Source organism: Lolium perenne, chromosome 3 (assembly GCF_019359855.2).
Source record: "Lolium perenne isolate Kyuss_39 chromosome 3, Kyuss_2.0, whole genome shotgun sequence".
Taxonomy (NCBI): domain Eukaryota; kingdom Viridiplantae; phylum Streptophyta; class Magnoliopsida; order Poales; family Poaceae; genus Lolium; species Lolium perenne.
The window spans coordinates 40,764,307-40,836,395 of record NC_067246.2 but is presented as its reverse complement, the minus strand read 5'-3'; the positions used below and the strand labels follow the sequence as shown (position 1 = coordinate 40,836,395).

The window sequence follows — 72,089 nt, the reverse complement described above, 5'->3', positions numbered from 1 at the left end:
GGGAAATCCCTTTGCCGCAGCCAGATTTGTTCAGTATTCACAGGGAACCGTGGTCGCGCTCTAAGGAGGAGGTGCGGTGACCCAGCATACCACTGCATGTTGTAGTATACAAGTCGTTGATATGATCTTTGTGAAGGGACTTCTTCACAATTTTCCATATCCCTCAGAGTGGTACAACATAAACATTGCAGGTCATAACACTCCATACTTTATTACAAACATTGTCTTAATGGTCCTATGAGAACACCCTAAGATACTACTTAAGTACGATTACAACTCATAACACATATAAAGAGAGCTCAACAACTTATTTAGGTAAGTTCTACGTTGCTCGGCTCTATGATGCTAGGGTATGTCACTACTCCTCCACCTCCGTGTCATCTGGTTCGTAGACTATCCCATAGTCTACTCCTTCCACTCCGCCGGTAAGATCAGGTTCTTCGTAGACCAGCTCGTAACTTCCTTCTGGTGCTCCATCGTTGATGGCCTCCACTTCCGGAACACAGTCTAGCAAGGGTGTCGAAAGAAAGTGAGTACAGGGGTACTCAGCAAGTTCTAAAAGAGTAAAAAGGTGTTTGATGCACTAGCTACGACCATTGATCAGGAAATCGCAGGTCAATGCATGTTTTGAAATCATTTCTTCAAAAGGTTGCTTTTATTATGAAAACTATGCCCGTCAGTCTTCACAGGTTGATTAGAACTTCGTGGAGTTCCTTTCCTTCCGCGTTCGCGGTTCCCTTCCCAGAACAGGGAGTGACAGCCACAATTTGATACACTCTGCAGAGGTGCGTTACTTTTCCCACAAGAGATCTCACCCCTTTTGCCATCCGTAGGGACTTGCCCCCGTTCACACTTCCTTTGGTGTGAGGCCAGGTATAAAGATCCAAGCCCACACCGCCTTCTCCGCGACTGCAAACCCACCCTTTTGTCCAACCGTACACCCCCAGTAGACTTCCCCCGATAATACGGCTTTACTCACGGTGTACTCCGGACAATCCTTCATAGATCGTAGAGCCATCATCACTAATGGATGGGGATTTAAAAGGCTATCCCAACCTACGGCAGTGCCTCCAACACCCCGCCGGCTCTACCAATCCGTTGGCGTGCAGAAGGGAAAAGATACGGCTGGCTTCCCCAGAGCCATTATAGATCTCATGGTCAACGCGGTTTGTACGGCGCTAGAATCACTGGACGGCATTGGTAATTAATCCTAGGGTGATATAACCCATGCAATGGAACCTCCACCATATCAACACATACCATGGTTCCATTGCCAGCCACATAGTCATATTCATAGTTGGAAAGTAACATTTCATTTGCGATGCAGGAATGATAAGTATATAGCTTTGCATTAAAGTAGTAGAAAATAATCAAGTTGACATGAGCAAGGGTGAACTTGACTGTGGACTGCGAGATAGTGCAGTTCAATGCAGTTGATGGAACCTGGACCTCGGGTTCTGTAAGAAGCATCATTGTCCGGTAAGGACAATGTTATAAAATCCAAATAATGCAAACATGGATGTATTATTTTATGTTGAATCCCTTTACCCCGCTGAGTTATAGCAATTTAGGGTTGCGTTTAAGATTTATGTCTTTGACAGTAACTTGCAATTGATTTAAAAGTATACATCATTTTAATTCACATACAGTAACATACTTTAAAGTAAAACTACTTTACTTGGTGATTCCCTTAATCATTCCAAAAATACTTTGAAATCATAGAATTATCTCTATAGTTTTTGGAAATAAAGGAATATAGTATTTTTCTTGGAAAAATACCCTTTTCAATAGAAATGACTTGGAATAGTAGAATTTCATTTTGAATTGTTTGAAAATAAGTATTTGAACTTACTTGAGATTTTTCCTTGAATTTTAAATACAAGGAAATAATAGTTTAAAATTCCAAGTTATTATTTAAATTCTTAAAATTCATAATTTTGAATTTGTTTCATAAATTCTATTTCATATTTTATTCTTGTTAAGATTTATTTTTCATTCATTAATCCAATTTTTAATGGATTTTTAGAGTTGTATTTTATTTACTAAAAATTGGTAAAGTTCTGGCCTTTTCTTAATTGTTAAAGACCAAAATACCCCCCTGGCCCCTATTGGGCCAGCCCATTTACCTAAAGCCCAGGGACAGCCCATTAAGGCTTGTCCCTTATGGGTCGGTGGTGCCGAACGGCCCACCTCACTCACTCACTCGGCCCTCTCTCTCTCGTTCACCTCTAACCCTAATCTCCTGCGACGCCCGTGGCGATGGCGTCGCCGCCATGGCCGCCGCCGCGCTCCGGCCAGCTCCGAGCTCCCCCGCCGTAGCCACCTACCAAATCGGAACCGCCGCGTGCAGATCTATCGATCTGTCCGCGTGGTTTTCCCCTTCTCTTCCTCTCCTGGCGAACTGCCTCCGTTCTGGATCTCGTGGAGAATCGCCTCGGGCGATTGATGAACTCCGGCGAGCTCTCGTCCTCGCCGACGATGGGTGCGCCCCTGGGGTTGACCTGGCGCGGGTGCTGCTCGCAGTACTCGTGCCGTCGCCTCAGGTGCTCTGCTACGGTGGTGTTCGTGTTCGCCGGCGTAACGTCGGCGCCTACCCTGGATTTGCAGCTGTTAGGGCAGCGCGAGCACTGCCTCGCCATGCCCTAGCTTCTGCTTCCAGGCGCGTGTAAGTACTTCACCTCCTCCTTCTCCTCTCCATGTCTGTGCGCCTCCCTTGCTACTGTTCTTCTTCCTCCTCATGCTCTGTTGCTCTCTGGTGATCCTGTGATCACACAGAGCTATGCCATAGTTGCTTGATCTTCCAGTGCTACTATCTACTGCAAGCTCACGGACAAATTACCAGTTTCTGGTACTGGCCAGTGTTGCTTTGCTTGCGATTCATGCTTTACTTGCTTATCTGCTGCTCCTAGCATGCTCTGTTCTTGCCATGCTCTGTTGTGCTAGCTTATGAGATTGCTATACCATGCTATACTTGATTATGGCTTGCTTGTGCTTACTGGCATGTCATACTTGCTTGTCTAGGTGTACTGTGATGCATCAGTGACACTTGTGTGTGCCATTGGTGCTTGTGAAATGCTTCTGTGCTTCCTATGCAAGCTAATGATCCATTGGATCATCCTTTGCTTGTTGGCTAGCTTATCTGTGTAGCTTGACTTGATTCAATTGATCCATTTGATCAATTAAATGTCAGTGATGGCTTACTGATTAATTCTGTGGCTAAGTGATTCACTTTCCTTGTTGATGCTGATGCTCAAGCATCACTATGCTGCTACTTACTTGTGCTGTTGCTCATTCAAGCTACTGGACTTGCTCCAGTGGCTATGATGCAGTGATTAAACTGTGTTGCCTTATATTATGTTATTGTCAGTATTAAGCATGGATCTGTGATAAATTCATGCTTGAATTCATTAAGTTATAATGAACTGCTTATGCAGTAATGATTTAAATGACTTGCTTGCAAATGATTTGGCCATTCATGATTGTTTAGCAAGCAAATGAATCTGAATCCATTCCTGGATAATGATGTGCTATATTTGGCTTTCTTTTAAATGGTGCTAAGTGTGATGTGACCTCAGTAGCCTTGCTACTGATTGGTTGCTCACCTATTTAGTTGGATCTTGTGGCTACTCAACCTTTGCTTGCATATTTGGGAATCATACTAGATATGAATGCCAATATGCTTGCCTGATGAAAATCTAGGGTTTACTGATGGTTCATAGCTTAGGATTTACTGTGTAGTCTTTATTAGCTGCTAAACCTTGCAATCCATCTACTGGTGCTATCTGTGCATATGATCTGGCTATTGTGTGCATATGTGCATGTTTGCTAGCTTCTGTGTACAAGATCTGTATCTAGATGCTTTCCATTTTTAGTGGCTTTTAGACTGGCAGAAATCCTTGGTGAAAACCAAGTGATGATCTACCCATTTGAGCATCTGCTCAATCCCTTGATTAACTCATGCATATATGATGGATCAGATCCATTGGATCTGTCCAGGAACTTGGTATACCTTGTTCCAGCTCCTAGATTGAAATATTTGGTTGTTGCAGACTTGGGGTTTTTGTGCACAACCCTTCACCTGGTTGAGCTTCTCAAGTCACCATGATTCCTGGGGCTAAGTGGTTGTGTGTTGGTTTCTGTTCTTGAGTATGAACTGGATGAACTGGTGCTGGTTCTAGCTTCACCCTTACCTGGTGATTTACCTATCTGGTCGACTGTCATGGTTCTTGGGTTTGTGTGCTATTTATATGGTCTCTACTTCTTCCCTGGCCATGACACACAAGCCTGGTTACTTTGTGACTCACCCCTTCATTGCCTTGCTGTTGCTTGGCTAGCAACAGCACTCATATGCTGAAACTTGAGCCCCTGTGGCTTGCTCAGTTCTGGTCTGCCTATGCCTATCTTGTGCTGTCCAAGAATTTGGACAAGCACAAGTGTGCTGTGACAGTGTGCACTGTCCAAACTGAATTTCCTGTGATTTTTGCTAACTGTCCAAACTGAACTTTGCTAACACTTATATTCTGGTCTAGTATTTGTTCTTTGTTTTGCAGGTTTGAATTATGGCCAGAAGATCTTCCTCAAGCCACTTAGTCTAGGTTTAGTTTAGAACAAACTTGTAATTTTCCTTTTCTTTTATTTCTGATCATTATGTCTCAATTCTTGTATCAAGAATATTGTAAAGACTTTGTAATTTGTGTTGTATATCAATAAAGCTCAAGTTTTGGTTTATGAGCTTTTGTATTATGTAATGTTTATATTCTTGATTAAATATTGTATTTGATATTCACTTTGAAATTCAAAGTGATTTGAATTTATATCTTGTGTTTGAATTATGAATTCATTGTTTATATTGTGTGGTGTTTATAGTTAAATGTTTAACACTTATCAAATGCAATCATTCACCAAAGTAACAAGATACAAAAGAGATCATGTCGAAATTTCCCTAACTCACATTGCCTAACCCTAAATGCAAAATGAGAGAGAACCTCGATCCCTCTTAGGTTTAGTTGCAATAAGGCGCGAAAATTTCCCCCGTTTTGCGATAAAATGCACATCCCATTTCTAAATCTACCCTTCGTTGTTCCTATGTTCTGGGTTATTACAGCCTCTCCCCCTTAACAGAAACTTCGTCCCGAAGTTAAGATTGGTACCTGAACATCTCGGGGTAAGACTTCCTTAATTCTTCTTCCGTTTCCCAAGTTGCTTCTCGCTCAGGATGATGTTGCCATTGAACTTTGCAGTATTTGATTGCTCTGTTTCTTAACTTCTTCCACTGTACTTCTAAGATCTTTTCCGGTCTTTCCACATAAGTTAGGTCAGATTGCAATTCTATTTCTTCATATGTGATAGAATCATCCGGTGCCTTCAAACACTTTCTGAGTTGTGAAACATGAAACACATTATGAACTTGACTTAGTTGCGCTGGTAATTCCAACTCAAAAGCTATTCCTCGATTCTGACTGAGTATCTTAAATGGTCCTATATATCGAGGACTTAACTTTCCTTTCACTCCGAACCTCTTAAGTCCTTTCATTGGGCTAACCTTTAAATAAACCATGTCTCCCACTTTTGGTTCCCAATCTCTTCTTTTCAGGTCGGCGTAACTTTTCTGACGACTCTGAGCTATTTTGAGTCTATCCCGGATCACCTCGATGACTTCTTGTCTCTCCTTGATGTAGTCCGGTGTAAACTCCTTGTTTTCTCCGGTTTCGAACCAACAAATTGGTGATCGACACTTCCTTCCGTACAATGCTTCGTACGGTGCCATCTGGATGCTACTCTGATAACTATTGTTATATGAGAATTCCGCTAAAGGTAAATGGTCCTCCCATGAGCCTCCAAAGTTCAGAGCACAAGCTCTAAGCATGTCCTCTAGTATCTGATTGGTTCTTTCGGTTTGTCCTCCGGTTTGTGGATGATATGTCAGATCGAAATCCAACTTGGATCCCAAAGCTTCTTGTAGTTGTTTCCAAAATGCTGATGTGAAAATTGAACCTCTATCTGAGACTATTTTCTTGGGTACTCCATGCTTACTCACAATCTCCTTCACATATATATCCACAAGCTTCTCTGCAGTATCCTTTGTGTTTACGGCTATGAAATGAGCACTCTTGGTAAGCCTATCCACTATTACCCATATCATATCCTTCTTCTTACTAGTCATTGGTAGACCAGTAACAAAATCCATTCCGATTTCATCCCATTTCCACTCCGGTATCTCTAGTGGTTTGAGTAATCCCGCAGGACTCTGATGTTCTGCCTTCACTCGTTGACATGTATGACATTCCGAGACATATTGTGCTATCTCTCTTTTCATGTTGTTCCACCAGAACATCTCCTTCAAATCCATATACATCTTAGTACTTCCCGGATGTATTGAATAAGGGGTTTCATGTGCTTCCTTTAATATGATTGACTTCACTTCTGGATCATCCGGTACACAGATCCTTTTCTGGAAGTATAATGAATCAAAATCCCCTAGATGGAATTCTGATGGTCTTCCTTCTCCAATCCTCTTGATTTCTGATACGTCTCCGACGTATCGATAATTTCTTATGTTCCATGCCACATTATTGATGTTATCTACATGTTTTATGCACACTTTATGTCATATTCGTGCATTTTCTGGAACTAACCTATTAACAAGATGCCGAAGTGCCAGTTCCTGTTTTCTGCTGTTTTTGGTTTCAGAAATCCTAGTAACGAAATATTCTCGGAATCGGACGAAATCAACGCCCAAGTTCCTATTTTCACCGGAAGCATCCGAACACCGGGAAGGACCGGAGGGGGCACTGGCCCCTGCACCATAGGCCGGCGCGGCCCAGGCCCTGGCCGCGCCGCCCTATGGTGTCGTCGCCCCTTCGACCCTCCTGCGCCGCCTCTTCGCCTATATAAAGCCCCTGGATCGAAAACCCTGATACGATTGGCGAAAACCACAGAAACCTTCCAGAGCCGCCGCCATCGCGACGCCAAGATCTGGGGGACAGGAGTCTCTGTTCCGGCACGCTGCCGGAGCGGGGAAGTGCCCCCGGAAGGCTCCTCCATCGACACCGCTGCCATCTCCATCGCCATCTTCATCACCGCTGCTGCTCCCATGAGGAGGGAGTAGTTCTCCATCGAGGCTCGGGGCTGTACCGGTAGCTATGTGGTTCATCTCTCCCATGTACCTCAATACAATGATCTCATGAGCTGCTTTACATGATTGAGATTCATATGAGTTTGTATCACAATTTATCTATGTGCTACTCTAGCAATGCTATTAAAGTAGTTTTATTCCTCCTGCACGTGTGTAAAGGTGACAGTGTGTGCACCGTGTTAGTACTTGGTTTATGCTATGATCATGATCTCTTGTAGATTGCGAAGTTAACTATTGCTATGATAATATTGATGTGATCTATTCCTCCTACATATGCATGAAGGTGACAGTGTGCATGCTATGTTAGTACTTGGTTTAGTCTATTGATTTATCTTACACTATAAGGTTACTTAAACATGAGCATTATTGTGGAGCTTGTTAACTCCGGCATTGAGGGTTCGTGTAATCCTACGCAATGTGTTCATCATCCAACAAAAGTGTAGAGTATGCATTTATCTATTCTGTTATGTGATCAATGTTGAGAGTGTCCACTAGTGAAAGTCTAATCCCTAGGCCTTGTTCCTAAATACTGCTGCGTTACTACTGCTTGTTTCTTTGTTTCTTTGCGTTACTACTGCTGCAATACTACCACCATCAACTACACGCCAGCAAGCTATTTTCTGGCACCGTTGCTACTGCTCATATATATTCATACCACCTGTATTTCACTATCTCTTCGCCGAACTAGTGCACCTATTAGGTGTGTTGGGGACACAAGAGACTTCTTGCTTTGTGGTTGCAGGGTTGCATGAGAGGGATATCTTTGACCTCTTCCTCCCTGAGTTCGATAAACCTTGGGTGATCCACTTAAGGGAAAACTTGCTGCTGTTCTACAAACCTCTGCTCTTGGAGGCCCAACACTGTCTACAGGAAAGGAGGGGGAACGTAGACATCAATCTCCTCTTGGATGAACAAATCATCCGCTTGCTTTCGGATAATCTCATATTTCAAGTCTGAGTACATCTCATCCATAATCCTCATGGTTGCTATACTTCCCTTATCATTACCTTGAATAAACAAAATCTGAGCATCCTCTAGCTCTTTCCGAAGTTCTTTTGGAATCTCCCATTCCGTAGGTTGATTCTCCGTACTCTTCCTACTTAAGGCATCTGCTACTACATTAGCCTTGCCTGGTGTATAGTTGATTGTAAGGTCGTAATCCTTAATAAACTCTAACCATCTCTTCTGTCTCATGTTTAATTCCTTCTGGGTGAAGAAATATTTCAAACTTTTGTGATCGGTGTATAACTCACACTTGGATCCGTATAGAAATTGTCTCCAACTCTTCAAAGCATACACAACTGCCGCTAACTCTAGATCATGTACTGGGTAGTTGTGTTCATGTGGTTTCAACTGCCTTGATCCATAAGCTATTACCTTCCGATCTTGCATAAGAACACATCCAAGTCCATTATTGGAAGCATCACAATACACCGTGTAATCCTTTCCAGGTTCAGGAACTGCTAACACCGGTGCTGTGGTTAACTTATCTTTGAGTGTTTGGAAGCTGGCTTCACACTCATCAGTCCACTCAAATGGAGTATTTTTCTTGAGTAACTTGGTCATTGGTCCTGCAATCTTCGAAAATCCCTCTACGAATCTCCGATAATAGCCTGCCATACCAAGAAATCCTCGTATCTCCTTAGCATTTTTAGGTGATTTCCATTCCAATACGGGCTGAACCTTGCTTGGATTCACCGCTATGCCTTCTTTGGTTATGACATGTCCAAGAAATTCAACACTATCTAACCAAAATTTGCACTTGCTAAACCTCACATATAGCTGATGTTCTCTCAAAGTTTGCATAACTATCTTCAAATGCTTGGCATGTTCTTCTTTGTCTTTGGAATAGATTAGAATATCATCTATGAACACTATCACAAACTTGTCCAAGTACTTCATGAATATCTTGTTCATCAAATTCATGAAAATTGCTGGTGCATTTGTTAGTCCAAATGGTACAACCAAATATTCATGGTGTCCATACCTTGATACGAACGCTGTTTTTGGTACATCCTCCTTCTTGATCTTGATTTGATGGTATCCTGACCTTAAATCTATCTTCGAGAAGACTCCAGCTCCTTGAACTTGATCAAAAAGGCCTTGGATTCTAGGTAAAGGATACTTGTTCTTGATAGTTACATTGTTCAAATTTCTGTAATCTCCACACATTCTCTTTCCTCCATCTCTTTTATCCACAAAAATAACTGGTGTACCCCATGGTGACACACTTTCTTGAATGAATCCCTTCTGTTCTAACTCATCAATCTGAGCTTTTAGTTCCACTAATTCCTTTGGCCCCATCTTATATGGTGGTTGAGCTATTGGTGTTGTGCCTGGAATCAGATCGATTGTGAATTCAATCTCCCTATCGGGTGGCATCCCCGGTAGTTCCTTAGGAAATACATCCTGAAACTCATTCACTACAGGAATATCTTCAATTCTCACCTCCTTCAGACTATTGAGTTCCAATCCGATCTCCAACTCACTGTACTTATCTCCTTGGAACACTATTCGACCTCCGATGGAGTTGCGAAGTGATACTGTTTTGTCTCCACAGTTAATCACCGCTCCATTCTCTGTCAACCAATCCATCCCTAGGATGACAGATATGTCCTTCATGGGTATGATGAATAGGTCCGCGAAATACACACAGTCACATATGGTTAGGACTTGTGCTTCTTTCACGTGGGTTACTAAGATCGTCCCCCCCGCGGATAGAACAGTTATAGGAGTTTCTAACTTAGAACATCTAAGCCCGAATTTTCCACAAACTCCAATGCAAGAAATGATGTGGTTGCTCCAGTATCAAATAATACTTTGCCAGGATGAGTAAGAATGCTTAGCGTACCTAAGACTGTTTGATCCGACTCTTCCGCTTGTTCCAAAGATGTGCAATTCAGCTTTCCATAAGGCTTTCCCCTCTTGTTGTTGTTGTTGTTGTTGTTGTTGTTGCGGTTGTTGTTGTTGTTGTTGTTGTTGCGGTTGTTGTTGTTGTTTCCACCTCGTCCTCCAGAGCTCTGTCCGCTCCAAGACGCCTTGTTTGGACAATCCGGCTTGATGTGTCCTTCCTTCCCACAACCATAACAGATGATCCTGGGTTTCTGACAATCCTTCTGCAAATGACCCTTTAGGCCACAATTGTTGCAGATGATTTGGCTGATTGGATTCTGACTCTGACCTCCCCGGTTGTATTGGCTACCAGTAGTAGGTCGGTATCGGGGTTTGAAACTCCGATCAGGTGTTGGTTTACTAATTGGGTACTTCCTTGGCTCTATACGAGCCCTCTTCCTCCTGTCCTCCTGGACTTGCCTGTAATCATCCTCGAAAGTGATTGCCGAGTCAATCAGTTCCTGGAATTCGGCAGTCCGTGCCAACCTCAGTTGCATCTTCATGTATGGATTCATGCCTTTCATGAACCGCTTCTTCCTCTTCTCCTCCGTATCTACATCCTCAGGTGCATACCTGGATAGCCAGTTGAAATCCCGAACATACTGCATGATAGGTGCAGTATTCTGTCGTAGTTCGTCAAACTCCCTCTTCTTCAGCTCCACCACGCTGTCCGGAACATGAGCATCCCGGAACTTCTTCTTGAACTCCTCCCAGGTGAACACCTTATCTGGAGGGTGTACTGCTACAAGGTTCTCCCACCATGACGCTGCTGGTCCTGACAACAGATAAGTAGTGTATCTAATCTTCTCCTCATCGTTGCAACCAACGGTCTTCAGTTTCCGTTCCGTATCCATAAGCCAATCTTCAGCGTCCATTGGTTCTGGAGCTGATGTAAACGGTAGTGGTCTTGCATTTTGGAAGTCCGATAGAGTTACTCCCTTGCCTTCATTACCCCTATCATTGATGACGTGGGTAAAGAAATCTTGCATGTTCTTGCTCTGGCTTTCCTGGTAACGCCTCCTATCTTCCTCCATTGCCCTCATATACTGTTGAAAGTCTGGGTGCATCATTGGGTGTGGTGGTGGTGGTGCATTCTCTGCTCTAGCTGCTGCATCTGCCTCCTCTTTTTCTCTTGCCTCCAGCTCTCTGCGAGCCTCTTCGGTTTCTACTAACGCCATTTCCCCCTAGTCCTGTAACAAAGAGCGATTACTCATAATTACACCATGCAAATGCTTTCTGAGCTCAACTCAATGCCCAGAACTAGTCACACAATGAAATCAAGAAGCAAATACAAAACAAACATTTATTATGCATATACTTTGTATAATACATAACACACTCACAAACTTATATTACATGTGGTATATATAAACCACTTATTTGGCTCAAAGCCCAAGCCAACGGGAATTTAAAATACGCTCTATTACAATACCACCTAGATTACTTTATTCTTCCTTGGAGCTCTACTCCTCGTCATCATAACTTGCCTCCGCATACATCCCTGGGGTCCATCCGGTACAGCGGTTTGTCTTCCGAACCACGGCCGGAATGAAGGTCCTTCCCGTAGGTATGTAGTCTGAATCGGACGAAGTGCCGAGACAGAGATCTGTCATGCCAAAGTAGCTGGATAAAGACTCATATGTATCCCCAGTGGGATACAGATCACCTTCTTCTGCCATCCATGGAGGATTCCTACTCACTTGACCCCTCATCTTCTTCTTCTTCTTTTTCTTGGTTCCAGAACTCTCACCTACGACGTACTGGGATGTTTTGGGTAATCCCATCTCCAAATCTAAAGAAATGGAGTTGGTGTCTTTCTCTTCCTGCCCAAGGCTTTGGTTAACATTCTGGTTAACCGCGCCTCTGTCATCCTCTGATTCACAAGTGATGGGTTCTCCTTCATCTCCAAATGGTTCCCCGAAACGCCAACCAGTCGAATTCTCGATTGGTGACTCCGAGCAGTTTAGGTTCCTGGAATCATCTCCCCCATATCCAGACTCATATGATGTTGACACATGTGGATAGTGTGGAACAAAGTTGGGTGTGAGTGGATCTTTATGGGACAACTGGTCACTCAAATCTACATAGCTGTCTAGGCTAAAGAAAGGTGTAGTATGTTGTGATTGTGCCCTCAAATCACGCACCGAGTTTGGACTTTATCAGGGTCCGTGAACTCAGCTAGCATGTGGTCAATCTCACCTCTCATCTTCATGTGTAAAAGGTACATCGTGGTCAATAAAGACTTACAACTATCCATGTGCTGTGCTGCAGCTTCAGGACTTCTGTGTGCTAACACCAAATGATTCAGAGTGGGATCCTCATCTTTCTCGGCATGAGGTATATGAGAAAACTCTGAACATAGCAGTTCTACTGACTTGTGCTGCCTTATCTCAAGGATTGCCTTGAATAGGCCCATGTGGTAGGTTGTGGTGATGGTTTTGGCTTCTCCGTATGGCATTACACGACTCATCAACAGTTTTGTCGGTAGTTGGACCGATACTCTGCACTTGGCTAGGATTTCCCCATCATAGTAGGTATATTTGATAACAGGTATCCGTGGGTCACAATGAAGTTCCTTCAGCATCCCACACATGAGAGCTGTGATTGGTCCATCATAATCACCGAGCCATCCCTCAACCTTCCTCGAAGTCCTCTTAGGAAAAGTGTTCGCCATTATGGCTGTATACAAAAGCAGAATATTAGTAGTGATAATGCATCATAATAGCTATAATAAAGAATTATCGCACTAAAATATATGGTTTTGCTATTCTCATGTGAATAATCACCATATTTCTAGAGAATCCTTTACTATTTCTACTAGACTCCTACAGGTTTCTTCCCTATACTAGGCTTTTCCAACCTAAGGTCGCAACATTTGCTCTGATACCAGCTGCGGTGACCCAGCATACCACTGCATGTTGTAGTATACAAGTCGTTGATATGATCTTTGTGAAGGGACTTCTTCACAATTTGCCATATCCCTCAGAGTGGTACAACAGAAACATTGCAGGTCATAACACTCCATACTTTATTACAAATATTGTCTTAACAAGTTGGTATTCTCACAGGTCCTATGAGAACACCCTAAGATACTACTTAAGTACGATTACAACTCATAACACATATAAAGAGAGCTCAACAACTTATTTAGGTAAGTTCTACGTTGCTCGGCTCTATGATGCTAGGGTATGTCACTACTCCTCCACCTCCGTGTCATCTGGTCCGTAGACTATCCCATAGTCTACTCCTTCCACTCCGCCGGTAAGATCAGGTTCTTCGTAGACCAGCTCGTAACTTCCTTCTGGTGCTCCATCGTTGATGGCCTCCACTTCCAGATCACAGTCTAGCAAGGGTGTCGAAAGAAAGTGAGTACAGGGGTACTCAGCAAGTTCTAAAAGCGTAAAAAGGTGTTTGATGCACTAGCTACGACCATTGATCAGGAAATCGCAGGTCAATGCATGTTTTGAAATCATTTCTTCAAAAGGTTGCTTTTATTATGAAAACTATTCCCGTCAGTCTTCACAGGTTGATTAGAACTTCGTGGAGTTCCTTTCCTGCCGCGTTCGCAGTTCCCTTCCCGGAACAGGGAGTGACAGCCACAATTTGATACACTCTGCAGAGGTGCGTTACTTTTCCCACAAGAGATCTCACCCTTTTGCCATCCGCAGGGACTTGCCCCCGTTCACACTTCCTTTGGTGTGAGGCCAGGTATAAAGATCCAAGCCCACACCGCCTTCTCCGCGACTGCAAACCCACCCTTTTGTCCAACCGTACACCCCCAGTAGACTTCCCCCGATAATACGGCTTTACTCACGGTGTACTCCGGACAATCCTTCATAGATCGTAGAGCCATCATCACTAATGGATGGGGATTTAAAAGGCTATCCCAACCTACGGCAGTGCCTCCAACACCCCGCCGGCTCTACCAATCCGTTGGCGTGCAGAAGGGAAAAGATACGGCTGGCTTCCCCAGAGCCATTATAGATCTCATGGTCAACGCGGTTTGTACGGCGCTAGAATCACTGGACGGCATTGGTAATTAATCCTAGGGTGATATAACCCATGCAATGGAACCTCCACCATATCAACACATACCATGGTTCCATTGCCAGCCACATAGTCATATTCATAGTTGGAAAGTAACATTTCATTTGCGATGCAGGAATGATAAGTATATAGCTTTGCATTAAAGTAGTAGAAAATAATCAAGTTGACATGAGCAAGGGTGAACTTGCCTGTGGACTGCGAAATAGTGCAGTTCAATGCAGTTGATGGAACCTGGACCTCGGGTTCTGTAAGAAGCATCATTGTCCGGTAAGGACAATGTTATAAAATCCAAATAATGCAATCATGGATGTATTATTTTATGTTGAATCCCTTTACCCCGCTGAGTTATAGGAATTTAGGGTTGCGTTTAAGATTTATGTCTTTGACAGTAACTTGCAATTGATTTAAAATTATAAATCATTTTAATTCATTCCAAACATACTTTAAAGTAAAACTACTTTACTTGGTGATTCCCTTAATCATTCCAAAAATACTTTGAAATCATAGAATTATCTCTATAGTTTTTGGAAATAAAGGAATATAGTATTTTTCTTGGAAAAATACCCTTTTCAATAGAAATGACTTGGAATAGTAGAATTTCATTTTGAATTGTTTGAAAATAAGTATTTGAACTTATTTGAGATTTTTCCTTGAATTTTAAATACAAGGAAATAATAGTTTAAAATTCCAAGTTATTATTTAAATTCTTAAAATTCATAATTTTGAATTTGTTTCATAAATTCTATTTCATATTTTATTCTTGTTAAGATTTATTTTTCATTCATTAATCCAATTTTTAATGGATTTTTAGAGTTGTATTTTATTTACTAAAAATTGGTAAAGTTCTGGCCTTTTCTTAATTGTTAAAAGACCAAAATACCCCCTGGCCCCTATTGGGCCAGCCCATTTACCTAAAGCCCAGGGACAGCCCATTAAGGCTTGTCCCTTATGGGTCGGTGGCGCCGAACGGCCCACCTCACTCACTCACTCGGCCCCCTCTCTCTCGTTCACCTCTAACCCTAATCTCCTGCGACGCCCGTGGCGATGGCGTCGCCGCCATGGCCGCCGCCGCGCTCCGGCCAGCTCCGAGCTCCCCCGCCGTAGCCACCTACCAAATCGGAACCGCCGCGTGCAGATCTATCGATCTGTCCGCGTGGTTTTCCCCTTCTCTTCCTCTCTGATACGTCTCCGACGTATCGATAATTTCTTATGTTCCATGCCACATTATTGATGTTATCTACATGTTATATGCACACTTTATGTCATATTCGTGCATTTTCTGGAACTAACCTATTAACAAGATGCCGAAGTGCCGGTTCTGTTTCTGCTGTTTTTGGTTTCAGAAATCCTAGTAACGAAATATTCTCGGAATCGGACGAAATCAACGCCCGAGGTTCCTATTTTCACCGGAAGCATCCGTAACACCGGGAAGGACCAGAGGGGGCACTGGGCCCCCGGACCATAGGCCGGCGCGGCCAGCCCTGGCCGCGCCGCCTATGGTGTCGTCGCCCCTTCGACCCTCCTGCACCGCCTCTTCGCCTATTTAAAGCCCCTGGATCGAAAACCCTGAGGCGTTCGACGAAACCCACAGAAACCTTCCAGAGCCGCCGCCATCGCGAAGCCAAGATCTGGGGGACAGGAGTCTCTGTTCCGGCACGCTGCCGGAACGGGCAAGTGCCCTCGGAAGGCTTCTCCATCGACACCGCTGCCATCTCCACCGCCATCTTCATCACCGCTGCTGCTCCCATGAGGAGGGAGTAGTTCTCCATCGAGGCTCGGGGCTGTACCGGTAGCTATGTGGTTCATCTCTCTCATATGTGTTTCAATACAATAATCTCATGAGCTGCTTTACATGATTGAGATTCATATGATGATGCTTGTAATCTAGATGTCATTATGCTAGTCAAGTGAGTTTTACTTATGTGATCTCCGGAGACTCCTTGTCCCACGTGTGTAAAGGTGACAGTGTGTGCACCGTGTGGGTCTCTTAGGCTATATTTCACAGAATACTTATTCACTGTTGAATGGCATAGTGAGGTGCTTATTTATATCTCTTTATGATTGCAATGTATTTGTATCACAATTTATCTATGTGCTACTCTAGCAATGTTATTAAAGTAGTTCTATTCCTCCTGCACGATGTAATGGTGACAGTGTGTGCACCGTGTTAGTACTTGGTTTATGCTATGATCATGATCTCTTGTAGATTGCGAAGTTAACTATTGCTATGATAATATTGATGTGATCTATTCCTCCTACATATGCATGAAGGTGACAGTGTGCATGCTATGTTAGTACTTGGTTTAATCTGTTGATCTATCTTACACTACAAGGTTACTAAAATATGAACAGTAATTGTGGAGCTTGTTAACTCCAGCATTGAGGGTTCGTGTAATCCTACGCAATGTGTTCATCATCCAACAAAAGTGTAGAGTATGCATTTATCTATTCTGTTATGTGATCAATGTTGAGAGTGTCCACTAGTGAAAGTCTAATCCCTAGGCCTTGTTCCTAAATACTGCTGCGTTACTAGCTTGTTTATCGTTTCACTGTGTTACTACTGCTGCAATACTACCACCATCAACTACACGCCAGCAAGCTATTTTCTGGCACCGTTGCTACTGCTCATACTTATTCATACCACCTGTATTTCACTATCTCTTCGCCGAACTAGTGCACCTATTTGGTGTGTTGGGGACACAAGAGACTTCTTGCTTTGTGGTTGCAGGGTTGCATGAGAGGGATATCTTTGACCTCTTCCTCCCTGAGTTCGATAAACCTTGGGTGATCCACTTAAGGGAAAACTTGCTGCTGTTCTACAAACCTCTGCTCTTGGAGGCCCAACACTGTCTACAGGAAAGGAGGGGGAACGTAGACATCAAGCTATTTTCTGGCGCCGTTGCCGGGGAGGAAAGGTAAAAGGTACTTACACTCCGGACCTCGGCTACCAAGCTATTTTCCGCTGTTGTAAGTACTCAAAGCTATTTCCTTTAGATCCTGCAATTGCAACTTTTTGTTTCTTGTCTACACTAGTTTGGCATAATGGACAAGAATGATCTTCTTATTCTATTTCCTGATTTAAAACATGGATTGTTTGATGCGAAAATTAAAAAACCTATGGAATCTTATTTGCATGCTGGTAGTAATATTAGTATGAACGCTTTGAACACCATTGTTGATAATAATATAGAAAGTTCTAAGCTTGGGGAAGCTGGTTTTCATGATCTTTTTAGTCCCCCAAGCATTAAGGAGAAAATTTTCTTTGATGATACTTTGCCTCCCATATATGATGATTATAATGATAGTGGTCTTTTGGTACCACCTACTATGGAGAGTAAATTTTGTTGTGATTATATTATGCCTCCTACACTTGATGAGAATAATAATGATAGCTACTTTGTTGAATTTGCTCCCGCTATTACTAATAAAATTGATTATGCTTATGTGGAGAGTAATTATTTTATGCATGAGACTCATGATAAGAATGCTTTATGTGATGGTTATATTGTTGAGTTTGCTCATGTTGCTACTGAAAGTTATTATGAGAGAGGAAAATATGGTTGTAGAAATTTTCATGTTACTAAAATACCTCTCTATGTGCTGAAATTTTTGAAGCTATGCTTGTTTTATCTTCCTATGCTTGTTACTTTGCTCTTCATGAACTTGTTTATTTACAAGATTCCTTTGCATAGGAAGCATGTTAGACTTAAATGTGTTTTGAATTTGCCTCTTGATGCTCTCTTTTGCTTCAAATACTATTTCTTGCGAGTGCATCATCAAAACTGCTGAGCCCATCTTAATGGCTATAAAGAAGGAACTTCTTGGGAGATAACCCATGTGTTATTTTGCTACAGTACTTGGTTTTTATTTTGTGTCTTGGAAGTTGTTTACTACTGTAGCAACCTCTCCTTATCTTAGTTTTGTGTTTTGTTGTGCCAAGTGAAGCCTCTAATCGAAGGTTGATACTAGATTTGGATTTCCGCGCAGAAACAGATTTCTATCTGTCACGAATCTGGTCTGTTTTCTCTGTAGAAAAATCAGAAAAATATGCCAATTTACTTGCGTGTTCCTCAGATATGTACGCAACTTTCATTAGTTTTGAGTTTTCTGATATGAGCAACGGAAGTATTTATTAGAAATTCGTCTTTACGGACTGTTCTGTTTTGACAGATTCTGCCTTTTATTTCGCATTGCCTCTTTTGCTATGTTGGATGAATTTCTTTGATCCATGAATGTCCAGTAGCTTTATGCAATGTCCAGAAGTGTTAAGAATGATTGTGTCACCTCTGAACATGTGAGTTTTTGATTATGTACTAACCCCTCTAATGAAGTTTATGAGAAGTTTGGTGTGAAGGAAGTTTTCAAGGGTCAAGAGAGGAGGATGATATACTATGATCAAGAAGAGTGAAAAGTCTAAGCTTGGGGATGCCCCGGTGGTTCATCCCTGCATATTTCAAGAAGACTCAAGCATCTAAGCTTGGGGATGCCCAAGGCATCCCCTTCTTCATCGACAAATTATCAGGTTCCTCCCCTGAAACTATATTTTTATTCGGTCACATCTTATGTGCTTTGCTTGGAGCGTCTGTATGCTTTTATTTTTGTTTGTGTTTGAATAAATTGGATTACATCATGCTTGTGTGGGAGAGAGACATGCTCCGCTGTTGCATATGAACACATGTGTTCTTAGCTTTTAGTATTCATGGCGAAGTTTCTTCTTCGTTAAATTGTTATATGGTTGGAATTGGAAAATGATACATGTAGTAATTGCTATAAATGTCTTGGGTAATGTGATACTTGGCAATTGTTGTGCTCATGATTAAGCTCTTGCATCATATACTTTGCACCCATTAATGAAGAAATACATAGAGCATGCTAAAATTTGGTTTGCATAATTGGTCTCTCTAAGGTCTAGATAATTTCTAGTATTGAGTTTGAACAACAAGGAAGACGGTGTAAAGTCTTATAATGTTTACAATATGTCTTTTATGTGAGTTTTGCTGCACCGGTTCATCCTTGTGTTTGTTTCAAATAACCTTGCTAGCCTAAACCTTGTATCGAGAAGGAATACTTCTCATGCATCCAAAATACTTGAGCCAACCACTATGCCATTTCTGTCCACCATACCTACCAACTACATGGTATTTCCCGCCATTCCAAAGTAAATTGCTTGAGTGCTACCTTTAAAATTCCATCATTCGCCTTTGCAATATATAGCTCATGGGACAAATAGCTTAAAAACTATTGTGGTATTGAATATGTAATTATGCACTTTATCTCTTATTAAGTTGCTTGTTGTGCGATAACCATGTTCACTGGGGACGCCATCAACTACTCTTTGTTGAATTTCATGTGAGTTGCTATGCATGTTCGTCTTGTCTGAAGTAAGAGAGATCTACCACCTTATGGTTAAGCATGCATATTGTTAGAGAAGAACATTGGGCCGCTAACTAAAGCCATGATCCATGGTGGAAGTTTCAGTTTTGGACAAATATCCTCAATCTCATATGAGAAAATTATTAATTGTTGTTACATGCTTATGCATAAAAGAGGAGTCCATTATCTGTTGTCTATGTTGTCCCGGTATGGATGTCTAAGTTGAGAATAATCAATAGCGAGAAATCCAATGCGAGCTTTCTCCTTAGACCTTTGTACAGGCGGCATAGAGGTACCCCTTTGTGACACTTGGTTAAAACATGTGCATTCCGATGATCCGGTAGTCCAAGCTAATTAGGACAAGGTGCGGGCACTATTAGTATACTATGCATGAGGCTTGCAACTTGTAAGATATAATTTACATGATACATATGCTTTATTACTACCGTTGACAAAATTGTTTCATGTTTTCAAAATCAAAGCTCTAGCACAAATATAGCAATCGATGTTTTTCCTCTATGGAGGACCTTTCTTTTACTTTTATGTTGAGTCAGTTCACCTATTTCTCTCCACCTCAAGAAGCAAACACTTGTGTGAACTGTGCATTGATTCCTACATACTTGCTTATTGCACTTGTTATATTACTTTGCATTGACAACTATCCATGAGATATACATGTTACAAGTTGAAAGCAACCGCTGAAACTTAATCTTCCATTGTGTTGCTTCAATACCTTTACTTTGAATTATTGCTTTATGAGTTAACTCTTATGCAAGACTTATTGATGCTTGTCTTGAAGTGCTATTCATGAAAAGTCTTTGCTTTATGATTCAGTTGTTTACTCATGTCATATACATTGTTTTGATTGCTGCATTCACTACATATGCTTTACAAATAGTATGATCAAGGTTATGATGGCATGTCACTCCAGAAATTATCTTTGTTATCGTTTTACCTGCTCGGGACGAGCAGAACTAAGCTTGGGGATGCTGATACGTCTCCGACGTATCGATAATTTCTTATGTTCCATGCCACATTATTGATGTTATCTACATGTTATATGCACACTTTATGTCATATTCGTGCATTTTCTGGAACTAACCTATTAACAAGATGCCGAAGTGCCAGTTCCTGTTTTCTGCTGTTTTTGGTTTCAGAAATCCTAGTAACGAAATATTCTCGGAATCGGACGAAATCAACGCCCAGGTTCCTATTTTCACCGGAAGCATCCAGAACACCCGGGAAGGACCAGAGGGGGGGCACTGGGCCCCCAGACCATAGGCCGGCGCGGCCCAGGCCCTGGCCACGCCGCCCTATGGTGTCGTCGCCCCTTCGACCCTCCTGCGCCGCCTCTTCGCCTATTTAAAGCCCCTGGATCGAAAACCCTGAGGCGTTCGACGAAACCCACAGAAACCTTCCAGAGCCGCCGCCATCGCGAAGCCAAGATCTGGGGGACAGGAGTCTCTGTTCCGGCACGCTGCCGGAACGGGGAAGTGCCCCCGGAAGGCTTCTCCATCGACACCGCTGCCATCTCCACCGCCATCTTCATCACCGCTGCTGCTCCCATGAGGAGGGAGTAGTTCTCCATCGAGGCTCGGGGCTGTACCGGTAGCTATGTGGTTCATCTCTCTCATATGTGCTTCAATACAATAATCTCATGAGCTGCTTTACATGATTGAGATTCATATGATGATGCTTGTAATCTAGATGTCATTATGCTAGTCAAGTGAGTTTTACTTATGTGATCTCCGGAGACTCCTTGTCCCACGTGTGTAAAGGTGACAGTGTGTGCACCGTGTGGGTCTCTTAGGCTATATTTCACAGAATACTTATTCACTGTTGAATGGCATAGTGAGGTGCTTATTTATATCTCTTTATGATTGCAATGTATTTGTATCACAATTTATCTATGTGCTACTCTAGCAATGTTATTAAAGTAGTTCTATTCCTCCTGCACGATGTAATGGTGACAGTGTGTGCACCGTGTTAGTACTTGGTTTATGCTATGATCATGATCTCCTGTAGATTGCGAAGTTAACTATTGCTATGATAATATTGATGTGATCTATTCCTCCTACATATGCATGAAGGTGACAGTGTGCATGCTATGTTAGTACTTGGTTTAATCTGTTGATCTATCTTACACTACAAGGTTACTAAAATATGAACAGTAATTGTGGAGCTTGTTAACTCCGGCATTGAGGGTTCGTGTAATCCTACGCAATGTGTTCATCATCCAACAAAAGTGTAGAGTATGCATTTATCTATTCTGTTATGTGATCAATGTTGAGAGTGTCCACTAGTGAAAGTCTAATCCCTAGGCCTTGTTCCTAAATACTGCTGCGTTACTACTGCTTGTTTCTTTGTTTCACTTTGTGTTACTACTGCTGCAATACTACCACCATCAACTACACGCCAGCAAGCTATTTTCTGGCACCGTTGCTACTGCTCATACTTATTCATACCACCTGTATTTCACTATCTCTTCGCCGAACTAGTGCACCTATTTGGTGTGTTGGGGACACAAGAGACTTCTTGCTTTGTGGTTGCAGGGTTGCATGAGAGGGATATCTTTGACCTCTTCCTCCCTGAGTTCGATAAACCTTGGGTGATCCACTTAAGGGAAAACTTGCTGCTGTTCTACAAACCTCTGCTCTTGGAGGCCCAACACTGTCTACAGGAAAGGAGGGGGAACGTAGACATCACTCTCCTGGCGAATCGCCTCCATTCTGGATCTCGTGGAGAATCGCCTCGGGCGATTGATGAACTCCGGCGAGCTCTCGTCCTCGCCGACGATGGGTGCGCCCCTGGGGTTGACCTGGCGCGGGTGCTGCTTGCAGTACTCGTGCCGTCGCCTCAGGTGCTCTGCTACGGTGGTGTTCGTGTTCGCCGGCGTAACGTCGGCGCCTACCCTGGATTTGCAGCTGTTAGGGCCGCGCGAGCACTGCCTCGCCATGCCCTAGCTTCTGCTTCCAGACGCGTGTAAGTACTTCACCTCCTCCTTCTCCTCTCCATGTCTGTGCGCCTCCCTTGCTACTGTTCTTCTTCCTCCTCATACTCTGTTGCTCTCTGGTGATCCTGTGATCACACAGAGCTATGCCATAGTTGCTTGATCTTCTAGTGCTACTATCTACTGCAAGCTCATGGCCAAATTACCAGTTTCTGGTACAGGCCAGTGTTGCTTTGCTTGCGATTCATGCTTTACTTGCTTATCTGCTGCTCCTAGCATGCTCTGTTCTTGCCATGCTCTGCTGTGCTAGCTTATGAGATTGCTATACCATGCTATACTTGATTATGGCTTGCTTGTGCTTACTGGCATGTCATACTTGCTTGTCTAGGTGTACTGTGATGCATCAGTGACACTTGTGAGTGCAAGTGGTGCTTGTGAAATGCTTCTGTGCTTCCTATGCAAGCTAATGATCCATTGGATCATCTTTTGCTTGTTGGCTAGCTTATCTGTGTAGCTTGACTTGATTCAATTGATCCATTTGATCAATTAAATGTCAATGATGGCTTACTGATTAATTCTGTGGCTAAGTGATTCACTTTCCTTGTTGATGCTGATGCTCAAGCATCACTATGCTGCTACTTACTTGTGTTGTTGCTCATTCAAGCTACTGGACTTGCTCCAGTGGCTATGATGCAGTGATTAAACTGTGTTGCCTTATATTATGTTGTTGTCAGTATTAAGCATGGATCTGTGATAAATTCATGCTTGAATTCATTAAGTTATAATGAACTGCTTATGCAGTAATGATTTAAATGACTTGCTTGCAAATGATTTGGCCATTCATGATTGTTTAGCAAGCAAATGAATCTGAATCCATTCCTGGATAATGATGTGCTATATTTGGCTTTCTTTTAAATGGTGCTAAGTGTGATGTGACCTCAGTAGCCTTGCTACTGATTGGTTGCTCACCTATTTAGTTGGATCTTGTGGCTACTCAACCTTTGCTTGCATATTTGGGAATCATACTAGATATGAATGCCAATATGCTTGCCTGATGAAAATCTAGGGTTTACTGATGGTTCATAGCTTAGGATTTACTGTGTAGTCTTTATTAGCTGCTAAACCTTGCAATCCATCTACTGGTGCTATCTGTGCATATGATCTAGCTATTGTGTGCATCTGTGCATGTTTGCTAGCTTCTGTGTACAAGATCTGTATCTAGATGCTTTCCATTTTTAGTGGCTTTTGGACTAGCAGAAATCCTTGGTGAAAACCAAGTGATGATCTACCCATTTGAGCATCTGCTCAATCCCTTGATTAACTCATGCATATATGATGGATCAGATCCATTGGATCTGTCCAGGAACTTGGTATACCTTGTTCCAGCTCCTAGATTGAAATATTTGGTTGTTGCAGACTTGGGGTTTTTGTGCACAGCCCTTCACCTCCAGTTTCTGGTTGAGCTTCTCAAGTCACCATGATTCCTGGGGCTAAGTGGTTGTGTGTTGGTTTCTGTTCTTGAGTATGAACTGGATGAACTGGTGCTGGTTCTAGCTTCACCCTTACCTGGTGATTTACCTATCTGGTCGACTGTCATGGTTCTAGGGTTTGTGTGCTATTTATATGGTCTCTACTTCTTCCCTAGCCATGACACACAAGCCTGGTTACTTTGTGACTCACCCCTTGCATTGCCTTGCTGTTGCTTGGCTAGCAACAACACTCATATGCTGAAACTTGAGCCCCTGTGGCTTGCTCAGTTCTGGTCTGCCTATGCCTATCTTGTGCTGTCCAAGAATTTGGACAAGCACAAGTGTGCTGTGACAGTGTGCACTGTCCAAACTGAATTTCCTGTGATTTTTGCTAACTGTCCAAACTGAACTTTGCTAACACTTATATTCTGGTCTAGTATTTGTTCTTTGTTTTGCAGGTTTGAATTATGGCCAGAAGATCTTCCTCAAGCCACTTAGTCTAGGTTTAGTTTCGAACAAACTTGTAATTTTCCTTTTCTTTTATTTCTGATCATTATGTCTCAATTCTTGTATCAAGAATATTGTAAAGACTTTGTAATTTGTGTTGTATATCAATAAAGCTCAAGTTTTGGTTTATGAGCTTTTGTATTATGTAATGTTTATATTCTTGATTAAATATTGTATTTGATATTCACTTTGAAATTCAAAGTGATTTGAATTTATATCTTGTGTTTGAATTATGAATTCATTGTTTATATTGTGTGATGTTTATAGTTAAATGTTTAACACTTATCAAATGCAATCATTCACCAAAGTAACAAGATACAAAAGAGATCATGTCGAAATTTCCCTAACTCACATTGCCTAACCCTAAATGCAAAATGAGAGAGAACCTCGATCTCTCTTAGGTTTAGTTGCAATAAGGCGCGAAAATTTCCCCCGTTTTGCGATGAAATGCACATCCCATTTCTAAATCTACCCTTCGTTGTTCCTATGTTCTGGGTTATTACAGGAGGTGGATGAGCAACTGAAGATACAGAGCTTCCACCAGCAGCATGACTCCGAGGACGCCGAGCCCTCCTACGACTACACCGTCACGTATCCGGGTGCTTCTTCCAGCACATACCCGGATCCATCTTCGTCGTACTACGGAGGTGCTACTTCATGGGCACCATGGGATTGAACTCCACTTAGGCCAAAAGTCTAAGCTTGGGGGGAGGTATACCGGCATCACTCATTTTTTGCATATTATAGTTGCTGGATACTTGTATATACTTGTTTAGTTTCTTTAAGTGGTTTTCTAATAAGAGGGAGATGATATTTAGGGAAGTGCTGCCTGGAAACAGATTCTGGACTGATACCAAAAAAATTCTCAAAAACAGCCAGAACTTTATTTTGCGAAGCCAATTTTTGTGCATGTTCCCCAGGTTGTTATCTAACTTTCATTAGTTGAACACTTTTCGAGCTGGGCAGCGGAAGAATTTCGTAAATATCGATTACTGTACTGCTGTCAAGTTTGATGAATTCCTGCTGCTTTGTGTTTACGTGACTCTTCTAGTTTTCATTTTCTTGTTTTTGCTTTGTTTCTTTCCTAAAACACAAAAAGACCAAAAATATTTCTGTTGTTTCTCTTCACCATTTGCTTATTTTGGTTTCTTGCTTTTATTTTGTTTTATTTGCTATCGTTGGTTTGCTATAAGAAAATCCAAAAAGATTTTGCTTTATATGCTTGTTTCCTTTTGTTCTTGTTTCTAATTCGAAAACACCAAAAATATTTGCTGTTCTTCTTTGGTTTTGTAAAGTTTATTATGGAGTTCAATGGTTTTCGGTGGTTGGAGCGTGGTTTTCATTCCATATTATTCAAGCTACACAAGTGAAAGGCAATAATGACGATCTACGACAATTCGACTGTGGTGAGAGGCTGGTATGAACTCTATTTGTTTTCATTTTTGTACATATACTCATCCATGTGAGCATGCTTAGTTGGTTCATGTGAGGTATTTGTCATTTAAGAAAGTCTAGTAGTTCATGATCTCTCATGATTAGCTCCAGTTTATTAATATGAGTAGCATGTCATGGATGTTTGCTTGCATTGTCTTATTCATAAATAGGTATGACATTGTGGTATCCTCCTCTGAATAATTCATTCGAATCGACTTGGCACATGCTCACGCATGCATATGACTGAACAAAAGTCAATAAAGCCTCGATGATTTACTTTGCCTCAGAGTTCTTGTATCACTTTTATGCCTCCGTTAATTTATTTTGCCGCAAGCATGATTATGACAGTTACGGCTCTCTTGATTGTCGCTCCCCAGTCTATTGCTAGCCTTCACTTGTACTGAGCGGGAACGCTCCTCGTGCTTCCAAACCCCTGAAAACAAAGTTATTCCAAAGTGTCCACCATAAATACCTATGCATGGAATTTCAAACCATTCCAAGTAAATTCTCATGCGCTACCTTTAAACCTTCAAAATGCTTCTCAATGTGTGTCAATGTTTTATAGCTCATGAGGAAGTATGTGGTGTTTATCTTTCAACCTTGTCATTTACTTTTGACAGACTTTCATACTAAGAGCTGGCAACGGGGTTCCCAGCCCCAATTAATCAAATTTAATTCTCTTCACATGTTTTGCCCTGATTCATCAGTAAGCAACTTAATTTTGCAAATAGACACTCCTCCATGGTATGAGATTGATTGGAAGGCACCCGAGGATTCGGTTAGCCATGGCTTGTGTAAGCAAAGGTTGGGGAGAGTGTCACCCATAATAAAACTAAAGTACATGTGTAAACAAAAGAGAAGAGGGATGATTTACCTTGCTGGTAGAAATAACGTCCTTCATGGGAGCCGCTCTTGGAAGTCTGGTTGATGAGGTAGTTGGAGTACCCATTACCATTCGTTGACAACAACAAATACCTCTCAAAATAATTTTACTCCTGTTTTAAAAATGAAAAGTTCTAGCGCATGTTAATCTCTGCTTCCCTCTGCGAAGGGTCAATCTTTTACTTTCATGTTGTGTCACCATCCTTTCTTTGAGAACTTTCTTGAGAGCACAACAGTCATTCTTAGTATAATATGCTTGTCCCAAAATGTGATTGACTGTGGTATAACTTTGATGCTTTTATCTTTGACCATCTCTACTTCTAGTCTTTCCATGAACTTCAGAGGTGCCCGAGCATTTATGTTTTGTTGTACAAATATGGGAAAGCGAGATACCACTTTATCATATCTTTTTCTGAACATTGCAATCCTGCTGATAAACATGATTCATGATGCTTATTATTAATTTGTTGGTACCTTTTCCATGATTGACATATCTATTAGATGATCTTATTTGCATGTATCTTATTATGAATTGCCTAAGTACTTGTCCATATCATGAGAATATTTACATCATATGAACAAATGTGTTCGTGAAAGTTCTTTTATCGCACTCAGTTGTTAACTGAATTGCTTGAGGACAAGTAATAAGCTAAGCTTGGGGGGGAGTTGATACATCCAAAACGTATCTACTTTCCGGAACACTTTTGCTATTGTTTTGCCTCTAATTTGTGTATTTTGGATACAACTAACACGGACTAACGCTGTTTTCAGCAGAATTGCTCTGGTGTCTCGTTTTTGTGCAGAAATTCAATTTTCAGGAAAATCCCCGGAATTTATGTCGAAGATCTTATTTTTCCAGAAGATTTACGGAGCCAGAAGGGCAAGCCTAGTGGAGGCCCGAGGCCCCCACACACTAGGCCAGCGCGACCTAGGAGGGGGCGCGCCGCCCTACTGTGTGGCCGCCTCGGCCAGCCTCTAACGCCCCCCTCTGCACTATTTAAGGGTTTCGATCTAAAAACGCGAGACGGGAAGTCGAAGTCGCCAGAAACCATCCAGAACGCCGCCACCATCGCGAAACTCCGTCTCGGGACCAGAAACTCCGTTCTGGCACTCCGCCGGGACGGGGAATTGGAGGAGATCATCGCCATCATCACCACCGACGCCTCTCCATTGACCAGCAATGTTTCCCCAATCCATGTGTGAGTAATTCCCCCGCTGTAGGCCGAAGGGGATGGTAGGGATTGGATGAGATTGGTCATGTAATAGCATAAGATTGTTAGGGCATAGTGCCTAGTGTCCGTAAATTGGTACTTTGATGATATTGTTGCAACTTGTTATGCTTAATGCTTGTCACTAGGGCCCGAGTGCCATGATCTCAGATCTGAACATGTTATTGTTTCATGATGATATGCATTGTTTTATGATCTTACCTGCAAGTTGTATACACATGTCGCTGTCCGGAACCCGAGGCCCCAAAGTGACAGAAATTGGGACAACCGGAGGGGAAGGCGGTGATGTGAGGATCACATGTGTTCACGGAGTGTTAATGCTTTGCTCCGGTGCTCTATTAAAAGGAGTACCTTAATTTCCAGTAGATTCCCTAGAGGCCCGGCTGCCACCGGCTGGTAGGACAAAAGATGTTGTGCAAGTTTCTCATTGCGAGCACGTACGACTAAATATGGAACACATGCCTATGGATTGCTTAGTATTTGGACACCGTTTTATAATTATCTGCAAATGCCCTACTTTGATTGTTACATGAGTTTCTCTCATCCATGCAACGCCCGTTCATCCATCCCTGTGCCTACAGTATTTTAATCCTGCTGTTTACTATAATCACTACTGCTTTCTTTATTTCACTGCTGCTGTTATTTCACCACTGCTACTGCTATAAAACTGTTACTACTGATAAACTCTTGCGAGCAAGTCTGTTTCCAGGTGCAGCTGAATTGATAACTCCGCTGTTAAGGCTTTCAAGTATTCTTTGTCTCCCCTTGTGTCGAATCAATAAATTGGGTTTTACTTCCCGCGAAGACTGTTGCGATCCCCTATACTTGTGGGTCATCACCAACGATAGCTGCGTCGCTTCATTGGTGGCCTTCATGGCAGCAGCGTGAGATTCCATCTTCGCGCGCCTCCACCTTCTCCCTCTCCAACGCGATCTTCATGTCTTGCTTGTCGATGATTGCCTTCCACACGACGACGACCCTATCCGACGCTTCCTTGTTCTCCACCGAGAATGAGGTGACCATCTTCTCGAGGGAGGCATCCATGGCTGACAATAACGACACCGCATTCCTCTCGGTTTTGGCCTTCTTGTTGCCAATGGGGCGCCCGGTGGAGGCACCGGCTGGATCGACCGGCCCATCTTCCCCGTCCTTCATTAGAGTGTAGAGGAGGTCGTTCCATTTCTTGCAACCTTGTAGCTTGTTGTAGCAATGCATGAAGGGGAAGTCTTTGTCCTCGTGTTGGTTCTTGTACATGTCGAGGACTTGGAGGATCTAACAATACATGATGCAAAACAAGATATGGAACAAGTTGGATCATCAAATAGATACACTATAATACATTATGAACAAGATGGTCGTAGATCATACCCAATCCACCATCGTCTTGCCCCTTTCGTTCCAGGCTTTAATCTTCTCATAGTAGCCATGGAACTTGCTACAATTCGCCTTGATCAAGTTCCAACGGTGGGAGAGGACGCCCTCGTTCCAGTTCATGTTGATGGTGGCATAGTCACCATAGTTCTTCTTCGAGTTGAAGGAATCGAGGATGCGCTTGTAATATTTGCCTCCGGTTTGATTGGCGCCGGTGATGGGGAAAAAGCTCACTTGCTTCCACGCCTCGATGAGACATTCATCCTCCAAAGTCCTCCACCTCGGACCACGAGTGCCGGCGGTCCGCCTGTTCGTCGTCGTCGTGGTCACGCCGGTGTCGGCGTCGATCAGCTCCTCCTGGACCTCCTCCTCACCTTCCTCGGCCTCTTCTTCTTACTCGTCGACGGGGGGTTCGTAGGCATGGCCGCGTATCAAGTCGTTGAGGATCTCCTCCCCGGCAGCAATCTACGCAACAAGCTACCTACTTTCAATCGCCGCCGGTGTCTACGATGCACATAACACATAAAAAGTAAGGGAACGCACCTCGTCCTTGCCCATGGACACGCTGGACGCGCTGCCGAACACCTAGTGGGTGCTCCTGCCATCGTCGGGGAAGAGGTGGCAGTGAAGGCCGGTGCCGTCTGTCGTGTAGCCCTCGGTGCGGCGCAGGTCAAGCGACGAGTTCAGGTCGGGGAAGTGAAAGGCGCCGCTGCCCCTCGCCACTGAATCAGGCGAGAACAGTGCGTTGTGGTCGACGGTCATGTCGCTATCCCCGTACTCGGGGGAGTAGCGGGCGCAGCCGTCCATCTGCGACAGCCGCATCTGCGAGATTGATGGCCCGTCCACGTAGTAACCCGGTGACGACAGTGAGCTCGAGTTATTGCTGAAGTCGCCGCCCAAGCTGAGGCGTGCATCCGCAGTGGCCGCCGCTTTCGCTGGCGCCTTCTGCAGTCAGCCGTTATGAAGGAGCGGCGTTCCGTCTCCTTGTCCCACTCCTCCTGCGACATGGCCGATGGCTTCTCCTTCGGCGCGACGGAGCGCGGCTTCGGCCTCGGCGGCGCCTTCATCGGTGGCTTCGCTGCCTTCAACGGAGCCTTTCTTTTCGGTGCCATGGCGCGGCGGCGAGGGTTTTTCGGGTTGGAGGCTGGATGGGAGATGCACTCCCGATTCGCGCCCTTGGCCAAGAGGCCGACACGGGGTTGCCGGTGCTTCTATTGGGTTCCAAGAATCGCCTGCGCCGTATGGGGTGCGCCGGTGTGAGCCCATTTTCGCTCCTGACCCCCAAAACGCTATCGGGACCGCTATCGAGGGTGCTGGTGGAGATGCTCTAACCAGACATGTAGATACAGAAATACAGTAGATATCAACCCCAAACTAGCCGCAAAATAAAGATGAATTAAACCCTCAAAACTGTGACTGAAGAGTAACCTTATTGATCCCCCAATGACCTAAATGTTCCACGACAACAGATCAATGTTCTTTGAGACGCAAGAATAAGATGGTGCCAACAAGGAGCATCCCTTCATCCTAGGGATGTAGCATTTGGTTTGCTGAGCTGTTCGGTTGTCATGTTGTTTTGGGTACTGAAATTTTGTATGTTTGTACTAGCCTTCCACCTAAATCACCATATGATTCCTGTTGATGAGCCTTGTTGTTTTCTTGTTGGACTTGGTACTGAATTTTAAATGTTTATTGTAGCATTCCTCCTATATCACCGTATCGTTCTTATTCGTAAGTGGTACCTAGTATGCTCTGAAATCTGGTATAAAGATCTATGTTAAAGAACTGATGTATGTACCATAATAATTTGCAACTGTAATCTTAAGTTGTAACGTTGCATGCTCCATATTATCACAAAACACGAAAACCACATGAGCCAAGGAATGAATCATGTGCCGAGGTTTCACATTATCAGTTTATCACCAAACATACTCCCACTTCCATAGATTCATTAGCCGTTTCATCTGCACCCACCTTACTCCTGGAGCATAAATTGGTTAGACTTGCTTCCTTCTAACTCAGCTAACATTATTTACAAAACCATTATCTTTTTGGAGCCGTGGAGCCAAAAGTTTAAGGCAAGAGAAAAGGAGGCACTGAGTTGGATGACGTGCGAGCTACGGGAGTTGTAAGGGTGTCACCTCACCGGCCTTTGTTCATCTATCGGCATGTCTGTGGGGATGCCGACCCCGTTTTATGTCCTACGTTGTTCGTTTTGGTGGTTTCTGGCGAAGCTATAGGCCCAACATTTCTGTAACTTTACTAAACTAAACCTCAGCCTTTATTAATTTAAAGTCAGACATCTCATGCATGTTATCTAAAAACCAGCTACCAATCTAATTAACCATGCCGGACACCAGCGGCCGCACCGTGCTTGACGACCTGCCATAGTCTATCCTCGTCGAAGAGATCTTCCTGAGGCTGCCGGCCAAGGATATCCTCCGCTGCTGCGTCGTCCGACGGTCGTGGCGCAGCACTATCTCCACCAGCAAATTCATGATCGACCACCACGCACGCCAGCCCTCGCTCCCCATCATCATCCACATTCAGCTTCGTGGCGAAGATGATGCTGCCCCCGTGACCCCCGTCTCTTCGTATTTCGCCATGACGCCGCTGATCGCAAGCTCTAGCCCGTGGTCTGGTGCGCCACCCCCAGCATTGATGGAAAGTTTCCAGAAAAGATTGAATGTGATGAAGTTGAACACAACTGCATGTACATTACAGCCTATCACTCCGTCCTAAAAAGGATGTCATGGATTTGTTTAAATTCGGGATTTAGGAAGTACTTAATCTCAACCACTGACCACAACTGTCTCCTCGTTATGCAAACAGAGCAGCCACCTCAAATGTTGACGCGAAACAGTGGTTGTTTGTTCTTCTTGTGCATGTCCTTTGGGCTTACAAAAGCGCGCAAGTCGGTAATTTCAAAACAACGTGTCTTGTAGTCTTAAGTTTGGCTTATTTGTCAGGCCTGAATTTTACATGAATTTTGTGTCATCCACTCAAGTTAAATAATGAAAACAATAGACAAATGCATATACAATGACAGGAAATATTGAAAGAGTAGTCGTTATTATACTTCCTCCCTCTATGAAAGAATGTCAAAGATTTAAATAAATTTAGATGTATTTATACATTAAAGAGTGTTTAGACTTTAGATACATCTAAATTTGGATCAATATACGACATCCTTTTATGAGAAGTGGCAATAGTAATTCAATAGCATACGTGCTTCCAAGTCCAAGCCATGCATTAACTTGAAAATTTGGGTACACAACAATAAGGAGACAAAGGAGAACCAATCTGAGGTTTCGGTGGTTAGATGGGTGGTTGTACCCCCAGCCCACCAGAGTTCAAACCCTAGGTTTGACATCTGTTTGTCTCATAAAGACGGAATATTAATTCAGTGGGAGACGATATTTCCGTCGACAGCGAGGCACCTGTGGTGACTTCGTCAATTTCAAGATCCAATCCACCGGCTCAGTCTTTAAATGTATTGGTTCGAAGTACGAAAGGGTCATCCAGGAATACTGAGAAGAAGGGTTGCATCCTAAAGCCCAAGGAAGAATGGAGGATCATTCCTCGCACCCGTTTCTTGTTGCGTCTCGAACAAAGGCAGTGGAACGATGCTCTCTTGCAGCAAATGCGTAGTAACCTGTACGGGGCGCCGTTCATCTTCCTCCCCATGCCAATCCACGATTCCTAAAACCTTGCCACCAATGTCACAGTGCAACACACGGCCAGGAAGCTGGACAAGCATCTCACACTCGCTGAGCAGTACCATGGTTAACTCAGACTGCGGCAACTCCGGCGTCGCCGCCGACAAGTCGATCCGGTAAGGCAAGGCCCAGACCTGGTGATCATAGTCCTGCATCACAAAAACATCCATGGCAGCACGGTGACTCGCGCTGAACAAAGCAAGGGTGCTGTCCAGCTCCAGCAACAACGTCAAACGTCCCAGTGGCGCCTGGGCGGGGCGGCGCAGCCACCGGAATGTCTCCACCGCGGTGTCAAACACCATTATATTGCTCATGCCAGCGTAGTACTGGTCCTCCCGCCCAAGGTCCCAGTGCAGGCCACCGCGGTGGAGGATCGGCGCAATCTTGCTCGAATACGGGAGCCCCCTGAGCAACGCCTGTTCGACCGAAGGCGGCGATGATGGAGGCGGCCGTCCTATGATTTTTCTTGTCTCGTCCGATCCTATTGACGTGATGTAGAAATCAGCGTTCCTCTTTCGTGGTCCGCCCCAGCAGAGGTAGAGCACCCGGTACTCCCCGGAGGGGTGGTGCAGGTAGAGGCCGGATATGCTGGTGGTGTATACTTGCTGTCCATGTTCAGTAAGCTGCGGCAGAGGAGCGCACTGGCGGGTGGCCGGGTTGCAGAGGTAGAAGACCCTCTTGCGATCGCAGAAGGAGATGCCACTCACCGTGTTGGAGACGACGAGGAGGCCGTCTCGGCAAGCGTGGAGGTGGAACCTGGAAGGGTCGGTAGCGTAGCGGAGAACGGGCCGGAGCTTCTGATCGCCGGCGCCGGGGAAGACAAGGAGACGAGGGTCATCGGCTGCAGCGACGACCGGAGAGTGTGTGATGTTGTCCGTAGACTGCTTGATAAGAGGGAGGCACGGCTGGTGGCGGTGGTGCGCTACAAGGAAGTCGCGAGTAGAGGTGGCACGGCGCCACGACTTGCGGACGGCGCGGCAGCGGAGCGCGTCCTTGGGCGGCAGCCGGATGAGTATTTCCCAGACGATGATCGACTCCGGCAGGTTGTCAAGGACAGTCGCGCCGCTCTTGTCCGGCATGGTGTGATCCATCGCCGGATGCCCGATCAGTCCGATCTGAACAAATTGGCGTGCACAGATTTATAGCAATCTAAGAGCATCTCCAGCCGCGTCCCCCAAACCGTCCCCCAAAGCGCGCCGGATCGAGCGTTTGGGGAACGTGTTTTGTTCGTGCCGCGTTTGGGGGACGTCGCTCCCCAGCCGCGTCCCCCAAACGCCGCCCCCAAACATTAAAAGTACTTTTTTTGGCTAGAAAAAAACTATTTACTAATATTCAAATCGGTTGAACATAAACAAATTATATATAAAACTTCGGAAAAATATAATTAAATACATATAAACTATCTACTTCTTCTTCTTCGCTGATGGCCCCGCCTCGTCGTCGTCATCGCGGTGGCGCTTCCTGCTCGCCACCTCTTCCGAAGAGGCGGTGTCGGCGCCCGACGCGTCGGAGTCCTCCTCGTCGTCGGCGGTGAACGTCGGCTGCGCCTTTGCCTTTGCCTTTGCCTTGGCCTTGGCCTTGGCCTTGGCGGCCTTGGCGGCCTTGGCCTTGGCCGCCTTGGCCTTGGCCGCCTTCGCCTTCGCACGGGCCACCGCCGCCGCCGCGTCCTCGCTCTCTTCTTCCTCCGCGTCCTCCTCCCAGCCCAGCCATTCCTCCTCGCTGTCAACTGGCGGCGGGGAATCGTCGCCGCTGCTCGGCGTCCTGGCTCTCTCCCACCAATGGCGCCAGCCAGCAGGCTTTCCCTCGCTGGAGGTGTCAGACGGGAGCTGGGAGATGTAGCTCATCGTCGCTGGAGGTGTCGGATGGAGGCTTGGATGAATGGTGGCGTACGTACGGCGTATGTACGGGTCTTATTGAGCGCGGATGAACGGCGGCGCAGAAGTCGAAGAGAGCAGTGGTTGCTCTTCCGAGGAGTCGGCGCTCCATTCCGGCGGGGTTGGCGCGTCGTCGACGCGGTTGCCAATGCGACGGTTCCGCTTCCTGGCAACTGCACCGTCGCTACGTATGTGGCGGTTGAGCGTCCGAGCCGCTGACGAGTCGGCCCCGCCACTCCCCGCGCGCTTTTCGTTGTGTCCGGCGTCCCCGGTGCGTCCCCTGTGGGACGGGGACGGGCTCGGGACGCCGGACACCGTATCGGGCCGCGCCGGACAAAAAAGGCCTTTGGGGCGCGCGGCTGGGAACGTTTTTTTGTCCGACGCGCCCCAAATCGCTTTGGGGGACGGTTTGGGGGACGCGGCTGGAGATGCTCTAAAGCAACGGGTGAGATTCGAGAGATCGTGCGAGCCAGGTAGAGGAGTTGTAGTCTGATTGGTCTGTGCTGTTAGCTATTTGGCGACCCAAACGGACATGATGGATTGTTCGTGTTGATAGTTTGGTGATCGCGTGGACACGTGAACCTGGACGTCGGTTCGTTTGGGTCGCGCACTGCGTCCAACGCGCGGACGCATCCCAAAAGTCAAATATAACAAAAAAAAATAAGGAAACCAAAAACAGATTAAATTTAAACAAAAGTTCATTTAAACTTTGCCCTATTTTGGGCAATTTTTACAAAAAAGAAAGACCTATATGTGCTTTAAACTAAAAAAAGGAAGGAAACCCTAGTCCAGGGTTTGGGACGCGGTGGCCGCCGGTACGCCACCCTACTCCCAGTAGTACTCGTCGTCGTCGTCGTCACCGTCGATGAGGACGACGCCCCCCCCCCGACGGCGACGCGTTGTTCCGGCTGGACACGCCGGAGGGCGCCGGGGACTCCGGCCAGGGCGACCACTGTGCCCTTTTCTAGGCGGACTGCGGGTCCGGAGGGCTCGCCGGCCTGCGCAGGAGTGCCAGCCGCGCCGCCTCCATCTGCCGCTTCTCCGCCGCAGCGGCCTGCAGCTCCGCCTCGCGCCGAAGCGCGGCTAGGCACTCCTCCTCCTCCCGGAGTGCGGCCTGGCGCGTGGCCTCCTCCTGCCGACGCCATGGAGAGGAACGCCCACGTGCCGGCGTCCTCCTTGGCCTTCCTGGCTTCCTCCTCCAGCGCAGAGGCGTGCAGCGCAGAGGCGAGGTGCAGCCATTTGGCCAGCTCCTCGAGGTCGTTGACCTCGCGGGACGCTGCCAGCGCGGCCTGCAACTCGGGGTCCTCGTCCTCCGCGGGCTCAGGCTGGGCCTGAGGCGCTTGCGCCGCCGCAGGCTCGTCGATGTAGAGACCACCGTCGGGGCAGCGGCCAGCCCACCTAGAGGCGTGGCGGCCGCGCGCGAGGCGGCTGCGCGCGAGGCCTCGCCGTCACCGACGTGAAGCACGTGCGTCGGCGCGCTTCATGCTCCACCACGAACCACAAGTCCCAGTTGGGACTTGCTTCACTGTAGGCGGGGTCCTCCCGGAGGTCCGCCGGTAGCTGCGAACGCCGCCGCCGGATCTCCGCGACGCGGGCGCGGCCGGAGCCCGGGATCGGGGGCACCGGAACCCGATCTGGGCTCAGGTGCTAGCCGTGGGGGAGGTGCACATCGCCGCACGACATTGGGACGCCGGCCTCCCAGAACATCTGCGCCATCGCTACGGTGACGTAGATCCGGTCGCGGATGGAAGCCGGCGGCCCATGTCGAAAGCCATCGGCGTGGCTCGCTTGCTGCTGCCGGCCTCGTGATTGTTGGCGGACGGCTCGAACTCTCGCTTCGGGGTCATGGTGGCGGGGAAGGCAGAGCTCGTGCGGCCGGAGTGGAGTGGGGACTAGATAGGGAGTCCCCTCCCCAGTCCACATTTAATAGAACTGGGGCGCCGACAGGTGGGCTAGACACGCGAACCAGGCGAACACGCGAGGACGCCACGTGCCATCCGCGGCCACGCAAATGTGGCCCAGATTTGGGCCGGGTTTGGGTCGTCCCGGACACCGTGGCCATCCGCATTTGCGATGCGTGGCTGCTTTGGGCCGCGGTTTTATCCGATTCGACCCATCCGGATGAGCGGGCAGGGGATGGGTCGCCGCGTTTGTGATGCCCTTAGAACATCTCAACCGACGCGCTCCAAATATTCGTTGGCAGGGGCGCCGTCACTGCATATCGGGGATGCCGGCACTACATCCTTTATTTATGGATGTTGTTCCCACACCGGCACCCTCCATATGGCGGCCCCCAATTATTTTTTATTTTTACATATTTTGAAACAGCATATCAATCACGTTTTATTAATACTATATTTAATTATTTATACAATCACACAAATAGAAATTAAATTATTCATACAATCAAACGAATGGAAAATAAATTATTCATACAATCAAACAAATAGAAATTAAATTGTTCATACAATCAAACAAATAGAATTTAAATCATGCATTGTACGTGGCTCCTCTCCTCGCCCACAAATGCGCGACTCGATCCACCTGAAGTGAACGCCTGCATCTCGAATTTCATGATGCATGTGAAGAAAAGCGACAAAGTCTTGGGTACATGCTCTACCCAGCAAGAGGCACTTGATAATCAAATGGTTGATCATCATGCACATGTTCGTCGTGCTCGCTCTCAATGATCATGGTGTGCATGAGCACGCAGGCGTTCATCACCTTCCACATCTGAGACTCAGACCAAGTGAGAGCTGGGTACCTGACAACGGAGAAACGCTGTTGAAGCACCTCAAAAGCACGCTCAACATCCTTATGAGCTGCTTCCTAACATGTTGCAAAATAAGCATCTATCTCTGAAGCTGGAGACGGGATTTTCTTCACAAATGTATCATACATCGGGTACATACCATCAGCTAGATAGTACCCCTTTTTGTATGTGTGGTCGTTTACCTCAAAGTTCACGGTAGGAACTTGCCCTCAGCTAGCCTTGGAAACACCGGAGAGAGCTGCAACATATTGATATCATTGTTTGTTCCTGCCATGCAAAAAAAAGCATGCCAAATCCAGAGGTCATGATATGCCACCGCCTCTAGAATGACACTGCATTTACCAGTATGCCCCTTGTAGAAAAGGGTAATTCTTTCAGCCCCAATGCATACAGTCAATGCTTTCGAGCATACCAGGAAACCCTCTTGCCGCATATTTTCTAGGATCCGAGCTGTATCATCTGCCCTTGGTGCCCTCAAATAGTCTTTAGCAAACATCGCCATGACGGCTCGGCAAAACTTGTAGGGAGTCTATGAACATGTTGACTCCTGTCATCTGTAGGTAGTCATTGGATGTATCTGGATGAGATCTGTATGCAAGACAACGCATTGCAGCAGTTCACTTCTGAATTGAAGTGAAACCCCACAAACATGTGCAACCTTGACTGGCCATAAAGTAGTCGTCGTACTCCCTGATGGCGTAGACAATCTTCATGAACAGATCCTTGTTCATCCTAAACCAGCACCAAAGTAGTTGGCGTCAAGCAGCATTGCGCCAGCTTGACAATGTCGGTTCATGTTTCTCCTCTTGCCTGGCTTTGAGCCACCGCGCCGAGGCACGGCGAAGAAAGGTTAGTGAACACGGAGCAACCTCGTCAGAATCAGCTGATGTTGTTGCCGCTGGACAGCCTCAGCGTTCTGCTCCTCCGTGAACAGTTGCACCATCATCTCGTCATCGCTGTCTATCACGGCAATCCGACGAACACCTTGCGGGTGCGGCGGTTATGCGACGATGACGGTGAGCTCTGTTCCGAACAAACCAGTGGCCGCCGGTCGAGGGGGTGGCACGACGGCGGTTCCTAGACAGGCGGCGGTGTCTATTGCAAGTAGGGGGCGCAGCGGCGACAATGGCGATCTAGAGGGGTGGGAGTCGGCTCGGGTGTGGGTAGGAAGTGGGGAAAGCGGTGCGTCTGGCTGCCAGGTGGAGCCCACACACGTATTCTGACGTGCCGCGAGGCACCGGTGCGCCCGATCCACGCCCTCTAGGAATGGGCCGGCATGGGGTTGCCGGCGCTCCTATTGGGCTCCAAAACTAGCCGGCGCCTTTTTGGGCGTACCGGTGCAAACCCAAAAACCACGTCGGCTCCCAAAACGCTATCGGAGTGTGGAGGCTCTTGCTCTTCTTCGGGGCCAATAATTTCTGGAACAAATCGGTTGCTCCTCGGTGGTGATTGAATCAGACTCACTAGAGCCTATACAGGCATGTAATGCTGTGATCGAAGTGTGTAACCCCTATTCTGCAATCATGGTAGAGTGTTTCTTTGAAAGCAAGTTGATTTGTATGTTGCTGACCCGTTACATTTACCAACTTCCATGTAATGATTCTGTTATGTTCTTCGTCTTCACTTGTTGTCTTCTGTTATGCTAAATCTCCCCCCTCTACGCTAACATGCCCCCGTGCCGTAGCTCCTCCGGCTACCGCAGGTCCGCAACGTGCGCGCCCGACGGGCTAGTAAATTCTACCGTCGGGACCTTCGATACCGTGGACAAGGCTGTGAGCGTCTGCTACGCGGCGACGTGGCGGCTCAGTCGTTCGCACCGTGACCTCAACTTTCACGACGTCAACTTCCCGCCCAAGCGAAGATGTTGGCACCCCCACTGCGCCCCGTCACCATCGCCAAGGCTGACGAGCGCGCCATGGAAGCATGGCGAAAGAATTTCCCTAAGACGTCATCGAGGAGAGGGGGTTTTTCACGCAGCAGTAGGCGGAGCACAAGGTGCGAAGCGAGCGCACAAGGCATTCATACTGGTGCGGCTGGAAGGCCCGAGCACCATCGAGAACAATCCCCGGTGGGAGGGTTTGTTTGTGTCCACCGCGTCGAGTTCGTCGGACTCCGATTTCGAGTTCAAATACAAGATGTTTAAGTTTTAGATTATTTTATCATATTTTAGTTTGTTGCACTATTTTTTTGTTTATCACATTTGTAATATATATATTTTTAATCTATTTTAGTCGCTCTCTTTGATCGAAGTCGAAGTTTTCACTGAGTTATGTTTGTGGCGCTGTATTTTTGGGCATCAGGAAAAATCGCCAGGGCTGCGCGCGGGGTTGGTGGGCTGACAATGGACTGCAGGGAAGGATATATGAACTGGGCTGGGCTGCGAATCGCTGCGTGTCTCCACTCCGCTCGACGAAACTCGTTGCACCAGCAATGCTGCTCCGATCCCGGCGGCGCGTCGCCACCGAGGAAGATGCCCGTCGCCGTCGGGCGACCGTTCCTAGAGGGAGAAGCAGGGCGGGGCCGGACCGGCTCGCCGCGCTCCCGGAGGACATACTGCAGGATATCCTGGTGCGCCTCCCGGCCGACTCCGTGCTCCGCTGCCGCGCCGTCTGCCACTCCTGGCGCCGCCTCGCCTCCGACCCCGCGTTCCTCCTCGACCACCACCGCCGCCAGCCGGAGCTCGCCCTAATCAGGTCCTACCGGCCCTCCGATGCCTCTGACGCCCTCCCCCGCCTCGAAGCCCTCCACATCCGGGCCGCCGAGTTCCGGCCATTCTTCGGGTTCCCCAAACAGTTCGGCTCCCACTTCCCCGCCCGCGCCTCCTGCGACGGTCTCTTCGTCGTTGGGCAGTGCATCTGCAACCCGACCACGCGGCAGTGGGCGCCGCTCGCCACGGGCCCAAGCCCCCATGCCGGCACTGTGGTCGCCCTCTACCGGCACCACCCTTCAGGGGAGTATCGCGTGCTCTACTGGACACGATGGAACCCCGATGGAAATTGGTCATGTCTGCATGCGTACTGCGTCCTCACCGTGGGAACCGACCAACCCAGGAGTGTGGGTTATCCTCGGGTAGGCAGCTGGAGGAGGGGAATACACATCTTTGGCACGCCAGTCCTTGTCAATGACATCCTGCACCTGCACTGGAGGGAACACACCAGTGTCCGCCACCACAGGATACTGGCGTTTCACACGGTGGTGGAGACCTTCGGGCACATGAGCCTGCCCGCGGCTGTGGAGCCCCGCCATGCGATGCACCTGCTTCAAATGGGTGGCAAGCTTGTCGCGTCCACCGGTAAGGATGACATGACAGGGATGACCATCCTTTTGCTGCACCATGATGTCTGGACCTATCACTACCAGATCAAACTGCCGGTGATGGATAACATGCATTTCCAACAAGAACTGGGGAACTGCTGGGCAGAGATTGTTTCCGAGGAGCAAGACCTGCTTGTTAGCTGCTATGGCCACCTCTTGCATTGTGACAAGAAGGGAAATTTGGTAGCCAACTTCAAGTTTGATGATGACATGCCAGTGGTTCTGCCTCATAGGCTCAAAGAGAGTCTTATTCAGCACAAGTTTTTCCAAAAGAAAAACATTCCAGAAGAAGAAGAAGAAGAAGAAAAACTGATTACAGTTGTCCATCTTGATTGAGATCTGATTTGTGCCATGTTAACTGTCAGTAAGCTCTCTCTCTGGTTATATCATGCAATCAATAAGTGAGACTGCTACATATACTCTTCTAATTTAGACTTGTCTATAACACAGTATTTCAATAGCAACAGCGTTTGGGTTCTACTTAGCAGTTTAGCACTCAGATATTGGTTTCTTGCTGGTTAGCTTTGATAACCCTTTTAAACATCCTACATTATTGAAACAAAAACGAAAATAGTCTTGAACCCAAGAACTGCTTGAGAAATCAACAACTGGGTGAACGCGAGGATGAAAAATGGATTTGGATGCAAAATTGTAACGTATTTCAAAAATCAAATATTCACATAACAAGCTTGTACTCGTATTTGTTAATTTTTTGGGTTACTATGTTCTTCAGCGTTGTTGCTATCCCTATTGGTTTGTTCTGCCCTTTAGGTTCCATCACATTTGTGCATGAAAGTTCCTGAATCTATGTATTGTTCCTGCTTCTCTGCCACACCAAGACGTTAGTTGTCTCCTGTCTTCGAGGGACGCTTTGATATAAGGCCTAAGGGATACACGGATTTGCACTTGGGGTATGTCCATTAGTGTTACCTAATGGTTTCCTTGGACTTTGAACCTATTAAGTACAACTCAGTGCCTTACTTTGTACCTATAAATTTTTTAGCACTTGATACTCTCCTCTCCTGTAGTCAAGTTTTGAAGGCGCCTTATGGATTGACTCATACAAGTGACGGGACTAGACAAACATAAAAAAAAATCAATTCTCATGGTGCTAAAATAGTATGATGTATGGATGTGATGTTAAACCTGATCCGTTTGGTATTGCAGTTCCTCATGTAGTGAAGAAAGATATGATTTCACCACACAAAAAAAGGAAAAGAAAAGAAAGAATTGATATGATTCTTATTAAAAACACAATCTTGATTTAATATTTTGTTCTCTAATCTGTGTGGTATCCAATGATTCATCCCTAATATATCCTGATTCATGTTGATAGAAACTCATACACATTAGGTGCAGTTTGTTGTGGTTGCACGCCAGATTGTTTTCTTTCTTATGGAGTGCACACATTTGATTGTGATTGGAGTTGTCTGACAATTTTTTGAGAAAGACAGTAGCTGGTCTTCTGCTTATGCACTGTGTCATTTGTGAATACGATTTTAGATATGTCAACTAGCAGATGAAAGTTGTCTTCTGTTTTTGTGAGAGCATCTTTTTTGTTTGTTTTTACTCTTTATGTTTATCACTACCATTTTGCTTTAGTCATTCCTTTAGGCTCGGTCACCTTCATAAGGTGGTGCATGGTTATTATTTTGTATTACGCAATAAATATATCGGTGTTTCTCATTGTATGACTTGTACTCTTGTCTATACCCCTGTACTGCTGCTGCCATCAACACATGTTCCTGGCGCTTGGGTCTAGCTCCCAGGGACACCTTGATTAGGCCTGAAGAGCTACAAAGATTTCTGCTTGGGTTAAACCCCTTGGATCTCTGACCCAACTGGGCATGACAGTATCGTGATGCTTATGTATCCAAAAAAATATTGGCGCTTGATACTTCTCTATGATAATGTATACTACACCTTACAGATCGATTCATATAAGTGTCCACGATATGACAAACATCAACTTATTTCTCATGGTGCTAAAATTATATGGCATGTTATTGTGTTGTTAAACTTGGTCTCTTTGTCAACGAATTCATATGCACAATGCAACCTGGATATTGGATAGATTTTTTGTTCAGTTTTTCATCTGATGAAAATAGCTAGGTAAGCAATGCATAAGAACAACTACAACCTCTGTTCCTGTTAGCACCATAGCAAAGTTAAAAAGTCTTCAGATGTTATGGGAGAATCAACCTACAGCCGGCGCCTAGCTTGTTAAATTTAGTTCGTATATGATCATTCCAAGTTAGGATTAGTACATGATTTGTCTATGATATGTTTCTTAGGCAAGAGTTTATTAGGAAAGGATTGAGTCCGTATTACACAAGACACATAGTTCTTTTTTGTATTCCCATTGGTTGTTGTGTAGTGGTTTTGTAGAGTTCCTCGACTGTTCCATTAACGTTTCAGAAGCAAAAAAAACTTGAATTTGGAAAACATATTCAACAATGGCCTTATTTTGAGGATCTCGTCAAGATAAGGTCAAAGCAATTCTGAAATGTTTGTGTCAGTTTGTTAACTTGTGAATTTTCCGTCTAGACTGAACGCCCCAGCGCAGGCCCTGCCAATCTGAAATTAAAGCAAATCTGAAATCAGACACTATGACCCCAGCCCAGGTCCTGAACTCTCCCAAAGGATACAAAGCAGAGTTTTTGTTTTGATAACTTGTGAATTTTCCGTCTAGACTGAACGCGCCAGCGCAGGTCGATCCTGCCAATCTGAAATCAGACACTATGACCCCAGCTCAGGTCCTGAACTCTCCCAAAAGATACAAAGCTGAGTTTTTGTTTCGGTTTGTTAACTTGTAGTCCAGTATGACGTTGATACAGTTATCTCTAATTACTATTAGTTGCCTTTTATTAGTAATGCTTTTGAAGAGAAACTCTGAATGACCACTTACACTATTCTCTATAAACAAAAATGGTCCGACTTTTGTACTGTAATATAGTTACAGTAATTTGTAAGCTCCACTTTTTTCAGCATGCAGACCCACTCAATAGTTGTCAATCTCAGAAGAGCAAAGAAATAGAGAATTAACATCTGCCGAAGAAACATCTTATTAACAGAGGCAATCATGTTTTATGATTTTTGCCACTTGTCTATATGCCCCTCCCTAACAGACATGACGGCATGGCTTGGTGCCGTTCAATCAATCTTCAACCCTAACATTATTCATCTCGCCCCGCAGGACAGCAGCTGGTGGGCAGAGGATGGAATAATCAAAACCAATAAAGTTGTTCACGGCGGGGGTTGGCGAGTAAGGAACATGTTTGAAGCGAACTTTTCTGTGGCGCATATCGGCGCGGAGCAACAAGTGCACGGTGGTCCCTGGCTGAACTCACCGAGCGCAAAGTAGATGATACGGTCCTCCTGCATGCTCAGGAAGGGGTACATGGGCGCCAGGGAATTAGGGTTAGGCAACTGAGGGTTCCAAGCTCGAGTAGTTGTTGCAGTAGAACTTGGCGGGAAGCATGTCCCACATACTCATCTCGTCCTCCACGGCCCACCCGAGATCTTTCGTCAGCCTCTAGACGGTCCTTGATGTTCAGGCGGTCGAAACGGTCGATGTAGCTGTCGATGGAGACGAACTTGATGGAGCCCCCGACGCAGCCCATGGAGCGGAAGGCGCTCAGCTCCGCGACGGCTTCTCTGCCGCGCGGATCGGTCAAGCGCGGGCTGGGCAGGTCAAAGAAGCTGAATTCCACCACAGGGTGGACGCTATCGCCGGAGAGCATGTCGCTACAGTCGCAGTGCATGACGCCGCATAGGAGGTCCGCCCAGTACCCGCGGCCACGGAACGAGAAGGCCTCGTCCACGAAGAAGGTGTCGACAAGTTCCGGCGGCTTGGGGAAGTTGGCCTTTTTTTGGTCCGCCACGGCCAGGTGGTGGTGGGAGAGGATGGCGAGTAGATGAAGAGCACGTCGTGCCATTTGGCGAAGCCTTGGTCGGAGATGGAGTTGACCGTGGACCCTGGGATGACCAGGGAGTACGAGGAGAACATGCCGCCGTCGTGGTGGTGGTGGCGGACGGCGAGGACATGAGAAGTGCGGTTGAGATGGAGGTCGCGAGGCACGGCGGGGATCACGCGGAGGGAGCTATCGACGGCGTCGAAGATGAGAAAGATCTCGCGGTAAAGGCATTCTGTGAAGGTCGATGAGATAAGGATGAGGTTCTTGTCGACGGTGTTGATGGAGGTGAACAGGCTGCTGCCTTGGAGGGCCATGAAGGAGAGATCTGGCGCGGCGGTGAGGTGCGCATCTAGCACCAGTCCGCCCACCGCGGGTCTACGGCTTCATCGAAGCCGATCGCCTGAACACCTTTAGAAGAGGTCAGGGGCACCACCTTGTACTCTATGGAGTCGCCGGGGAGATCGGTACGCACGTGGTGGTGCAGGACCAAGAGGGACGGCGAGGGCAGAGATATGGCTGTTCTCGTTGGTGGATCGATCCATCTCATGAATCTCATCTACTAGTCATCTATTTAGCAGCGAAATAAAAAACGGAGCTAGATGGCGGCGTCGGAAGAGGAGCAAGCTGCTGGGACGGAGAGCACGATTTCCCCGCGTCTCAGTTGGACTCTTTTCGGCCAGTTTAATATTTTGGAATCAATCAACCAATTATTTTGGAATCAGTTAGTTGCACTTGTAGGTGAGCGTGTTGCTGTTGGTGCCGAGCAGCAGCTACTGCGGCTTGAACTAATTTCACTCCTCCATCACAGCGTTGAGCCTGTCGATCTTGTCCTGCAAGCTGTACACGGGCAGTTAGGTTGGAAGGTCGAGAGCGGCATTTGTTCACAGTTTTTTTGTTGACGATTATTATTTGAAGGAAGAGGAAGGACTTTCAAAGCATATGCTCGTGAGCACATGTGTATCTAGATTGTCCATACTGCATCAAGATCCCTGCTAGCTTTTTTTCCCTCCTCTCAAACAATTTTTCATTTTTTATATTTCTCACACTACATAATCTTTGAACTTGAAATTTTCCAAATCAATTAAACATAACAACTAGAATGTGGGAAAAAATATTTTTGATTTTTTTATGTCATTGTGTATTTATAGTTTAGTAATTTATTTTTAATTTTAAAATAATTTGAAAATTTAAATTGCAAGAAACATCCGAACTATTTTTACCCCATTTTATTTGTTATTTTTTGAGTGACTTGCAAAAGGATTGAATCTAAATATTACATAATTTAAAAGATATAAAAAAGAAAAATACAAAAGGTGTCCACCTTGAAGTCTAGGGCCTTCCTAGGGACGCTTGGACAACCGCAACATGTTGGATTATGTTCAGCCAGGACCACATGACAGTGAAATATCCCAGCAGTTCACTGCTCTCTCGTATTTATCTTCCAAATTCAATCTTTTTGCGCCGGCCGATTCACTGCATCTATCACCCACGACCTCCACGTGATCCCAGGCTGGCTTGTGTTGGCAGCTCTCGTCGTGCTTGCCGTGGACGGGTTCCCAACCGTGCCCACCTACCCTCTCCTAAGAGAACCAATGGTCCAGAAAGTCCTACCTGACAAAACTGCTCCCTTTACACCGATTAATGACAACCTAATTAAAAGTTTCTTCTGCTATCTTTCCACATCCTCTACAGCTAGCACCGTCGTCTGTAACACCATCTAGTCTTCTTCCCCTTTGCAAAAACAAGAAAAGCAATAGATACACCAAAGAAAGCCTATCAAATTAGTTGCCAAAGAACTTCTTCCGCGACGCAGGTGAGAAACATCGATTGCCACACCGAACTATTGATGAGTTTTTGCTGGGTGTTCCTTCCATTTATATCGAGTATTTTTCCTATCTTTCATGTGCTATAAAACTCCGCATCTCTCGTCTTTCTTTCCAGATTTGTCGAAACAACAAGTGTGTCACAGTCAGTGTGCCGCCGGGGCTATCCACCATCGTTGATCCTCCTCCTTCGTCTATACCACCGTAATTCATCTCTCCTCTATGTACCCTTTCGACTTGTATTTCTTTGTTTAATAAGTTTATTGACAGGCAAAGACAACATCATGTGCTAAATTTGTTGCCTTGGCATGACTACAACCACTGAAATTTATTTTTATGTGTTTTCTGGGGAAATTACGAATATTTTAGCTTAGACATAAATATAATCCAACCATTATATATGAGGAGATTTGATAATTTCTTGCAAACCTGTCAAATTCATGTGCAGTTAATTTTCTTCAAAATAAAAATGCTTTGTATCTACTATAAAAAATGATTTTCATTTTCCTCAATTCTTATTGGATATGTGAATATTCACTCCACAATCCCATCCGATCAAAATAATTAACATACGTTCTTTTTTAGTTGATCATCAACCATGGAAAAAGGAAAAGATGTGACTGTCTTTGATGACTTACCTGAGTCAGTCATCATTGGAGAGATCCTGGTAAGGTTACCGGTTCAAGACGTTCTTCGATGCCGCGCTGTTCGTAAGTCATGGCGTCATGAAACCTCCACCAAAAACTTCCTCCTCGCCCACTATCGCCACCAACCTTCTCTCCCAATTATCAACCTCTTCAAGAGAACCAGTGAAGGGCATGATTGCCTTTTCAATGTCTTCAATGACTCTAGTTCTACAACCATCAATCACAAGCTCCGTGGGCGCACCGTCATGCGGTGTCCTGACATAGAGTTTCATAAAGAAGGTCCACATGTCCATGCTGCTTGTGATGGCCTCTTCATCGTGTCCTTTGGTGAGAACACAAGACTATTTTATATTTGCAACCCGACTACCCGTCAGCTTGCTCCCCTACCGCCGCTTCATGAACACCAGCTACCAAATAGAAGGATTCAGATAGCCGCACTCTATAAACATCAACCATGTGGAGAATACCGAGTGCTCTACTCGATCTGGACAAAGAATGAGGATGAGCCCACTTCCAATGTTGATCTCTATGTACTCGTAGTGGGATCTAACGATCCAAGGCAAATTGGACAACTACCCGTGTCTCTAGAGTTACTGAAGGGACTGAGATGTTGTTGGAATGCACCAGTACTACATCATGGTAACCTGCATTGGGATTTGATGGGCCGATACTTTGGCGATGCCACCAAAAACATATTGGTGTTCGATATCGTGTTCGAGACATTCCGTTGGATTCACCCTCCTGCTGATAAATACCTTTGGAAGTCATTATTGGAGATGAACAATGTGCTTGCTATGTGGTGCAGTCGCAATTGGATCAATATAGATATTTATGTTATGCAAGACTACACACGCGAGGTTTGGACCCTCACGCATCAGATTAATATTTTTGAATTGGGCGGGTCACCGTCACTTCATTATACAAAGAGTAGGGTGCTGAAAATTGTGATGCTCAATGAGCGCGAGTTATTGATCGAGCTATCAAATAGGATTATTTTGCATTGTGACATTGATGGAAAGTTTCTAGGAACGATTGAATGTGATGGAGTTGAAGACAACTGCATGGACATTACACCCTATCACTTTCGGGAGAACATTGTTCCACTTCCATTCTTTGATATGCAGGATGATTCTGACAACAATGTGATGCTAGGAGGAGATAATGATATGCACAATATGGCCATAGAATATATTCCAACCTTTTATTGATCTTGAGGTGAGATTCTGCCATATTGTAGGAGTGGACATACGGGCATGGACTTTATTTTTCTTTCCATATATTAATGTGGCAAACTATGGAACCTGGCTTATCATATATTATTGTGGCAAACTATGTAACATGTTGTATGTAACTATTATACTTGTTCACCCGTTTGATTTAATTCTGATATGTTTGGTTGCCTGAACCGGATTTGGAACCAAAGATGAGCAACTAAGAAATGCATGTCTCATGATGCTTCTTAGTTAGGTATGATAAGGTGAGCTATAAATTGGCACTTGAATTGCATCATCAAGCACGATTAAAATAACTACACGCTTCCAACTCATTTTCTATTTTCAACTCTAGTACTATTATATTACATGCTTCATGGATGAAGTGATTCGTTTATAAATAAAAACACCTATTTTTTTATTAACCAACACTTCTTCTAGTTAGTTCACTTATTTTAACCGTTTATGCCCAATTTGAGATACATCAGGGTTAAGACAATTTGTCAAGTTTGTTTTGTTTTGAGATGTGCTAACATTTACATAAGCTAAATGTAGGATGTAATTACTGCCTCGGTGGATTTTAGTTTGATACATTCTCAAACGAAATATCATTAGGATTTCACAATCCACAAGGAATAGATTGATATGTGTTTCCACTTACAGTTGAATGCTGAACTAGATCTAGTGAATTGTTTTCAGGTATCTCCATGATCATGAACAGAACCACACTTTCCACAAATCCAGAAGAAAGAATCAAATAAAGCTTCATTTTCAGATTGCATAATCGTTCGGAGTTTTCTTGTTTATGTTCTATCCATCTTTAAACAGAAACATAATGTGGTAGCTTCCATTATTTTCAAACTTCTAAATTTTGTGGGTTGAATTTGCTACGTGCATCTTATATGCGCCCGTTCTCTGGACAAAAAAATTCTTCAAAACATTTAAGAAAGGTCATGCTTAATTTTCTAAAAGCAAAGAGACATGTGTGCATCTTGAAACCAAGAATTTGGATAAAAAAAAGGGTTAGACCTTTCTGGGGCAAACCAATTGCAACATACTATGCTATCCGTATATAATGAATGTTTCCAAGGAGTACCTTTCACATGACACGGTACATGAAAAAAGGTTCACAATTAGTAGAAATAATATACATTCCCTTGTAAAGACATGATCATCATGTTGAAGCTTCAAAACTAAGTCTATTTCTTGAACATAGAGGCCTTCACCCGACCAAAAAAAAATGGTAGGATTTACTATACAATGGTGTTTGACATAGATCTGATTTGACAATGCATACTTGTCTCATTTATGTGAACATGCATTTACGAAGTTAATATTGGCATGTATTGAACTAGAAGATTCCCCGCGTGTTAATGCGGGAATGTATAGAAATAAATACCATGTAAACATATATTTAAAACACAACTAAACTTATGGAAAATAGATTCATTATGGTTGATGAAATACTCCTCAGACAGAAGGTTTACATGGAATAAAAATGTTCATATTTATAAAATGTTGAGATTTGAATAAAACTTTAAAAAGTTCAAACTTGAAATGGTTCAAAATTGAAAAATATTAAAATAAAAATGTTCAAAAATTGTAAAATTCAAAAACCGACAGGCAAAAACAGAAATACAAACGAAAAACCAAAGAAGCCAAACAGAAGAAAACTACAGAAAAAACCCAAAAAACGACGAAAAAACCAGAACACACTACATTCGCTAATGGGCCTGGCCCAACGTATGCTCGCTTCATGCGGCCCCGATGATCGGGGCAGCAGTGAGTGGCGAACAGGGTTGATAATTTGCTTCGAGAATTTTAGTTGGTAGGTGTTTGATGTGATGCATCACTCTTATACATCATATCTATATGATGTGATGGTTTACTTCCACGAGCGAAATTGGTTGGACAATATTTTCAACGCGACATCTCACATATGTTATTTACAACTAATATTTAGGCAATTGATGTGAGGTCATCTTAACTAATCTTGTATATTCTCATCTTAAAAATATTTATATCCCAAGGGTGAGAGATTTAGCAGGCGCATACATTACCTAGAAGACGAATCTTCCGCGCTAGTCAAGCTATCCGCTTTATGCTACCTCACTACTATTCCACGTCTGGTGGTGGTGGTGACAGTGCGTTAACATGTTATCTGTTATTCGCACTGCCCTTGTACCTCACCCTTGTCGTGTCACACCTCACACATAAAATAGGGTTGGAATTTGATTAAAATGGGTTCCTTTGATTCATAGGATTTGTATGTGTAGGATTTGGATCCTATAGAAAAGTTTCCTACACAAGTTGATAAATTGATTCATAGGAACATATCGTATAGAAATCTTGTAGTGTAAATCTTATAAAAAAAGGTATTTACACTACCAGATTCCTACAGGTTTAGTTCCTATAGGATATATTCTTGTGAATCAAATAACTTGTGGAGGAAAGTTTCCCACAGAATTCAAGTAGGCATGGCATTTCAATCATGTACTTTTCTTGTTTCCATGAATTTTCTATCCTATAAATCAAAGAAGCCCTGAAAATAAACAGGGACGAAAAAGGGAGGATGCCTTGATAGTTGCTTGACGGGTTCCAAAATTAATTGACTGCATTGAAAGTTTTTTTGATCGTTTTATAAACATAGTTCCCCTGGAAAACGGGTTCATTATTAGTAAAGGTAAGTTATCTTTAAGTTGTTCGACCAACTAGTATATATATGCACACAGATACCAAAATTAATCCGTGCAGAACGATATGTGACACGTGCGCAGATTATGATGTTTCTAACCATATGTTGATCTCGGAATTTTCATCCCGAGTCGAGATTTGACCATCTACATGAAGAACACAAAGACGATGTATTGACTTTGCCATATGAGAAATCTTGGGTGCACATGAGAAGCAACCACACAGTAGACAAGTTATTTGGATTTTCACGAATTATTTCATATAAGGGCCCCAAAATCCAGTAGGTCTGATCAACAAGGCATATATTTTTTGAAGTTGTTTGAAATTCCAACAGGCAAATCTTTTTTAACAGTATATATTTGGTTTAATGAAGGTGCAAATGCATTAGTAACGAGTTTCTAGCCTATTATGGAAAATCGTTTCCTCTGGTTAGATATTGCAAGAGTTTTCTCTCTCTTTCTGAAGAACCAATGGAGACGTTTAAACTGCAAATGCAAACTCATAGTACAACCTAATTACTCGTACGTAACGCTGCAGTCGTAAGAGAAACTGAAACACCATTAAGATCGACATGCCTCTATAACTTATAGGAGGGAGGACGAGTAGTTCACATCGAAGAACACAAACTCGTTGATCTCTCAAATGAAAGAAAAAGAGTTGAAGTAAGCAAGGATTCAGCCATGTCAGCGGTCCTACAAGCACTAGAATGACGCGATACCTCGAGGGCCTTTTATACGCCAACGGCCAAAAGTCGGGGCCGTCGGCGTATGACCCGGCCAGACCAGCCTACCAAAACGACCCTCGTCGTAGCGTTGCCGTCGGCGTAGCGAGGTCTACGCCGAGGGCAGCCCTCGGCATATCTTTTTCCCTGGGCGTAGACAGAGCTACACCGACGGCCACCCTCGGCATAGGCCATCCTTCAAATTTGTCTAATTTTGTAAAAATCATAACTAATTTATATGACGTCTAAAAAATACGTATAAGGTATCAAAATATTCAGAAAAACATCCTCTATCAGTTTATCTTAAAATCATGCATATTTAAATCATGTACAGTACCATGGTAACATAGTAACAATTCATACACTTTGTTATGTGTCACCGGGTTCCCGTTTTGGCCAGATGGCAATTTAAACAAAGTCAGAAAATCTCGCGGAGCTGCATGGCGTTATTTTATGTGTCCTAATAACCACTTCAGAAGTAGGAATTGGGATACGGAAATTATTTTGGATAACCCTTCACGAACAGAGCTATCAAGTTCGGAGTTCTATGTCTTTTAGGAAAAATGATTAGGAAACATCCGATGACACCGCATAGTTTGTCGAACGAGGCTATATTTGGCACGTATGTGGGCGCTCGTATGGGAAGCAATGCTCCAGGCGTGGATTTCCAATTCGACCCACGGGCGATGGTTTTTTCATTTTCGGGGTGTCAAAACGGTTTTTTTGAAGCAGCTACATGGATCGCATTTTAGTATTGCGAGACCTCCGTGTAGTGGTAGGATACTGCCTCCGCAGTGCGTGCTAGCTATCTAGGAATCCATGTGGCTTCCTGCGGTGTCTCGCCGAATGCGCTGGAAACTTTACGGATTTGAACTAGGGGTACACTTTCCATCGCTCAATAAATTTCGGGAAAATGTTTTTAGGTCTAAGACACATCACTTTATGTGCTAAATTTATTCCGTTAAGCGCGATGGTTAACGGGTGCACCAGCGCGCCCGGTACGGCCATACCGCATCTCTGTGGCAGGGGGAGGGGGAGGGGGTGGCATTTTGGCTAGATGGCAATTTAAAATGAAGTCAGAAAATCCCGCGGAGCCGCATGGTGTCATTTTATATGTCCTAGTATCCACTCCAAAAGTTGGAATTGGGGTACGACAATTATTTTGAAAAACCCTTCACAAATAGAGCTATAACGTCCGAAGTTATATGGCTTTTAGGAGAAATGAGTAGGAAACGGCCCGTGACACCGCATAGTTTGTTGGAACGAGGCTATAGTTGACACGTACGTGGTCAGATGGGAAGCAAGGCCCCGGGAGCGGGTTTCCAATCCGATCCATGTGCGATGGTTTTTTCATTTTGGGGTGCCAAAACGGTTTTTTTTTTTGTGAAGCAGCTACATGGGTCACATTTTAGTATTGCGCGAAACCTCCGCCTAGTGGTAGAACACCGCATCCACACCATATATCACATGCCATATATGCGCGCTAGCTATTTGGGAATCACTGTGGTTTCCTGCTGTGTCCCGCCGAATCCGCTGGAAATATATCAGATTTGAACTAGGGGTACACTTTCCGTCGCTCAATAAATTCCTGAAAAAATGTTTTTAGGTGTACAACATATCACTTTATCTGCTATTTTTTTCCGTTTAGCGCGATGGTGAACGGGTGCACCAGCGCGCCCGCTGCGGCCATACCGCATCTCCCGGGGGGCCGTTTTGGCCAGATGGCAATTTAAACAAAGTCAAAAAAAAATCTTGCGGCTTCGCATGGCGTCATTTTATGTGTCTTAGTAACCACTCCAAAAGTTGGAGTTGGGATACGGTAATTATTTTGGAAAACCCTTCACAAATAGGGCTATCACATCCAGAGTTCTATGGCTTTTAGCGGAATTGAGTAGAAAACGGCCCATGACACCGCATAGTTTGTCGGAACGAGGCCATATTTGGTACGTGTGTGGTCCCTGTTATGGGAAGCAAGGTCCCGGGATCGGAATTCCAATCCGACCCATGGGCCATGATTTTTTCATTTTCGGGGTGCCAAGACGTTTTTTCTTTTGTGAAGCAGCTACATGAGGCGCATTTTAGTATTGCGCTAGACCTCCGCATAGTGGTAGGATACTGCCTCTGCACCGTATATCATATACCATATGTGGGCGCTAGTTATCTGGGATCCCTGTCGCTTCCTGCGGTCTCCGGTCGAATCCGTTGGAAACTGACCGGATTTGAACTAGGGGTACACTTTCCGTCGCTCAATAAATTCCAGGAAAAATGTTTTTAGGTCTATAAAACATCACGTTATGTGCTAATTTTTGTCCGTTAAGCCTGTTGGCGAAAGGTGCACCAGCGCGCCCGGTACGGCCATTCCGCATCTCCAGGGGGTGTTTTGACCAGATGGCAAACTGGACGTTGTATTTGTATTCCTCTAATTTTTAGGTTCAAAAGATGATATGGATGTTATATTTAGATTTCTCTCATTTTTATGATCGATTTAGACATATTATTTGTGGAATTTCGATTTTCCGATTTAAAGATATTAATTATTCCATATTAAATAGAAAAAAGATCAAAAAAATAATTTTATTGTTATTTTATTTCAGTATTATTGTTACTTATATATTCATTACTCTACTTAAGTAAAAAAAATTGAATTCAAAAATAAAGAGGTGTGACATCAGGGTCCAAGGGTTAATAGAGTTGATATGCTATTATTAATCAGCAAGGTGTCAATTTTTAATGGAAGCTCATCCAATGGAATCAAAAAGTTAAGCGTGCTGGGGCTGGCGTAGAGAGAGGATGGGTGACCGACTGAGAAGTTTAACCATGATTGTAATTTGACCGAAGATTAAGTGTACTTAGAGTTGAAAGTGTTTTGAGTGAAAGATAAAAAAAATAGGGTAAAACAAATTAAAATTTGAAAAAAAAACTAAAACTCTAGGCCGAGGGTTTTACCGTCAGCATAGAAAAAAACATTTTTTTTGAATTTTCTTTTTGAAAATATTTTTTAAAAATGTGAATTTTTTAATTAGTATGTCGAGGATTTGGCCGTCGATCGTAGCACTACGCTGAGGGCTCGGCTACATCGACGGTAATAGTGGCTCCGTCGAGGAAAGTCACCGCCGAGGAGCTATGCCGAGGACTATCCTCAACGTAGCCTACGCCGACGGTCAAAATCAGATACAACGAGGGCTGCCGGCCGTCGGTGTATGAGCCATTCCTGTAGTGAAGCTCTGTCCCTCTCTCCTCTTGGTACTCCTCCTGGCGCGCACGTGACGCGCGCACGGTGGCGACGGCATCCACGCTGGAGGACACGTGCAAGCGGTTCGCCGGCGGCGACCATGCCGGGCACGACTAGGACTACTGCATGAAGACGCTGGGAGCCGACCCGGCGGAGAGCGCGAATCACCACGCGTATGACCTCGCCGTCGACGCACAGTGTACATGGCCATGTCGGCCGCCAGGGCCACGGGCGCGCGCATCGCCAGGCTGCAGCTCGCCGAGACGGTGCCGGTGCGACGGGAGTGCCTGGACAAGTGCGCGGCGCGCGGAGTACGACGCGACCGTGCGCCGGCTCTCGGACGCCGGGAACTACGCCTACGTTAGCGCGCGGCAGCCACCACCTGCAGTTGGCCCAGACGTTAGTGGCGGAGGCGCTGGGCGCTCCCCTGCGCTGCGACATGGCGCTCACGGCCGCCGGCCAGAGATCGCCGCTATCCTCGACGGACCACGATCGAGCTGGACGAGGCCATTGGCTTGGCGCTCACCATCCTGCCGGCGCCGCCGACGACTAAGCCTTAAAGCGCAGGCCCGTTCTACACCGAGGGAGGCGGCGTTCTGGTTCTGGAGCGTGCATCTCGGTCGTCACCTTGGCGGACTCGATCGATCAGGTTTTAAGCTATCGCCAGGACATTCCAGCGATCTCTTCTCTGAACGATCATTTCGTCAGGCTGGCAGAGTAATTCCGCTACGCACATAATTAAACGAGTCCATTCCCCTGGCTCGCTCCATGGATCGCTCGCCCACAAATCCAGTCAGCCTATGCTTTTGCAAAAGCGGCCGTTGCTTTTACCGGTCGTCCACGTACATCTTTTTTTCCTGTAAAACTTATTTTTGATTTAGAGTATGTTTATGTTGATTTAAAAAAAAAGTGTATGAAGTACGTGCAATAGTTGCATCGGTGGAACTAAGGAGACGCGAGAACAGGACATTGCGTCGTGTTTTGAGAACCAGTTCATGCAAAAACGCGAATGAGCTCAGACAACTAAACGGGCTAAAAATTGTTGGATCGATGCGAGCCAAGGGCTTACAGGCTACCAAACGCGCCCCTAGCAGACCACCCCACTATCAGATCGACACGGCCACATACTGTACATACTTCCAAATCATAAACAATTTTAGAGTATCTCCAGCCACGTCCTCCAAGGCGTCCCCCAAACGGCGCTGAATTTATCGATTGGGGAGACGTATTTCGTTCGTGCCACGTTTGGGGGACGTTGCTCCCCAGCCGCATCCCCAAAACACCGCCCCCAAACTTAAAATACTATTTTTTTAGTTTAGTATATAGAAAAATGTGTAGATAATAACGTTGTACTTATATTGCTGCTAATATTCAAAGCCGTGCAACATATGAAAACTTCGAAAAATATAAAAAAATTACATATAAAAAATTAAACTACTTCTTCTTTGATGGCCCCGCCTCGTGATCCTCGCATTGGCGCTTCCTGCTCGTCACCTCTTCCGAAGAGGAGGTGTCGTTCGACACGTCGGAGGAACTTGTGTCTCCTTGTCATCGACGGTGCTTGTCGGCTGCGCATTCGCCTTCGCTTTCGCCTCTGTCCGGGCCGCCGCCGCCTCCTCAGCCTCTTCCTCCTCCTCCTCGGCCTCCCATTCCTCGTCGTTGTCCGGCGGCGGGGAATCATCGCTGCTAGGACTCGCAGCTTTGTCCCACCAGTGACGCCATCCCGGCGGCTTACCCTCGATGTCGGTGTCTGATGGCAGTTGAGAGAGGTCGCTCATTGTGAGAGAGGAGATCTTTCGATGAATGGCGGCCAGTTGTAGATCGGAGAATGCACATACGTAGGGGTCTTATTGAGCGCGGATGAACGGCGGCGCAGATATCAAAGAGAGCGATGGTTGGTCTTCCGCAGAGTTCGCGCTCCATTCCGGCGGTTCGCGCGTCGATCGACGTAGCTGCCAATGCGACGGTTTCCCTTCCCGACAACTGCACCGTCCCTAGGTAGGCGGTGGTTGAGCATCCTTCCATGAGTCGCTGACGCATCGGGCCCGCTTCTCCTGACGTCGCATTTCGCTGTGTCCTGCGTGCCCGGAGCGTCCCCTGTGTAGCAGGGACGGGCTCGGGGCATCGAATACCGTATTGGGTCACGCCGGACAAAAAGAGGCTTTAGGGAATGCGGCTGGGAACGTGTTTTTGTTCAGCGTGCCCCAAATCCCTTTGGGGGACGTTTTAGGGGACGCCGGCTGAAGATGCTCTTAGTCCCCTCCCCCGAGCATGTTTTTGATTCTCAATTACTTAATTTACCATCACATCTCACGTCGTCGTCAAGGCCCCACTTGTTGAAAGCGCGGACAACACACGTGTCAACATGTTCTCACTCCATACCGATGTTGCAGCAATCACAAATGTACAAATGATTTAGGTTAGGATATTAAATGCATCTATAGTCTTTGTACTTGTCACGTTGACTCAATTTCAGTCCTTCCAGTACCAAACTGCGGTGGTGGCGCCGTTGTTGTACACGAACAGCAATGCATCGGAGCGGGTGGAGCGGAATCCGAGTTGGTGAAGAAACGCTACGATGCGCTGGTACCAGGCGCGTGGGCCTGCTTGAGCCCGTATAACGAGCGCGAGAGCAGGCACACATGGTCGGGGTGGGCGCTGTTGACGAAGCCAGTGGGCTGCTGACAGAAGACCTGCTCCTCTAGATGGCCGTGAAGGAAGGCGTTGGAGACGTCCATCTGATGTACGGGCCATGCACGGGAGACCGCGAGCTGAAGGACGGTGTGGATCGTCCCGGGCTTGACATCCGGGGCGAAGGTGTCGGTGAAGTCGACGCCGGCGCGCTAGCGAAATCCACGAACCACCCACCGCGCCTTGGGGCGGTCGAGGGTACCGTCCGGATGGAACTTGTGCTTGAACACCCACTTTCCGGTGATGATGTTGGCGTGAGGGGGGCGGGTAACAAGCGTCCATGTATGGTTCCGCTGCAGGGCGTCGAACTCGTCATGCATGGCCGCAAACCACTGCGGGTCGCGGAGAGCAGCCCGGGCAGAGGCGGGTAGGGGCGACGGTGTGGCTGGTGAAGGCGCGGAAGTCGACGCGGTGCAGACATACTCGTCCGAGGGGTACCGTGTGCTCGGGACGAGAATCCCCGCACGGGCGTGCGTGAGGGGGCCCGTCGCCGGCGGCGGAGGAGGCGGAGGCGGGGCCAAAGGCGAGGCATCGCCCGAGCTGGGGCTCGAGGGCGATGCGGTCGAGGGCGCAGATGACACGATGGTGCCCGAGGCAGTGCTCGAGGGCGACGCGGGCGGTGTCAGGGACGAGGCGGCGGCGCCTGAGGCGGGGCTCGAGGGCGCCACGTGTGAGCCCGAGGCAGTGCTCGAGGGCATCACGGGAGGCGTCGCAGCTGTAGTAGAGGGAGCGTGCGGGGGCGCTGCCGAGCCAGGGACCTCCACCAAGGTAGGTCCGCGACGCCGCGGACTGTCAGTCGCGGGAGGAGAAGTCCTCACCTGTTCTTGTGCAAAGGGAAAATAGTGCTCATCAAAGTACACGTGCCGGGACGTGATGACGCGGTGAGAGACCGGATCATAGCAACGGTAGCCTTTGGTGTTAGTCGGGTAACCGAGAAATACACACGGAATGGAGCGAGGTGTGAGTTTATGAGGGGTGGTGGCAGCGGTACTAGGGAAACAGCGACAACCAAAAATACGGAGACCGTCGTATGAAGGGCGTGAGCCAAACAGGAGGTTATGTGGTGTGTAATTCCACCGAGGGCGACACAGGCGTAGGTTGACTAGGAGGGTGGCGGTGGAGAGGGCGTCCGGCCAGAACTGGGGGGCATGTGGGCGTGGAACAGGAGGGTACGGACGCAGTCATTAAGGGTGCGTAGGACGCGCTCGGCGCGGCCGTTCTGCTGGGAGGTGTATGGGCAAGTTAGGCGGAAGATGGTGCCGTGGGTAGAGAGGAGGGTGCGGATGGTGGTGTTGTCGAACTCCTAGCCGCTGTCAGTTTGGAGGGCGAGGATGGGACGACCGAACTACGTAGACACATAAGAATAAAAGGTGGTGAGTGTCGAGGCGACGTCAGATTTCTTACGAAGAGGAAAAGTCCAGACAAAGTGAGAAAAATCTTCGAGAATAACAAGATAATAAAGAAAACCAGAATGACTCGGTATAGGGGACGTCCATACATCACTATGAAGTAATTGAAAGGGAAAGGATGCAACTGTGGATGAAGTGCTAAAAGGAAGCCGAAGATGTTTGCCTAGTCGGCAGGCGTCACATGAGTGAGCCGCCATTTTATTACAGGAAAAAGAAAAGCCTCTCATTATTTGGCGGAGCGAGGTGGAGCTGGGATGGCCAAGACGAGCATGGCAAAGGTCGACGCCGGCAGAGAGCGCCCGAGGTGCAGCGTTAGTGGAGGGAGACGGCTGAACGGGGTACAGGTCGCCGAGACTCTCACAGCGGTGCAAAACCATCCGGGTACAGGCGTCCTTTACAGAAAAACCAAACTCGTCAAATTCCACAGTTATAGAGTTATCACGAGAAAGAGTTTTTACGGAAACTAAATTCTGAACAAGATGTGGTGAAACTAAGACATTATTAAGAGACAATGGTGTGGAGTTAGAAGGAAAATGAGTGGAGCCAACATGAGAGATGGGAAAAACAGCACCGTTACCGACTATGATGCGAGAGGAAGTGGAAGTCGGAGATGAAGTGGAAAGGTTACCCGGGTGAGCAGCCATGTGTGCGGAGGCTCCGGTTTCCATGAACCAGTCGCCACCGCCAGAGTAAGCGCACGGCGAGGGGGCGTACTGAAGGGCGGTGTAAAGCGCGGGGTCCCAGTGGGCCGTCGGGGCCTGCGGCATCATGCCGCCATAGACGGGGGCGTAGGGCGGGCCGGCGGGATCCTGCGGTGGCGCGATGATGAAGGCCTGGTGCGTCGGCAGACGGGGGCCGACGGTGCCAGGGACGGGTGGCGCAGAACGGGCATGGTGTAGGCGTGCACGACCCCCGTCCAGGGGTTGTGTCCACCCTCCCACGGCGGAGTGGGGTGTGAGTACCGGGGACGCGGACCGACGATGCCGCGGCCGCCGTTGTTGCCACGGCCACGGCCACCACCACGGCCACGGCGACGGCCACCGCCCCCTCCTCCTTGGTGTTGTTGCGGTTGAGGCGCAGGGTGTGGAGGGGCGAGGGTGGGCGCCGGTGGAGCTCCTCCGCCATGATGAAGGACGCTGTTGCCGCTGGCCCATAGAGCGGTGTGAACCGCCCGGGTGCGCACACCCTTCAGCCGTCAATCCTCCAGCCGGAGGTAGTCGACCGCCCGCTCGAACGTAGGGTTGGTCATGAGGGTGAGGTTGGAGGCGGCGTTGCCGAGGTCCTCGTTGAGGCCAGTGGTGAGGGTGGAGAGGAGGAGCTCGTCGCCAATCCGGAACCCAAGGTCTTGGAGCTCGTCGGAGACGGCCTTGAGGCGCAGGCAGTAGGCGTCCAAGGCTTGATCGCCCTGGGGTGTGCCGAAGAATTCCTGCTGCAAAAAGACAACACGTTGGAGCTTGTTATTGGTGAAGCGGCCGTTGATCTTTCCCCACACCGTGCGGCATCATCTCCCTCCCGAACGACGGTCTTAAAGATGTCCGGCGAGACGGTGAGGAAGAGCCAGCGGATGATGGTGGCGTCGATGGCCAGCCAGTCGGAGTCGCAGGCGAGGAGGTCGGCGGTGCCGTCGATGTGGTCACGCAGGTTGTTGATGACGCGTAAAGCACACGCCCGTTGGGAACCCCAAGTGGAAGGTGTGATGCGTACAGCAGCAAGTTTCCCTCAATAAGAAACCAAGGTTTATCGAACCAGTAGGAGTCAAGGAACACGTGAAGGTCGTTGGTGACGGAGTGTAGTGCGGCGCAACACCAAGGATTCCGGCGCCAACGTGGAACCTGCACAACACAATCAAAATACTTTGCCCCAACGTAACAGTGAGGTTGTCAATCTCACCGGCTTGCTGTAAACAAAGGATTAAATGTATAGTGCGGAAGATGATGTTTGTTTGCGAAGAACAGTGAAGAAAACAATGTTTGCAGTAGATTGTATTCAGATGTAAAAGAATGGACCGGGGTCCACAGTTCACTAGTGGTGTCTCTCCAATAAGAAATAGCATGTTGGGTGAACAAATTACAGTTGGGCAATTGACAAATAAAGAGGGCATAACAATGCACATACATATCATGATGACTACTATGAGATTTAATCAGGTCATTACGACAAAGTACATAGACCGCTATCCAGCATGCATCTATGCCTAAAAAGTCCACCTTTGGGTTAGCATCCGCACCCCTTCCAGTATTAAGTTGCAAACAACAGACAATTGCATTAAGTATGGTGCGTAATGTAATCAACACAAATATCCTTAGACAAAGCATTGATGTTTTATCCCTAGTGGCAACAGCACATCCACAACCTTAGAACTTTCTGTCACTGTCCCAGATTCAATGGAGGCATGAACCCACTATCGAGCATAAATACTCCCTCTTGGAGTCACAAGTATCAATTTGGCCAGAGCCTCTACTAGCAACGGAGAGCATGCAAGAACATAAACAACACATATATGATAGATTGATAATCAACTTGACATAGTATTCCATATTCATCGGATCCCAACAAACACAACATGTAGCATTACAAATAGATGATCTTGATCATGATAGGCAGCTCACAAGATCTAATATGATAGCACAATGAGGAGAAGACAACTATCTAGCTACTGCTATGGACCCATAGTCCAAGGATGAACTATTCACACATCAATCCGGAGGCGATCATGGTGATGAAGAGTCCTCCGGGAGATGATTCCCCTCTCCGGCAGGGTGCCGGAGGCGATCTCCTGAATCCCTCGAGATGGGATTGGCGGCGGCTGCGTCTCTAGAAGGTTTTCCGTATCGTGGCTCTCGGTAATAGGGTTTTCGCGACGGAGGGAATAAATAGGCGGAAGGGCAGCGTCGGGGGGCTGACGAGGGGCCCACACCATAGGGCGGCGCAAGCCCCTCCCTGGCCGCGCGGCCCTATGGTGGCGGCGCCTCGTGGCCCCACTTCGTATGCTCTTCGGTCTTCTGGAAGCTCCGTGGAAAAATAAGACCCTGGGCGTTGATTTCGTCCAATTCCGAGAATATTTCCTTTGTAGGATTTCTGAAACCAAAAACAGCAGAAAACAGCAACTGGCTCTTCGGCATCTCGTCAATAGGTTAGTGCCGGAAAATGCATATAAATGATGTAAAGTGTGTATAAAACATGTGAGTATTGTCATAAAAGTAGCATGGAACATAAGAAATTATAGATACGTTTGAGACATATCAAGCATCCCCAAGCTTAGTTCCTACTCGCCCTCGAGTAGGTAAACGATAACAAGGATAAATTTTGAAGTGACATGCTATCATAATCTTGATCAATACTATTGTAAAGCATATGAGATGAATGCAGTGATTCGAAGCAATGGTAAAGATAATGAGTAAACAACTGAATCATGTAACAAAGACTTTTCATGAATAGTACTTTCAAGACAAGCATCAATAAGACTTGCATAAGAGTTAACTCATAAAGCAATAGATTCTTAGTAGAAAGCTTTGAAGCAACACAAAGGAAGATATAAGTTTCAGTGGTTGCTTTCAACTTCAACACGTTTATCTCATGGATAATTGTCAACACAAAGTAATATGATGAATGCAAATAATCAAGTATGTAGGAATCGATGCACACAGTTGACACAAGTGTTTGCTTCTAAGATAGAAAGAAGTAGGTGAACTGACTCAACATAAAGTAGAAGAATGGCCCTTCGCAGAGGGAAGCATGGATTACTATTTTTGTGCTAGAGCTTTTATTTTGAAAACATAGAAACAATTTTCTCAACGGTAGTAATAATTCATATGCGTTATGCATAAGATATCCTTTAAGTTGCAAGCCTCATGCATAGAATACCAATAGTGCTCGCACCTTGTCCTAATTAGCTTGGATTTACATGGATTATCATTGCATAACATATGTTTCAACCAAGTGTCACAAAGGGGTACCTCTATGCCGCCTGTACAAAGGTCTAAGGAGAAAGTTCGCATTGGATTTCTCGCTTTTGATTATTCTCAACTTAGACATCCATACTGGGACAACATAGAAAAAAGATAATGGACTCCTCTTTAATGCATAAGCATTCAACAACAGATAATATTCTCATAAGAGATTTAGGATTAATGTCCAAACTGAAACTTCCACCATGATTCATGGCTTTAGTTAGCGACCCAATGTTCTTCTCTAACAATATGCATACTCAAACCATTTGATCATGATAAATCACCCTTACTTCAGACAAGACGAACATGCATAGCAACTCACATGATATTCAACAAGGTGTAATAGTTGATGGCGTCCCCAGAAACATGGTTACCGCTCAACAAGCAACTTATAAGAAATAAGATACATAAGCTACATATTCAATACCACAATAGTTTTTAAGCTATTTTCCCATGAGCTATATATTGCAAAGACAAAGAATGGAATTTTTAAAGGTAGCACTCAAGTAATTTACTTTGGAATGGCAGAGAAATACCATGTAGTAGGTAGGTATGGTGGACACAAATGGCATAGTTTTTGGCTCAAGGATTTGGATGCACGAGAAGAATTCCCTCTCAATACAAGGCTTTGGGCTAGCAAGGTTGTTTGAAGCAAACACAAGTATGAACCGGTACAGCAAAACTTACATAGAAACATATTGCAAGCATTATAAGACTCTACACTGTCTTCCTTGTTGTTCAAACACCTTACCAGAAAATATCTAGACTCTAGAGAGACCAATCATGCAAACCAAATTTTAACAAGCTCTATGGTAGTTTTTCATTAATAGGTGCAAAGTACATGATGCAAGAGCTTAAACATGATCTATTTGAGCACAACAATTGCCAAGTATCAAATTATTCAAGACATTATACCAATTACCACATGAAGCATTTTCTGTTTCCAACCATATAATGATGAACGAAGCAGTTTCAACCTTCGCCATGAACATTAAAAGTAAAGCTAAGAACACATGTGTTCATATGCAACAGCGGAGCGTGTCTCTCTCCCAAACAAAGAATGCTAGGATCCGATTTTATTCAAACACAAACAAAAATAAAAACATACAGACGCTCCAACTAAAGCACATAAGATGTGACGGAATAAAAATATAGTTTCACTAGAGCTGACCTGATAATTTGTCGATGAAGAAGGGATGCCTTGGAAATCCCCAAGCTTAGATGCTTGAGTCTTCTTGAAATATGCAGGGATGAACCATGGGGGCATCCCCAAGCTTAGACTAGCTTTTCACTCTTCTTGATCATATTGTATCATCCTCCTCTCTTGACCCTTGAAAACTTCCTCCACACCAAACTTAAAACAAACTCATTAGAGGGTTAGTGCATAATCAAAAATTCACATATTCAGATGTGAAATAATCATTGTTAACACTTCTGGACATTGCACAAAGCTACTGAAAGTTAGTGGAACAAAGAAATCCATCAAACATAGCAAAACAGGCAATGCGAAATAAAAGGCAGAATCTGTCAAAACAGAACAGTACGTAAAGACGAATTTTTATGGGGCACTTAACTTGCTCAGATGAAAAAGCTCAAATTGAATGAAAGTTGCGTACATATCTGAGGATCACGCACGTAAATTGGAAGATTTTTATGAATTACCTACAGACAGGGCTGCTCAATTTCGTGACAGCAAGAAATCTGTTTCTGCGCAGTAATCCAAATCTAGTATCAACCCTACTATCAAAGACTTTACTTGGCACAATGATGTCTACTCACACTTCTTTTCCTATAGACAGTGTCGGGACTCCAAGAGCAGAGGTTTGTAGAACAGCAGCAATTTTTCCTTTAAGTGAATCACCCAAGGTTTATCGAACTCAGGGAGGAAGAGGTCAAAGATATCACTCTCAAGCAACCCTGCAGTCACGATACAAGAAGTCTCTTGTGTCCCCAACACACCTAATACACTTGTCAGATGTATAGGTGCACTAGTTCGGCGAAGAGATAGTGAATACAAGTGGTATGGATGAATATGAGTGGTAATAGCAATCTGAAATAAAGATGGCAGCAAGTAAACATGCAGTAGAACAGTAAATAAACGGAGATTCGATGTTCGGAAACAAGGCCTAGGGATCATACTTTCACTAGTGGACACTCTCAACATTGCAATCATAATTGAATATAAATATAAGCACTTCACTATGCTATTCTGAATTACTCTCTGGCAAGATAACGAACTCTAATTCATCATGTAGGCAAGCCTTAAAGATGTATTCCCAAGTACTAATAAACACCCCACGCTGTCACTGTGAGCATTCATAGGAGGTACTAACACACCATAATTTCATAGAGACATCCAACTCAAATCATAATTCAGTGAATAAGTATTCTGTGAAATATAGCCTAAGAGACCCACACGGTGCACACACTGTCACCTTTACACACGTGGGACAAGGAGTCTCCGGAGATCACATAAGTAAAATCCACTTGAATAGCATAACGACATCTAGATTACAAAGCTCATCATATGGATCTCAATCATGTAAGGCAGCTCATGAGATCATTGTATTGAAGTACATGGGAGAGAGAGATGAACCACATAGCTACCGGTACAGCCCTTAGCCTCGAGGGAGAACTACTCCCTCCTCATGGGAGTCAGCAGCGGCGATGAAGATGGCGGTGGTGTCGATGGAGATGCCTTCCGGGGGCACTTCCCCGTCCCTGCAGGGTGCCGGAACAGAGACTTCTGTCCCCCAGATCTTGGCTTCGCGATGGCGGTGGCTCTGGAAGGTTTCTCGTACCGTGGCTTATTCGTATCGAAGATTTAGGTCAGGGAGGCTTTTATAGGCGGAGAGTCGGAGTCGGAGGGGATACGGGGCAGCCACACAACAGGGGGGCGCGCCCCCCCTGGGCCGCGCCGCCACCATGTGTGGTGGCCCTGGGCCTCTCCTCTGGCCCCTCTCTGGTGTTCTGGAAGCTTCCTTGAAATATAAGATACTGGGCGTTGATTTCGTCCAATTCCGAGAATATTTCCTTACTAGGATTTCTGAAACCAAAAACAGCAGAAAACAGGAACTGACACTTTGGCATCTCGTCAATAGGTTAGTTCCGGAAAACGCATAAAACATCATAAAGTGTGAACAAAACATGTAGGTATTGTCATAAAACAAGCATGGAACATCAGAAATTATAGATACGTTGGAGACGTATCACACAACAATGCAATAAAATAAAGATAAGGAGAGGTTGCTACAGTAGTAACAACTTCCAAGACTCAAATATAAAATAAAAGTGCAGAAGTAAAATAATGGGTTGTCTCCCATAAGCGTTTTTCTTTAACGCCTTTCAGCTAGGCGCAGAAAGTGTGAATCAAGTAACATCGAGAGATGAAGCATCAACATCATAATTTGTTCTAATAATAGAATCATAAGGTAACTTCATTCTCTTTCTAGGGAAGTATTCCATAACTTTCTTGAGAGGAAGTTGATATTTAATATTACCTTCCTTCATATCAATAATAGCACCAACAGTTCGAAGAAAAGGTCTTCCCAAAATAATGGGACAAGATGCATTGCATTCAATATCTCAGACAACAAAATCAACGGGGACAAGGTTATTGTTAACCGTAATGCGAATATTATCAATCCTCCCCAAAGGTTTCTTTGTAGCATTATCAGCAAGATTAACATCCAAATAACAATTTTTCAATGGTGACAAGTCAAGCATATCATAGATTTTCTTAGACATAACAGAAATACTTGCACCAAGATCACATAAAGCATTACAATCAAAATCATTGACCTTCATCTTAATGATGGGCTCCCAACCATCTTCTAACTTCCTAGGAATAAAAGTTTCAAGTTTTAATTTATCTTCTCTAGCTTTTATGAGAGCATTTGTAATATGTTTTGTGAAGGCCAAATTTATAGCACTAGCATTGGGACTTCTAGCAAGTTTTTGTAAGAACTTTATAACTTCAGAGATGTGACAATCATCAAAATCTAAACCATTATGATCTACAGCAATGGGATCATTGTCCCCAATATTTTGAAAAATTTCAGCAGTTTTATCACAAGCAGTTTCAGCAGTTTTAGCAGTTTCAGGCAGTTTTGCACGCTTTGCATTAGGAGTGGAAACATTGCTAACACCAATTATTTTACCATTGATAATAGGAGGTTTAGCAACATGTGAAGCATCAACATTACTAGTGGTGGTAATAGTCCAAACTTTAGTTACATTATTCTCTTTAGCAAATTTTTCTTCTTTTTCCCACCTAGCATGCAATTCAGCCATCAATCTAATATTCTCATTAATTCGAACTTGGATAGCGTTTTCTGTAGCAAATTACTTAATATCTTTAGTTTCATTAGGCATAGCTTTCAATTTTAAAAGATCAACATCTGCAGCAAGACTATCAACCTTAGAAGCAAGAATATCAATTTTACCAAGCTTTTCTTCAACAGATTTGTTAAAAGCAGTTTGAGTACTAATAAATTCTTTAAGCATGGCTTCAATACCAGGGGGTACACTCCTATTATTGTTGTAAGAATTACCATAAGAATTTACATAACCATTACCATTATTAGAAGGATATGGCATATAGTTGTTACCAGAATTATTCCTATAAGCATTGTTGTTGAAATTATTATTTTTAATGAAGTTCACATCAACATGCTCTTCTTGAGCAACCAATGAAGCTAAAGGAACATTATTAGGATCAATATTAGATCTACCATTCACAAGCATAGACATAATAGCATCAATCTTATCACTCAAGGAGGAGGTTTCTTCAACAGAATTTACCTTCTTACCTTGTGGAGTCCTTTCAGTGTGCCATTCAGAGTAATTTATCATCATATCATCAAGAAGCATTGTTGCGATGCCTAAGGTAATGGACATAAAAGTACCTCCAGCAGCTGAATCCAATAGGTTCCTTGAAGAAAAATTCAGTCCTGCATAAAAGGTTTGGATGATCATCCAAGTAGTCAGTCCATGGGTAGGGCAATTCTTGACCAAAGATTTCATTCTTTCCCATGCTTGGGCAACATGCTCATTATCCAATTGCTTAAAATTTATTATGCTACTTCTCAAAGATATAATTTTAGCGGGAGGATAATATCTACCAATGAAAGCATTCTTACATTTAGTCCATGAATCAATACTATTTTTAGGCAAAGATAGCAACCAATCTTTAGCTCTTCCTCTTAAGGAGAAAGGAAACAATTTCAATTTTATAATGTCACTATCTATATCCTTATACTTTTGCATTTCACAAAGTTCAACAAAATTATTAAGATGGGCAGCAGCATCATCAGAACTAACACCAGAAAATTTCTCTCTCATAACAAGATTTAGTAAAGCAGGTTTAATTTCAAAAAATTCTGCTGTAGCAGCAGGTGGAACAATAGGTGTGCATAGGAAATCATTATTATTTGTGATAGTGAAGTCACACAACTTAGTATTCTCAGGAGTACCCATTTTAGCAGTAGTAAATAAAGCAAAATAAATAAAGTAAATGCAAGTAACTAATTTTTTGTGTTTTTAATATAGAGAACGCAAACAAGATAGTAAATAAAGTAAAGCAAGCAACTATTTTTTTTGTATTTTTGATATAGAGAACAAACAAAGCAGTAAATAAAATAAAGTAAAGCAAGACAAAAACAAAGTAAAGAGATTGGATGTGGGAGACTCCCCTTGCAGCGTGTCTTGATCTCCCCGGCAACGGCGCCAGAAATTTAGCTTGATGACGCGTAAAGCACACGCCCGTTGGGAACCCCAAGTGGAAGGTGTGATGCGTACAGCAGCAAGTTTCCCTCAGTAAGAAACCAAGGTTTATCGAACCAGTAGGAGTCAAGGAACACGTGAAGGTCGTTGGTGACGGAGTGTAGTGCGGCGCAACACCAGGGATTACGGCGCCAACGTGGAACCTGCACAACACAATCAAAATACTTTGCCCCAACATAACAGTGAGGTTGTCAATCTCACCGGCTTGCTGTAAACAAAGGATTAAATGTATAGTGTGGAAGATGATGTTTGTTTGCGAAGAACAGTAAAGAACAATGTTTGCAGTAGATTGCATTCAGATGTAAAAGAATGGACCGGGGTCCACAGTTCACTAGTGGTGTCTCTCCAATAAGAAATAGCACGTTGGGCGAACATATTACGGTTGGGCAATTGATAAATAAAGAGGGCATAACAATGCACATACATATCATGATGACTACTATGAGATTTAATCAGGGCATTACGACAAAGTACATAGACCGCTATCCAGCATGCATCTATGCCTAAAAAGTCCACATTCGGGTTAGCATCCGCACCCCTTCCAGTATTAAGTTGCAAACAACAGACAATTGCATTAAATATGATAAAATATAGTGCGTAATGTAATCAACACAAATATCCTTAGACAAAGCATTGATGTTTTATCCCTAATGGCAACAACACATCCACAACCTTAGAACTTTCTGTCACTGTCCCAGATTCAATGGAGACATGAACCCACTATCGAGCATAAATACTCCCTCTTGGAGTCACAAGTATCAACTTGGCCAGAGCCTCTACTAGCAACGGAGAGCATGCAAGAACATAAACAACACATATATGATAGATTGATAATCAACTTGACATAGTATTCCATATTCATCGGATCCCAACAAACACAACATGTAGTATTACAAATAGATGATCTTGATCATGATAGGCAGCTCACAAGATCTAACATGATAGCACAATGAGGAGAAGACAACCATCTAGCTACTGCTATGGACCCATAGTCCAAGGATGAACTACTCACACATCAATCCGGAGGTGATCATGGTGATGAAGAGTCCTCCGGGAGATGATTCCCCTCTCCGGCAGGGTGCCGGAGGCGATCTCCTGAATCCCCCGAGATGGGATTGGCGGCGGCTGCGTCTCTGGAAGGTTTTCCGTATCGTGGCTCTCGGTAATAGGGTTTTCGCGACGGAGGGAATAAATAGGCGGAAGGGCAGCATCGTGGGGCTGACGAGGGGCCCACACCATAGGGCGGCGTAGGCCCCTCCCTGGCCGCGCGGCCCTATGGTGGCGGCGCCTCGTGGCCCCACTTCGTATGCTCTTCGGTCTTCTGGAAGCTCCGTGGAAAAATAAGATCCTGGACGTTGATTTCGTCCAATTCCGAGAATATTTCCTTTGTAGGATTTTTGAAACCAAAAACAGCAGGAAACAACAACTGGCTCTTCGGCATCTCGTCAATAGGTTAGTGCCGGAAAATGCATATAAATGATGTAAAGTGTGTATAAAACATGTGAGTATTGTCATAAAAGTAGCATGGAACATAAGAAATTATAGATACGTTTGAGACGTATCAGTTGTACTCGCGGAAGAGGAGGTAGAAGTGCGTCTTCCAGGCGAGGTAGTTGGCGGCGGTGGTGGATAGCTTGACGGGGACATGGTCGGTGATGGCGACGGCGCGGAGCTGGCCGGTGTCGGGGATGGAGGAGTCGGCGAAGGGGTTGGAGCTAGGGGTGGACATGGTGGGGAAGAGGAGGCGGCGCGCGGCTGGAGAGGGAGGAGAGGTGGCGCTGCTAGGGTTTAGGGGTGGGGGGGGCGGCGCACAGGGGAAGAGAGGCGGCACGCGGCTAGGGTTTAGGGGTGGGGGGCGGCGCATGGGGGGAGAGAGGAGGCGCGCGGCTGAGGTAGGATCTAGGAGGTGTCTGATACCATGTAGAGAGAGATGCAATGCTCGATGTATTGATCGGATGCATATGGTGGTACATATATAGGCCATGTTCTCGACTATACAAGGAAGGAGGCGGGCCTAATAGTAAATACAAAGATATGTATCGCTATACAATAACTACAGAGGATACACATCCGGATATTGATATGTATCTCAACACATATCACCTGCACGACCGTCCCCTCGCACGAACCTCTTGTCTTTTCCTTCTCCCCAAACTCATCTGAGAGAGAGAGAGAGGGGGAGAGGAACGGCGGCCATGGCTGGACAGGTGAGTTGGACCGTCATGATGCAGGCCATGCAAGCCAAGAAGACCCTCCGCCCCCAGCGCGACCGTCTCCTGCAGCTCCGGCGACAGATGGAGCAGCTCAGCCCCGGCGACGACGACCACGCGTCCAAGAACATGGAGCTCGCCGCCCACCTCTTCAACGTCTGCTACAGCGGCCTCGGGATCGGCTCCCGCATGCTCGCCAGCTGCATGGAGCTGGCGGCCAAGGGCGGCGCCCGCCTCGCCATCAACCGCGCCTTCGCCGCCATGCCCGACGAGCAGCTCCACGACGCGCTCGTCGCGCAGCGGCTCCCGGCGCGCCCGACCACCCAGACCGAGGCCTTCTCCTGCGTCGAGGCGGCCTTCAACGCCGTCAAGGTCACCGAGGAGCACCACATCCCGCGCTGCATCGAGCACCTCGTCGGCCAGCGGCCTGTCCACATGGTCCACGGCAAGAACGGGCTCGAGAACCCGTCCCCGGTCGCCGACACCCCCGTGGACCTGGACAAGGCGCGCGACTACCTCGACCGCGCCTGCACCCTCGCCGACCTCGCCGTCAAGCACATCGACCTCGCCGTCGTCGTCCTCTCCAGCTTCATGGACCCCAAGCAGGTCGCCAGCCTCTCCGAGATCACCGACCAGCGCGCATCCATCTTACAGGTACCTGCACTACTTATTTGTATAGCGTCTACTGATCTGAGGTGTATCTCCCTTGATTTGCATCAAACAATCCATTCATTTTTCTTCCCTTTACCGCAGGGTGGAACTTATCCATCAGCCTGAGCGATGATTCACCGACGTGCTTCACCAGGTCGAGGACCTCAAGCGATCGATGA

The 72,089-nt window shown here is 45.6% G+C and overlaps 2 protein-coding genes across 2 annotated transcripts in view; both read left to right on the top strand.

Moving 5' to 3' along the window:
- The first annotated feature begins 40,071 nt into the window (after positions 1–40,071).
- Positions 40,072–41,374, top strand: LOC127340685 (F-box protein At5g49610-like). Its single transcript, XM_051366438.1, has one exon. It carries the CDS (start codon positions 40,086–40,088, stop codon positions 41,304–41,306), a length of 1,221 nt encoding a protein of 406 aa, XP_051222398.1. The 5' UTR covers positions 40,072–40,085; the 3' UTR covers positions 41,307–41,374.
- Positions 41,375–71,155: 29,781 nt separating this feature from the next.
- LOC127340687 (uncharacterized) overlaps positions 71,156–72,089 on the top strand; it is a 1,284-nt gene continuing 350 nt past the window's right edge. The window contains exons 1-2 of the mRNA XM_051366440.2: positions 71,156–71,913; positions 72,013–72,089. The exon at positions 72,013–72,089 is cut by the window's right edge and continues 350 nt beyond it. Of these exons, the coding sequence (XP_051222400.1) occupies positions 71,245–71,913; positions 72,013–72,036 (693 nt within the window). The 5' untranslated portion in view covers positions 71,156–71,244 and the 3' untranslated portion in view covers positions 72,037–72,089. The remainder of the gene's footprint in view (positions 71,914–72,012) is intronic.

Coding starts and splice junctions, on each gene's coding strand:
- LOC127340685 (XM_051366438.1), top strand. CDS start 40,086: ATGCTGCTCCGATCCCGGCGGCGCGTCGCCACCGAGGAAGATGCCCGT.